The sequence below is a fragment of the Triturus cristatus genome, chromosome 11 (assembly GCF_964204655.1).
Source record: "Triturus cristatus chromosome 11, aTriCri1.1, whole genome shotgun sequence".
Classification (NCBI taxonomy): domain Eukaryota; kingdom Metazoa; phylum Chordata; class Amphibia; order Caudata; family Salamandridae; genus Triturus; species Triturus cristatus.
In genome coordinates this window covers 91,700,565-91,772,653 of record NC_140594.1, presented here as the reverse complement: position 1 = coordinate 91,772,653, position 72,089 = coordinate 91,700,565, and positions in this window count along the sequence as shown.

Below are 72,089 nucleotides of genomic sequence, written 5' to 3'. Positions count from 1 at the left end.
TCTAAACCCTCATGATGGGGGATAGAGGTGTAAAGTGATGTCACATCAATAGAACATAACCATATTTGCTCATCTTTTGGGATTGTTATTTCATTTAGAAGGTTTAAGAAAGCAGTGGTGTCTTTGATATAGGTGCTCCAATTTTGAACCAATGGTTGTATGAACCAGTCTAAGTATTGACCTAGTGGTTCTGAGATTGATCCACAGGCTGACACAATGGGTCTAAAAGGTGGTATGGTGGCATGTTTATGGATTTTCGGGAGCATATAAAATTGAGGCCTCCGTGGATATTTGATGTTTAAAAAATGAAAAGTCTTTTCGGTTATCCACTTCAACTCTAGTGCTTTTTCCAAAATTGATTTTAATGTTTCTGCGAAGATATCAGTGGGATCCTGTTCAATTTTTCGGTACGTGTTGATGTCTTGTAGATGTGTACGTACACTTTCCATGTAAAAATCAGTGTTCATCACTACTATAGCTCCACCTTTGTCTGCTTTCTGTATTGTGATGTTTGTCATCTCTTTTAAAGATCTCAGAGTGTTCCAATCTTTTTTGGAGAAGTTGCTTTTGTTTCCACTCGAATAGTTAATTTTTTTCATTTCAGTGGTAATTACTCTTTCAAACGCATCAATGGTCTTATGTGATGTAGGTGCACAAAATGTACTCTTGACTTTAAATTCTTTCATCTCGCTTTCAGGCTTATCAATCGATTGAAAATTTGAAAAGAAATTCTTTAATCGCAGATTGCGTAAGAATTTAAAGATTGCAATTTCTGTTTCTTGGGCGTTTGATCTGTAGTGAGGTACGTAAGTGAAACCTTTATTTAGCAGTTTGGTTTGAGCATCTGTTAATTGAATTCCTGAGATATTTATGACAAGGTTGTCTTCTTTTTGGTCGACCGGAGTGCTCTTTCTGTCTCTGTTTCTTTTGTTTTTTCTTTTTCCCCTCCTTGTTTTTGGGGTTCTCCCGTTGTTGTTGAGCCTGAAGGAGCATTGTTGGCGGCCGGGCTGGTCTCTAAAAAAGTCACCTTATTTTGTTGATCTCTACGAGTTGTTTGTAAATTGCTTCCTAAAGGTTTCCTGCTTTGTGCAATTTCGGATTCTGAAATAACACTCTCTTGTGATGAGCTCATTTCTGTTTGTGGTCTCTTCCAATTTCTCTGATGATAAACCTCTGCCCAACTATAGACTTCTTCCAACTTATAATCTATAGTGTCTCTTTTATATTTTTTGATTTTCCTTTCTTCTATTTCTTTAGCATATTTCTCAAGTTTTGTATTGATGTCTTCCAGTGTTTTTGTCAAATCTTCATGAGTGTTTAATTCGCGTTTGATTGTTTCCAATTCTTCTTCCAAAGTCTTTAACTCTTTTGACAATTCCTCCACGATCAGTAAAATCAGATCTAGACTGCATTTGTTAAGTATTTGATACCATTTATTGAGGAAAGTTTTGTTGCTCCTGCATAGCATAGGTTTTAGAGCGATTCTTAGACCTCTAGGGATACGTTGATTTTTATGGTAATGAATTAGGGTTGTAGCATGTAAACGCTGGTTGATCTCTCGTTTACTGACATATTCCAATTGTTTCAGTAATTGACTGATGGTGTTCAACTGTGGGCTGAATGCTCTTGTTTCCTTTATTAATCCATAAATCTGTTCAGCTTCCTCTGTGCTATAAGCCAATGTCTCTGCCTTGTTTTTTGTGATTTGCGCTATTTCTTCAAGATTCATTTTTGATGGTGCTCCGATGGGGGGTAGACAAAAAATAGAATAATTCGTTTATTTATCCATCCGGCACTCTTATTAACGTTTTCTGGTAATTTCGTCTTATTTATGGTGTGCTGCTCCCTCTTTTAGTGTTTTGTCTAGGAACACTATTTATGAAACATGAAATCAGGGGAAAGTGACGTCTCTCACTTCCAAGTAGCAGGTGCGCACAATTATCCTTAGACCCGTTAAGGTCTAGTCATATTTAATCTGTTTTATAAAGAAATCCATTTAATCCATTGTGTTTATGTTCATTTCATTTATTATTCTTATTCTTCAAATTGTCACGTTTACTCATTTCTTTAGTAAAGCAACTAAATCTTTTTACATATTCACATGTTCACACTACCCAATGCATTTCGGGTCAATGAAAAAGACCCTTCTTCAGGGGTCTGTAACAGAAAAATAAAGGAAATATAATGAGCAATTCAGTCGTCTAATCATACTCTTTCAGTATTTGACTCTATCTAATATACAAAAATTGTCAATGTATCTCGTTTATAATAAGGTTTTCATTATTCTGTCAGTTGGCGAAGTCTAAAAATCTTTACAACTCTATACCTTGAAAATCCAGTGCCTGTATTACCCCTGTCAATGTTTAAATAAAACACCTGAAAAGATAATCCTAATGAAATAAAGTTCGTGCTAACTACAATTCATTAACATTCAAATTGCAAAAAATATATCTGAAAAATGAAGACTAAAAGCTAACATATCTAAAAGATGAAGGCTGAAAGCTAGCGTAACTATTCTTTGCAAGTCTGCCGGTTACTTACTTCCATGTGCAACACGAAGTTCCCAACTCTCCTTCAATGCGAGTTCAGTTTACAAAACAGCCCTAGTGTGTGATATTTATACATGACTTAATTGGTTGAAAGCATGATGACACATCGTGCCTACAGCCAATCATATGTAGTGGTTACCAGAACCTATCAGATTCTCTTATTCGTGTAGGTGAAGCTCCCGCCTAATTTCAACCTATCAAGAATCACTTGTCAATTACACAAATGTTGTTGTAACTCGGTAGAGGCGCGCTCATTGGTCGCTCCTTTACGAAGTCAAAAACAAATTATACCTATAGTAATGGTGATTCTACATAAAGAATAAATAAATAAATGTTGTGGAAAACGAACCATTATTATAAAAATTAGAATTTAAACATTCTTCAACAGATAATAATAAATTCGAACTACTGATATCTATAGTAAATGACCAGTTTTGTCAAACATCTTCAAAGGTGTTCTCTATGCAGGATGGCAAACAATATATCCTCACAGGTTTTACAAAAAACACGATAGTTCAATTCTGTCTTTTTGATGGAACTATTACATTTTGCGTTATTCCACAGCTATCTAGAATGGGAGAATGGTTTCTATGAGCAATGTAGCGGAACTTCCATGGGTTTTGCGGGGGCACCGTCCTACGCTAATACCTTCATGGCAAAATTTGAACATGATCACATACTGAATAATTCACAATGGAAGGATGGCATCATGATATTCAAACGTTACATAGATGACATCTTTGTAATCTGGAAAGGCACCAAAGATCAACTTATTGAAAACATTCACACACTAAACCAGGTACATGACAGAATCAAGTTCACTTATCAAATTGACTCCAATGAATTGGCATTTTTGGATGTGAAGATAACAATTAGAGACGGCAAAATAACAACCAATGTTCACATAAAGGAAACTGACAGGAACAGTAGTTTACATTTCAACAGCTTTCATCACTACTCATTAAAGACACACCTACCACTATCCCAATTCATTCGATTTAAAAGAATAACATCAGATCCGAATGACTTATCCTCCACCATCGACAATCAGATCATGAAATACTTAAAACGAGGATATCCTGAAAGTATATTACAACACACCAAAAACAAAGTTCAGTCCATGGACAGAGAATTGCTACTTCATCAAAAAGAAAGATTGGAGAAAAAACTTACAGTATGTGTACTTAAATATTCAGCTCAATCAAAACAGATCACCACCATCATGAGAAAACACTGGTCACTCATCACTGAAGAACCTGACTTACAACCCATAGTAGCCAATCAAATCACTTTTGCATATAAGAGATCAAAAAATCTAAAAGAATTAATCAAGAAACAATTAAATCAAGATGTTAAGACGATTCACAAAGGCATGAAAAGATGCGAGAACTGTACACATTGCAATAATGTGATAACTGGTCAACAATTCAGACATCCGATGACTGGACAAATGATTCCACTCTTACATTCAAGCACGTGTGACACAAAAGGAGTGATTTATGGAATAAAATGCCCCTGTGGTAAATTATACGTGGGGCAGACGGAACGAAAAATAAAAATCAGGATCACAGAACATAAAAGCAATATAAGAAATAAAAACCGCAAGTCCACATTGGCTATGCATTGGATAGAGGCTGGACACAACATTGCGCAATTACAATTCACCATATTAGAAGTGATCAAACCAAACTCATCGATGGACACTCACAAACAGAGATTAAGAGCAGAATATTTTTGGATCAGAAAAATGGCGAGCATGCAACCGGAAGGAATTAATGACAGAATTGAACTATCGTGTTTTTTGTAAAACCTGTGAGGATATATTGTTTGCCATCCTGCATAGAGAACACCTTTGAAGATGTTTGACAAAACTGGTCATTTACTATAGATATCAGTAGTTCGAATTTATTATTATCTGTTGAAGAATGTTTAAATTCTAATTTTTATAATAATGGTTCGTTTTCCACAACATTTATTTATTTATTCTTTATGTAGAATCACCATTACTATAGGTATAATTTGTTTTTGACTTCGTAAAGGAGCGACCAATGAGCGCGCCTCTACCGAGTTACAACAACATTTGTGTAATTGACAAGTGATTCTTGATAGGTTGAAATTAGGCGGGAGCTTCACCTACACGAATAAGAGAATCTGATAGGTTCTGGTAACCACTACATATGATTGGCTGTAGGCACGATGTGTCATCATGCTTTCAACCAATTAAGTCATGTATAAATATCACACACTAGGGCTGTTTTGTAAACTGAACTCGCATTGAAGGAGAGTTGGGAACTTCGTGTTGCACATGGAAGTAAGTAACCGGCAGACTTGCAAAGAATAGTTACGCTAGCTTTCAGCCTTCATCTTTTAGATATGTTAGCTTTTAGTCTTCATTTTTCAGATATATTTTTTGCAATTTGAATGTTAATGAATTGTAGTTAGCACGAACTTTATTTCATTAGGATTATCTTTTCAGGTGTTTTATTTAAACATTGACAGGGGTAATACAGGCACTGGATTTTCAAGGTATAGAGTTGTAAAGATTTTTAGACTTCGCCAACTGACAGAATAATGAAAACCTTATTATAAACGAGATACATTGACAATTTTTGTATATTAGATAGAGTCAAATACTGAAAGAGTATGATTAGACGACTGAATTGCTCATTATATTTCCTTTATTTTTCTGTTACAGACCCCTGAAGAAGGGTCTTTTTCATTGACCCGAAATGCATTGGGTAGTGTGAACATGTGAATATGTAAAAAGATTTAGTTGCTTTACTAAAGAAATGAGTAAACGTGACAATTTGAAGAATAAGAATAATAAATGAAATGAACATAAACACAATGGATTAAATGGATTTCTTTATAAAACAGATTAAATATGACTAGACCTTAACGGGTCTAAGGATAATTGTGCGCACCTGCTACTTGGAAGTGAGAGACGTCACTTTCCCCTGATTTCATGTTTCATAAATAGTGTTCCTAGACAAAACACTAAAAGAGGGAGCAGCACACCATAAATAAGACGAAATTACCAGAAAACGTTAATAAGAGTGCCGGATGGATAAATAAACGAATTATTCTATTTTTTGTCTACCCCCCATCGGAGCACCATCAAAAATGAATCTTGAAGAAATAGCGCAAATCACAAAAAACAAGGCAGAGACATTGGCTTATAGCACAGAGGAAGCTGAACAGATTTATGGATTAATAAAGGAAACAAGAGCATTCAGCCCACAGTTGAACACCATCAGTCAATTACTGAAACAATTGGAATATGTCAGTAAACGAGAGATCAACCAGCGTTTACATGCTACAACCCTAATTCATTACCATAAAAATCAACGTATCCCTAGAGGTCTAAGAATCGCTCTAAAACCTATGCTATGCAGGAGCAACAAAACTTTCCTCAATAAATGGTATCAAATACTTAACAAATGCAGTCTAGATCTGATTTTACTGATCGTGGAGGAATTGTCAAAAGAGTTAAAGACTTTGGAAGAAGAATTGGAAACAATCAAACGCGAATTAAACACTCATGAAGATTTGACAAAAACACTGGAAGACATCAATACAAAACTTGAGAAATATGCTAAAGAAATAGAAGAAAGGAAAATCAAAAAATATAAAAGAGACACTATAGATTATAAGTTGGAAGAAGTCTATAGTTGGGCAGAGGTTTATCATCAGAGAAATTGGAAGAGACCACAAACAGAAATGAGCTCATCACAAGAGAGTGTTATTTCAGAATCCGAAATTGCACAAAGCAGGAAACCTTTAGGAAGCAATTTACAAACAACTCGTAGAGATCAACAAAATAAGGTGACTTTTTTAGAGACCAGCCCGGCCGCCAACAATGCTCCTTCAGGCTCAACAACAACGGGAGAACCCCAAAAACAAGGAGGGGAAAAAGAAAAAACAAAAGAAACAGAGACAGAAAGAGCACTCCGGTCGACCAAAAAGAAGACAACCTTGTCATAAATATCTCAGGAATTCAATTAACAGATGCTCAAACCAAACTGCTAAATAAAGGTTTCACTTACGTACCTCACTACAGATCAAACGCCCAAGAAACAGAAATTGCAATCTTTAAATTCTTACGCAATCTGCGATTAAAGAATTTCTTTTCAAATTTTCAATCGATTGATAAGCCTGAAAGCGAGATGAAAGAATTTAAAGTCAAGAGTACATTTTGTGCACCTACATCACATAAGACCATTGATGCGTTTGAAAGAGTAATTACCACTGAAATGAAAAAAATTAACTATTCGAGTGGAAACAAAAGCAACTTCTCCAAAAAAGATTGGAACACTCTGAGATCTTTAAAAGAGATGACAAACATCACAATACAGAAAGCAGACAAAGGTGGAGCTATAGTAGTGATGAACACTGATTTTTACATGGAAAGTGTACGTACACATCTACAAGACATCAACACGTACCGAAAAATTGAACAGGATCCCACTGATATCTTCGCAGAAACATTAAAATCAATTTTGGAAAAAGCACTAGAGTTGAAGTGGATAACCGAAAAGACTTTTCATTTTTTAAACATCAAATATCCACGGAGGCCTCAATTTTATATGCTCCCGAAAATCCATAAACATGCCACCATACCACCTTTTAGACCCATTGTGTCAGCCTGTGGATCAATCTCAGAACCACTAGGTCAATACTTAGACTGGTTCATACAACCATTGGTTCAAAATTGGAGCACCTATATCAAAGACACCACTGCTTTCTTAAACCTTCTAAATGAAATAACAATCCCAAAAGATGAGCAAATATGGTTATGTTCTATTGATGTGACATCACTTTACACCTCTATCCCCCATCATGAGGGTTTAGAAGCAATGGAATGGAGATTACTGGAAAATGACATCATAGGAACAGATAAAATCTTTTTGATGGAACTATTACATTTTGCGTTATTCCACAGCTATCTAGAATGGGAGAATGGTTTCTATGAGCAATGTAGCGGAACTTCCATGGGTTTTGCGGGGGCACCGTCCTACGCTAATACCTTCATGGCAAAATTTGAACATGATCACATACTGAATAATTCACAATGGAAGGATGGCATCATGATATTCAAACGTTACATAGATGACATCTTTGTAATCTGGAAAGGCACCAAAGATCAACTTATTGAAAACATTCACACACTAAACCAGGTACATGACAGAATCAAGTTCACTTATCAAATTGACTCCAATGAATTGGCATTTTTGGATGTGAAGATAACAATTAGAGACGGCAAAATAACAACCAATGTTCACATAAAGGAAACTGACAGGAACAGTAGTTTACATTTCAACAGCTTTCATCACTACTCATTAAAGACACACCTACCACTATCCCAATTCATTCGATTTAAAAGAATAACATCAGATCCGAATGACTTATCCTCCACCATCGACAATCAGATCATGAAATACTTAAAACGAGGATATCCTGAAAGTATATTACAACACACCAAAAACAAAGTTCAGTCCATGGACAGAGAATTGCTACTTCATCAAAAAGAAAGATTGGAGAAAAAACTTACAGTATGTGTACTTAAATATTCAGCTCAATCAAAACAGATCACCACCATCATGAGAAAACACTGGTCACTCATCACTGAAGAACCTGACTTACAACCCATAGTAGCCAATCAAATCACTTTTGCATATAAGAGATCAAAAAATCTAAAAGAATTAATCAAGAAACAATTAAATCAAGATGTTAAGACGATTCACAAAGGCATGAAAAGATGCGAGAACTGTACACATTGCAATAATGTGATAACTGGTCAACAATTCAGACATCCGATGACTGGACAAATGATTCCACTCTTACATTCAAGCACGTGTGACACAAAAGGAGTGATTTATGGAATAAAATGCCCCTGTGGTAAATTATACGTGGGGCAGACGGAACGAAAAATAAAAATCAGGATCACAGAACATAAAAGCAATATAAGAAATAAAAACCGCAAGTCCACATTGGCTATGCATTGGATAGAGGCTGGACACAACATTGCGCAATTACAATTCACCATATTAGAAGTGATCAAACCAAACTCATCGATGGACACTCACAAACAGAGATTAAGAGCAGAATATTTTTGGATCAGAAAAATGGCGAGCATGCAACCGGAAGGAATTAATGACAGAATTGAACTATCGTGTTTTTTGTAAAACCTGTGAGGATATATTGTTTGCCATCCTGCATAGAGAACACCTTTGAAGATGTTTGACAAAACTGGTCATTTACTATAGATATCAGTAGTTCGAATTTATTATTATCTGTTGAAGAATGTTTAAATTCTAATTTTTATAATAATGGTTCGTTTTCCACAACATTTATTTATTTATTCTTTATGTAGAATCACCATTACTATAGGTATAATTTGTTTTTGACTTCGTAAAGGAGCGACCAATGAGCGCGCCTCTACCGAGTTACAACAACATTTGTGTAATTGACAAGTGATTCTTGATAGGTTGAAATTAGGCGGGAGCTTCACCTACACGAATAAGAGAATCTGATAGGTTCTGGTAACCACTACATATGATTGGCTGTAGGCACGATGTGTCATCATGCTTTCAACCAATTAAGTCATGTATAAATATCACACACTAGGGCTGTTTTGTAAACTGAACTCGCATTGAAGGAGAGTTGGGAACTTCGTGTTGCACATGGAAGTAAGTAACCGGCAGACTTGCAAAGAATAGTTACGCTAGCTTTCAGCCTTCATCTTTTAGATATGTTAGCTTTTAGTCTTCATTTTTCAGATATATTTTTTGCAATTTGAATGTTAATGAATTGTAGTTAGCACGAACTTTATTTCATTAGGATTATCTTTTCAGGTGTTTTATTTAAACATTGACAGGGGTAATACAGGCACTGGATTTTCAAGGTATAGAGTTGTAAAGATTTTTAGACTTCGCCAACTGACAGAATAATGAAAACCTTATTATAAACGAGATACATTGACAATTTTTGTATATTAGATAGAGTCAAATACTGAAAGAGTATGATTAGACGACTGAATTGCTCATTATATTTCCTTTATTTTTCTGTTACAGACCCCTGAAGAAGGGTCTTTTTCATTGACCCGAAATGCATTGGGTAGTGTGAACATGTGAATATGTAAAAAGATTTAGTTGCTTTACTAAAGAAATGAGTAAACGTGACAATTTGAAGAATAAGAATAATAAATGAAATGAACATAAACACAATGGATTAAATGGATTTCTTTATAAAACAGATTAAATATGACTAGACCTTAACGGGTCTAAGGATAATTGTGCGCACCTGCTACTTGGAAGTGAGAGACGTCACTTTCCCCTGATTTCATCTCTTTAATTAACCAAGAGTGGGAGGAATCGGACCACAATTAGTGCCAGGAAGTGCGTGCTGTTTGTATGCTTTAGACACACATAGAGGCACAGCGCTAGGCATTCATCACCCAGCGCATGTATTTATTTTACTTTGCTTTTGTCTTAACATGTTGGGGTTACTACTCTTTTAGGCTTAGAAAGTAAAGCCGTGCGCACAAACAGGGCCTTTTAAAGATACAATGAAGGTATTGCGCAGATGAAGGCTCCGACGTTAAATATGATTCATTTCTCCTAAAAGAAAACTACCAGCAGGGCCACTGGCAGTCTTGGAATTAGAAAGCATTTACTCGGGGAATTCATAAAATGGGCACAATGGGTGGCAGAGGAAAGAGGGTGGAGTCACTAGGGGTTCAGTCATGTTTCAGTCATGGCTCAGGGTTGGTCCCCCACCCCCTTCCTTGATGATAGTGGTACATACATATACAGTACCCATCACCACTACACAACCACGTGTTGTCTGGAAGGCACCCACTGAGGACTTTACATAACGATAAGGACTGTTTTCTTTTGCCATGACATGTTTTATAGAGACAATTTAATTAGATATGACTAATCATGAAAGATATATTAGGTGCGTTTTGGCGTATCAGAGGGCCTGTGAGTAGAACCAAACCCCGCATACGTCACTGCCCCGGTGCCGCTGAGTGTACTTCGTAGCATGGGTCCACCTTTCCATAATGTGACTTCTAACCCCCCTACACTGTTCAGCCAGGATCCATTCGAGAGTAGGCTGTACACTTCCCTTCACACCTAGCAGGTGCTGCTCTCAGAAGACAGTTATTCCTTTCAGGGGCTCACCACCGATCCCTGTTTTTTCTTGACATGCCACCATGTTCCGCTATCTTGTCCCCTGTCGCGGTTCCCCGCCGTCTCCTCCTGCCGGTTTGGAAGTTTATTATGCTTTGAAGCACCGGATGCTGCGTTTCTTTCCGCGGCAATTCCAGGCCTCACTTACATGTCAAGATAACTCGGGAATTCGTTATCTTCCGGGAGAAAGATCAGGAATTTGTATAGTGGCGGATTTGACTTCGGTGTAGTTAGTGCAGAGGGTTAATCGCCCGCTGCATAAAACATGTGCCAAGTAGATTTCAGAGTGCGTATGATGTGAATAGGTCAGCGGGTTACTGTGTTCAAAAGAGGCATCCTTTGGTTACTTGCAATGTATATCTTAAAGCCCTGATAGTCAACAGCGAGCCACAAACGCTCATCCTAGAGCTGCATACACACCGCTAAGCATACAGTATTAGAACATTGATTAATGTTGCAAGAGGGTTAATTTGGCTAAGAAACTGACTGAGCTTTTGCTTCACCACACCAAGCAGCCCTGAACTAAACTGCCTGCCAGTAGTGATGACATGAGTCTCCTACACCTTGCGTCCTTTGGCTCAGGTTACATTTCCTATACACTGATTCACATGCATATGATTGATTGGCTCAGCGGATTCTGTGTGAGATGCAAAGTTCGGGGACACCCTACACTGGTAGGAGTGGCGCTATATAACTAATTCAATGCATCTGAGAGTGTGGTCTTGGAAACGTGGTCAGCAGTAACTTCTGGTATTTCTTGCCCTGCGCAATTGAGTTCATTTCTCTCCAGTTCCCTGGGAAAGGTTTGGGGGGGCAGGGTGATCTATGACGAGTCTGTACTCATTACGGTTTATGGTATGCGTTTTGAGAAACACATGGTATAGTTTAGCTTTTGGCCAATGGTAGTTTTCGTCAGCCAGATTCGGAATAGCTGGTATTGCAGGACACTAGAGGCGGTTGTGTGTATGTCCAAGTTGGGGAATGGCATGCTTTGCCGAGTAATTGATTAAATGAATAAAGTCGCATGTTCTAGCTCGAACAGAGCTACTGTTACTAATCGCAATGACATGGGTTCACACGCACTCGAGAGCCCCCCTTTGCATTTATTCCCTGGTATCTTTGTCCCAAAATGCAGCATTTATTAGGATTATCCGTTACTAGGGGGGGGAATCTCGTTGGCATTAGTTCCATGCCGGTGGGTACGAAGGGACGAAGTTGTGTCCCAAGTGGTGCAACAGGATAAGGGAAGGGATATATGTAGATATATGTTCCCTGGCAGCAGATGTACAAATATGTCAAGGTTCAGCCTAAACCCAGTCTCAACCATGATGCAATGGTCAGCTTGTGGAAAGGTGTAACACAGAATTGAGCGACCAATGTTATTATTGTAAGTTCAACGCTTGAGTCAAGAGATGCTGCTGTCTCTCATCTTTGCCTTGCTATTAGAAAACAGCTGGGGTAAGGTTTCTCTCAAACTAGTCATAGTGGCAGCTTAGTGTATATAGAAAAGTCAGCAGCCTGTGCTGTGTTGAGGCAAGTTGTAGGCCTGGGTTTGTGTGTCATACAAAACATCTTGAAGGTATATTGTGAGTTCCACGGTTAAGTCAAGAGATGCGGCTGCCTTTCATCTTTAGCCTTGCTATTCGGAAACAGCTGGTGTGATATTTCTGCAACTCAGTCATAGTGGCAGCTCAGTCTGTACAGGAAAGGCAGCAGCATGAGCTGTTTTGAGACGGGCGGAAGGCCTGGGTTTGTCTATCATACTTAACATCTTTGCGGTTATTCTCCCTGTCCCACAGGGAGGCCAGGGACAGCACAGAGTGACATGGTTGACTGAGACTTAGCCTGGCTTGCCGCTTCTGTGACCTGTGAGGTTTGTTTATGTATTGTATGAAGGTGACAGAGGCTGTCACTGTTGTTTGATAGGCACCAGGGCCAGATGACATTTGAGTGCATTGTGTGCCGGAAACTAAGGAGCGGGTCCATTTAGTAAGCACAAGGAGCACGGGGGGCATTCCTATCTCTAAAAGGAAAGTTGAGACAACCAAGTTAAGTTCCTGTGCACGGCTACGTTTGGTGGGGCAATTCCATGCGTAAAGCATTAAGCCAGACAGCCCTGGGAATTAGGCAGGCATACGATTAGCTAAGATTTTGTTCAAACTGAGGGAGAGCATATCGACCACAAACAAATGTGGAACCAGAAAAAGCTTTACAAAGCAATGCTGTAGATTTCCGGTAGAATGCTGTATGGATAGGCTTCAGGGATAAGGCCAGGACCTTTCTGGAAGGGGCATTCTTCTTCGACCTGTGTCGAACTGGGAAAGGAAGTAAGGCGGGCTGGATAACTCTTTATTCTACCTGCGTTGGCACATCTTGCCAGGAGTGATTGTCAAAGGTTTTGCCTTCAGCCAGCCTAGGTTAACGCCCATCCACTCCAAGCTAATTGTTCATGGTAGTATTGGGCCGCATTTACACAGCCCAGTATTTGGCCCCTGGGGTTGTCAGTGTCGTGAATTACTAAATTTCACTGAACTGGAGGTGTGGCCCGGTTTTACACTAGCAGAAGTTTGGGAGTGCAAGCCTCCACCTAGGGGGTGGCGGGCTGAATCTGATGAACTACTTCAAACGGTTCACAGCACTGCACGTGGGAGAGTGTCAATGACCTGTGCATACTTCAACCAGACAGCCCAGAATGAGTGTCAATTACCTGTGCATACTTCAACCAGACACCCGTGTATGGCATGCCCTCATCTACATGGTAATAATTGAGAGAGCAGAGAGCGACCATACCTCTTGAATTTTGCACTTAAACTTTCTAGTAAGGGAAAGGGCTTAACACCTTCTGAAATGAGCATGACCAGAGATGGGCTGCTCTCCACAGACATTTGACAGGTAATGGGCATTGCTAGCGTAAAGCCAGATGTAATGTCGTCATTTAAGGCGGACGTGACCCAGGTATTGGCAAGATAGAGACACTGTCAACTATGAAGATATGAACGAAATCATAACTGGGGCTCACAACAAATCATTTGATAAAATAAGCGTTTCATTTTCAAGCCACTATGGCGGTGCAACGAATTACCTATAGCACAGCAACACCGGTATAACAAGGACTGTAGGCAAACCTATTGACCTTTCCAGCAGCAATAAAGTCCGAAAGCTAGCTTCTATTCAACAAGCGAGGCAATTGGATACGCTGTCCCAAGTGGAGAGCAGGAAAAGATTGGGATGGACAGCGGGACTAGTATAAGACTCTATCGTCCAATTTAATGTAGCTTAATTTGCAAGTAGAAAGGCAAAAACGAGGAGATGTTGCTAAGATATGGGTCAGTTTGCAGTAAACAATAGGATAATACACTGTGACAGGAAGCAAATTTATATACCCGTGATGTCAGCTTGTGTTTATATACGTAGGTAAAGTGGCTGACTCACACGCTACCTTCACCCTGCTTGTTGTGCTGTAGCTGTTGGGAACACAATTACAAGCCAGGAAGGCACTTAATTTGGCCAATTGAAAAATCCTAATAAGATTGCAGGTCCATAAGTGCTTAATTCACCGATGCCTTGTTACCAATGCCATATTTCCCAGTGTGAGAAACAGATTTAGGTGTTGCTCTTCTCGCTCAGCCTTTCTTGGAGCCAGGGAGTTGGGAAACATTCACAAATGTGGGTCCCCGAGCTGAGAGATGTATTCTTCGGCAGCTCAGTCAGTCATATTGGGAGTCATGATAAGGGCGTCCGATTAGCAGTTGCGTTAAAAAGGTCTTGCCCAGCCGAGAAATCATGCAATCCTCGCAGTAGCCGCAGCAACTCAGGAACCATGACGCTATCTATACATCACATTTGTAGATAGAGTAGAAATTAAAACATTCGTGCTAGGATATGAAGGGAATGGATGGATTGAAGAATTCAGCTATGGTTCATTTCTGGCTCCATATGCAGGTGCTAGATCTTCCCATAATTACGATAGGATGATCTGCTGTGGCATCGCTTAGAAGGTTAGGAACACCAGTCACGTCTAAGCTTACGGCAGTGGGGCCAACAGACATCCTTTGTTCGTCGGCCCTGGGCTTCTGAGTAATGTTACAAATTAATGCCGTCTTTTACGGGTTACAGAACAGGACCCCTAATTTAGCCCATTATAAGCTGGCTCGCAGGGGCAGGGCACATATAACAGCAAAGGAAGGAAGGGGGGGCTCTGGCAGCGACGGTAGCCTCCCCAGAGCTGTGGCGGAGTTACAGGGCGATCTGGAGGCAGACGGGTACAGTAAGGGTACCTCTGCGACAGGCGGTACAGTAAGGGTACCCCTGTCCGGCACAGTAAGGGTGCCCGAGCCAAGGTCCACGAGCCGAAGGGGGTTCTGGGAAGACCGCGACGGCGCCCCGTTAGTCCTTCGGGCGGTTGGGGGGCCTGACCAACCGGGGGTGTGCCACAACACGCTCCGCCCCTGTCAGAAGGGGCGGGAGTAGGAAACAGATCACGTGACCCAGTTGATGATCTGAAAATAAATATGTGCCGCACTGCCCGGCATCGACCCACCGTGCGTGCCGGCTCACCAGGCGGGCGGAGCAGCGAGGGGCTGCTTGCCCTGGATCGCCCGTAAGATAACCCATTTATCGTCATACTTATGTTGTATGGAATAAACCTGCAGCAGTTCTTCACCCACAATAAAATTGTCAGTGTAATTCTTGGGTGACGTCTGTGCATGCGTGTTGAATGAAGCGGATGACGGTGTGGTCACTATGTAGTTAATGTTTTACATTAACTACATGTTTGTGCAAGGTTGATAACCCAAATCCGTGAATAATCCATTTATTTTCAGACACTGGCCATACATGATTTGTAGTTGTTTTATGTGGTTGGTACATATCTCTTCTTTTTGTCTGCAAAATATCTACTGGCATAGCACTCTCTGGGTTAATGCAAATCTATAGTTCCCCGTTGACAAGATTGCACGCTCCATCACCCCACGAAACCTCACATGCTACAAAGTTGATATTTCCACGTTCAAAGCACCTTGCGGTGATGTGCAGGGCCTGCACTCTTTAAAACATGGAGTAAACCCATTGAAGTTATTTGGATCTGATATTGTGAAAGTGTTTTGGAGATAATTTTGATATTGTTAAGCCGGTCCTTACAGCAAAAAGAAATGTCATGTTTTAAAAGTATACCATTAGGTGTATCTAAACCTACAGAACTGAAGATTCAGTAGTTTATTACTGTGACTAGATTGCCCAAATAGTAGCATTTGTGGTACCAGACGCATTGACATGTTAAGTATGCCTCCACTATTTACATGATGTGGTTATTGAGATTATGGGCAGTAATTAAAGAAACATATGGGAACACTAGCAGATAGCAGGAGTCTCCTATAAAACAAAGTATTGTTGCATATTTGCTGTGATTTCTTATACCAGAAGCAGGTACCATGCAACTGATTTAATGGCCATCTGCAGGAAAAACCCTCACACTTATATCTCATTCACAAAATGCCATCCTGCAAATGTAGGCTCCCTTCCACATTTTCTTCAATGTAATTTTGGATTCTATCTATCTGATCCCTACTTGGCACAAAACACCTACATCATTTTCTCTGTTTTTAATGAATGAGCTGGATTTTTTTTTTTACCATGGCAAATGGAAGGGCTTGCCTGCCCTGATTAATGCTGGCTTTCTTTTGTTACTGCGGATTTTTATTTCTCTTGTTTTTAGAAGCCATCAAACCTCCATAAATACCCAGACCATGGGTACTTGGTTTAGGTGGTTTAGCACTTCCTCAATATTCTTATCCAAGTGTAAAATAGTCGTTATCCAGTTGCTAACGTTTAAAAGGCTGATCTTGGTAAACCTTCTCATCAGAATGTTAGCTTGCACAACCTAGTCCAATGTGTCGCAGTTTCTTGGGACTCTGCTCTGGCTATATTTACAAGAATTGGAAAACAAATGTCTGAAATAATGTGGCAAAACCAACTGCAAGAGTAGTGGTGAATAAATGGATTCTTTTGAGCATGAACGTTCATAACTCCTTATTTCAGTCTTGTCTCCTCGACAGGCCCGATGGGCAACTGAGCCTGAAATAATATATTTCTTTGTGTGCCATTTAGATGAGTGTATTTTTTTTTTTTATTTTGCGTGCTGCATTTGTTCAACTCATGCTAGCACTTGACTTATCTTAAAGTTCTGTTTTTAAAGGGAAATTGTCACTCACATATCAACTCTATGCTTTTTAGGTCTCGGGACCATCCGGTCGGCAGACCGGAAGTCCGGAGATTTAATGTCTTTGAGAAGAGGGGCTTGCACCCGCCCCTCTTCTCTCCTGTTCTCCATTGGCTGGCCTCTTAAATGCTGGCCAGCCACTGGAGAAGAGGTCCAGTCACTCCGATTATGCCCCGTCCTTTTCGGATCGGGGGGCGTGTTTTTTGCGAGAAGTCTCAGGGAGGAGACAACAGCAAAACACGCCCCCAAATCCAAAAAGGACGCTCCCTTTCTCCGAGGCATTTTTGCTGTGCCTCGGAGAAAGGCGGTGGTGTCTTCCGGTGCTGTTGCTGGGGTTTTCTACCAGGTTCCAGAGCAATTGTTCGCGCTTAGTTTATCTACTTCAATCGGCTCTTTAGGGTTGGATAAATTCTCTCGACGCCATGTTAAAGTCAGGACACGGCCATAGCGCATAACGTACAAGCGGTGATAAGTCATACGGCCTTGAGATTGTGCATGATTCGACAATGACTAGCATGCAACGCACATTTATAATGTTTTCCCGAGCCAAACACTGACGTACAGGGGTGCTGTATTTGTTATTTATATTGTATAGCCTCCCAATGTTAGGATACAACACTACAAACTGTATCCGAAAGGCAAAATGTGCCTGCAAGATAACACATCCGTATGTTCAAGAACCGATTCTTAGCTGCGAACACTATCTCTTGCGCAGTTAACGTTCATAAACCGCTACCACTGGGATTGCGCCACCTCTGCCTTGAGTGGGATCGCGTCACCTCTGCCTTGAGGGCTCCTTTCCCAATCCATGATGGCGACCGGAAGTTAGTGGCGAGAAGTTGTTTGCACCAGGGTGCCCGGCGCGTTCCAGGAGAGTGGAAGGTGTGGGAGGGGCAGGCGCGAGACGGCGCGTGCCGTGCCTGGAGAGGAGCGGGGCGCGCGAGACGGGGGACATGCACTTCTCCATCCCAGAGACCAAGACCCGCAGCGGGGAGGGCGGGTCCTCCGACGTGGTGAGTGATTGGGTCCCTGAGGGTGCCCTGTGCCTCTCACCCCTCTTCTTTACTCTGTTCCCGTCCTCACTGTGCCCTTCTCACCCGACCCATCTCTGGCTGTCCCGCTGTCTGTGCCTGTCAGGCCTCTTCTTACTCCGTCCCCCATCATGCCGGTACATTAGCATCCTCCTGTCTGTACCCTCATCAGAGACAGTCTCCCTCTCTTCCCCGCTGAGTGTACCCTTATCCTCCACCCCCTGATACACACTCAATGCCTCTCCTTTACCCGGTTGCATTTATTTGCAAGGACCCCCATTTGCCCTGGTTGCACTTCTTCTACTGCCTGTGCCACCCCTTCCCTTTAAATACTGTAAATATCTCTATAGCCCCGTTGCTGGGGGGAGGGCTGTGCTGTTAATGCCGCCCTGGCCTTTGAAACATCCCCTTACACCTCTGTTACAAGTATAGCACTCTCCTACCTGCCTTTAGGACCTTCCTACCCACCACCTCGCACTACCCTGCTTTGTCCCTTACTCACTATTTGGACTGTCCCACTTTTCTGCTTCCTAACTCTCTGATTTGCACCACCTTACCCATCGTTTTTCTGCTGTCCCCTCCTGCCTGTCCGATCCACACAACCCGCATTGCTTCGTGTCCTCCTGTCTAACACCCCTACGGTGCTGCTCCTTGTACCACCCTCACTCTTGTCTATACAGCCCTCCTTTCCATATCACCCTGCTTCTGTGTCCCTCTGCATCCATCATCTCTGTACTGTTCACCTTCCTGCCTATACTACCACCCTCAGCTTCCTGTAGTACCCTCCTGACGGTCTATACCACCTTCCGTGCCCATTGCACTCTGCTCGCACTGCCAGCCACACTCCAGCACCACCACCCTCCTTCCAGCACCACCACCCTCCTTCCAGTCTGTGCCATTTATATTCTCTTTCTTTACCACCCTCCTCGCTGTACCTCCACCTCATAGTGCTTATGCCAGCCTTCATTCCTACTGGAAACCCCTGTCTCTTACTTGTGCCACCCTTCATTCGCACTATATGCCTGTCTGTTTCGTGTGCCAGAATTCTTGGCCATATAACCTTGCTCTTCCTTGTCTGCTCCACCCTGCAACCTTTCATTCTACCCAACCAGCTGTCATTCCCTTTGTGACCTTACACCCACCCCAATATACCAATTTTCATCACTCGACCGCCCTATTCGCTACACCACTGCCACCCTCTGACATGACCCCCTTTAGCCCCTCCTCCCTTTTCCGGATGTTCACAATGTTTGCATTTGCTTGCATCCTCACGGTGTGACACCTGCGCCCACCTGCCAGTTCACCCTCTGCAGGGAGACCCATCTCTTCCAAAGTGCAGCACTGATGACGATAATTAACCTTCATTTCAAAGGACGGAGTTGTGTGACGTCGCCTTGTTCAAAACATATCTAGCTATAAGTGCGAGTGACGAAATCGCAGTTTCTCTTTGGAATATATGCATACTTCGTGAGCCCCTGGCTCCTTTAGGTGGAGTTTTGCCTTTAGATGCAGTTTTGCGGTGGCCCCAGCCGCTGAAAAATGTGGGACTTGTGGGTTAGGGAAGTTGCAGAGTGATTCATATGGCCTGCTCGTGTGTTCTTGAATGAATCTTTGTCACAGTCCCTTGCTCTCCCCCGTTTTATTTTTTATTTATGTGTGTTGTGCAAAGGTTCCATAAAATTGCTACATAAACTGTTTGCATGTATTCCAATCTTGACTAAGGAAAAAAACCTCCCAATTACTGGGTTTTGCAACAGTGAATGTGTGTAAACTCTGTTGGTGCTTCCATTAGTCACACAGAAAGTTATTTTTGTCTTCTGAACTAAGTGAGCAAGTCATCCGGATGCCTCGGGGTATAATTTTTTTTTTTCTCCAAATGATTTAGCATGTTCAGAAGGTCGGAAAGATTACTTAGCTCCTTTTGAGCGTGCTGTAGAAATGTTTTGGCCTTTTTCGTTTTCTGGTCCCTCGCTTAATTTATAAATCCCTGCTAACACTTTCTTTAGTGGGGAATGGTGGTCACTGAAATGAGGATCAGTGGAAGGCATTAACATCTTTTATGCGTGTTTATGGTGTGATGACAGAAAGCTCCTGGCCTAAAGCTGGGTGAAACCACAAGGCAGGCGGCCAAGTGCTTTGTATGTATTATAAGTTTAATTGAGGACAGTTAAGCAGGTTTATTTTTTAAAAAGGCGAAATGTTCATTGAAAATGTGAGCAAAATAGTGAGCCATTTGATTTTTTTATTTTGTGTGTTGTGTAAAACAAGAGCTAATTACTGGATATATAGTTAATCATTTCAGAAAAGAAACCAATGCTTTACTGAAAACTAATTCTGTATTCAGAAGGGAGCCATTAATAAAGGTCTTCTCTGCAGTATGCAGCCAACAAACAGCGCTTATCGGATTGAGAATATTCAGGCTTTGTTTCTTTCGTGATTAGAACTTTATTAAGCAATGGCCCATTGCAAAACATAAAAGCATATTTCACAGGGCACTGTGTAACATTTTAAATACATCACTGCGGGTTGTGAACAAGTTTTCATATTTCATTTGACATATTGGCTTTTTACACCACTGCATTTTGTGTAAAAAGTTTCCAAATCCCGAGCTACTATTGAAGATTATTAGTGTAGTAATAGTGACCTCATGAGGCACGATTACATTAGTGGCCCCCCCATGCATTATTAACAGCAGTGGTCACCCCAGATTATCAGACAAGACTGCCGGCTGTAATGTAAAAAGGCCTTATGAATTTGGAATGCCCTGCATGGGTAATACATACTCCCCTGGCACCCAGGTGATTAGCAATACGTCTTTCCCACTCCGCATGATTTATCAGCATTTAAAATATTTTTCTCTAAACATTAGGCTCTGGACTTATGAGTCATGCAAATGCACACATTTGTGTCTCAAATTCATGTTTCGGTTTTGATATACATATCTTAATTCAGCCAAGCAAAAGCCTCTAATTTACTATGCCGGGCTGAACACAGGAGAGCTACGTAGAGGCAGGTGGGGAGCTGCTCATTGGAGAAGCCTGCTTTAGAAAGAGACGGGCATTGGGTCAGGGGGAGACCAACAGCGGGGCGGGGGAGACCAACAGCGGGGCGAGGGAGAAACTCGCAGTGGGGAGCCGAGAAATCGCGTAGCGTTTCAATGCAGTACAACAACTCCCAAACATCATCCCATCTGACGTTTTGCAGAACTGTAGACAGGGTGGTAAAACTGTGTGGGGCTCGGGGCAAACTGCTGCATCAGTTTTTATTCCCCTCCTGGTATTTCAGCGGGCCTGCAGTGAAAGTCTGTGTGGCTGGATGTGGTATTACGGCCAAATCTTCAGAGTTTGGAACTGGAGAACCAGGTTTGAGTCTCCGCGTCAGCTCAACATTCAGTGATTTTGGGCAAATCACTTAAATCTCCCTTTGCCTAAACAAGCATTTACAATGCAACGGTCTCGGCATTGTTAAAGTTAGAGCTATTGGCAGTGCTCATGACAATGCCGTTTCTTTAAATTTTTTAAAAACAAAAACATAAACAAAAATAATGTCATGAGCAATGCCAATAGCTCTAACTTTACCAATGCCGAGACCATTGCATTGTAAATGCTTGTTAGTTCATGCAACCGTCTCAGTCACCAGTGCTCTTCTTCCTCTTGCACCATTTGTCCTTGCAACCAAAAGCGCTTTGAAACTGAACTCAGTGTGCAAGGAGGGACTTTGAACAATGTCAAAATATGTTACCTTGGCACTCTCTTGCAAAGTGGGATGTGGGACCAAGTACCAGGAACAGGGTTCACACTAGGTGCCAGAACTCTCTAAAAGGGTGTCTTTTCTTACAGGGATTTTCTCACTTGTTTTACTGAGCCCATACTGTTGCTTATCCACAGCTAAAATCTCACATGAATGCTACCCTGAATTATCATTGCTGTCCAAGCAAAGTGGTGGAAATGTTTCAAGGAAGCGTACAAAGGCTGAGTAATATGGTACAGATTGCTGTGGACGGGGTTCCTGTATTATGTTCTGCTCCTATGCCCTCACTCTCTTTCTCCGCCATGTTTCGCCAGTTGTTCCTTCCTTTTACGCATTTTATTTGCTCCATCTCAAGGTTGTGCCCGAGCCTTGCTCACCCAGGTGCCATATTCTCTGCAATTAATGTAAGCTTGTGGGAGGGCAGAGGTCTCACCCCAATAGACCTGACGCGGCTTCCACAAATGGCTGCCTCCTTTGTACTTATGTTTGAGCAGTACCCATTACTGTGACATAAGGTATATGATACTAAGAGGAGAAAGGTATCTCCCCTCTTTACTGTGAATCATAATACATGTTTTTTAAATTTATAAATCAGTGCATTTTATTTGTACTCCAGTAACAAATGAACACGTTTTATATAGCCAACTGTAATTTGTGTGCTGGGATATTGAATATCATGCTTATAATTCTAAAATGAAAGCTAAAAGTCCACATTTTTTCTGTTAACACAAGTCCATAATGCTAAGTGCTGTTAGTTAATTAATTAATTAATTAATTGTTAATGCAGCGCGGAATGCAAAATTCCCTCCCTTCGTCACAGATCATAGATCACACATACACACTCAATCACTACACTCGCTGGTGGGGCCCATAACACCAACATTCATCCTCTATTAATCCGTTTTCTAAGGAGGTAATTGTTCCGATCGCTGTAATGAAAGGAAGTACTCACTTATCCCTAATCACCTTCTAGTACTCCTCGCATGAATGCATGAATAGGCCATGAATCAACTAGCTGCGGGTTTAAAGTGATAACTAGACTATAATTTATTTACATTAATATATTATCTCATAATAAACAACTCGACACAGTTTTTGTAATAAGTCTTAAATCTTTATCTAAATAATTGAAAATTAAATCATAATTTAGTCAAGCAGTTGGCCATCATATTTACCTATTCTGGCTAAAAAGTCGTCTTCTAAGACAAGCTTTTGGTCATCAGTTCAGTCTGTCAGAGTCTCTGGTAAAACAGCTGTCCTGCAGTGTCACCGTCCTCTCCGTCAGCATAAAATCAGGAAATCGAAAAGCATCTCGCAAGTAGTCTCTCGTCAAGAAGAGTCCCAACCTCTCTATTCTGTCATAATTTATAGTAAAATTACATTCCAAAAGTAACGAGTAATATTTTTGAATGTCTCTGATTGGCTGTTCAGATCTGTCCCACTGCTTTCCCACAAGGGAAATGTCTCTTTTAAATGTAATAATAATAATAATAATAATACATTTATTGTTTAGTTAATAAAAACCGTAACAATATAACATTTGTTAACAGTGCATGGTACCTATGAGATCAGTTAAAAAGTATTACAAAACAGGTGCTTTTTTCATTGAGTTTTGAGCCGTTTCCTTGTGCAAATAGCCAATGTGTCAGTAAATTTAGGCTGTTACCTGGAATTAGTTCTGAAGTGCCGTCGTACTAGTAACTTAATATTAAAACATACATACTTGCAATTTGATTATAGATAATATAAATTATGTACAGAAACATTTGCATTAAAGGGAGCGATTGTGTACAGCAGCAGCGGGGTGAGCAGACAAGTTCATTGTTCGTTCAAAGGGGCTATCTTGTAGCTGAAGTTAAGTCCTTAAGGACTAACTGAGACAAATCCGTATCTCATTCGGAGTTAGGAGAAACGTTGATGATTTTTTAGTCAGTTACCAGGTTTTTTAGCCGTTTTTGTTCAGCAAGCGTTAAAAATTTTGCTAGGCGGCAGTTTAACTGAGTGTTTTCTGGGTTAAAACATGCTAGTACCGCTTGTCTCCTTGTTCGAATACCCATTATGTTGAATAGGTTTTTTAGGAGTTTCTGCCGGTCTTGAGCCATATTTTTGCATAGGCAGATTAAATGTAAAATGTCACCTTGCTTAGCTTTGCACAAGCTACAGGAGTCTTGACCTATCTGCCGTTGCCATGGCGGAAGATGTTGGGCACAAGGCAGAACTCCCAATCTGAACCTCATGAAGCTCATTTTTACTGCTTTAGAGTACCCCTGATTAAAGTATGTTTGTGGGGTCAGGGACTTATATGTATTCAGAGTCATCCAGGCATGGGCTCTATTAGAAAAGGTTGCCTTGTCTTCAATCAGTGACGCTTGTTTGATGACCTTCCAGGCTAGTTTTTTAAAAGCGTAATATCCAATTTGGGTTTCCCAGAGTTCCTGTAGTTTAGTGTATTCTAAGGCTGACTGAAGGTAAGCTCTGGCTTGTGACGTATCTCTGAGTTGCAGTTCTTGCCACAGCAGACTGTTAAGCATGTGGGATCGAGAGCTTTTGATCTTATACCAACAAATGATATATGCACCTTGTCTAGCAAGATCTTGTCGCAGGAGCCCGAACTCCAACCTAACCTGGGCTGGAGAGATGTAGTTCGGAAGACAAAACATTTGTTTGTAGGCTTTAACCTGGAGATTGTCTAATTGCTTAGCATCTCTGCCCCGCATTGCTTCACTACCGTATGCAATTGTGGGAAGAAGTTTTGCCTGGGCTACCCTTAGTAAGGGGGTCAGGAGCGGCCCCGTGAGTTTGTGCGCAAGATTTTTCAGAGTTATGGCCATTAACGTGCCCTTTCTTCTTTCCTCCTTCATCTGAGATTTAAACAAGCCTCCTTTGTCTATTATTACTCCTAAGTATCTGTACTCATCTGCCGCATCAATTTTTCTGTTGCCGAGGAACCAATTTCTCTGACATTTTTTTTGTTTTTTTGGATTGTCATCGTTCGTGTTTTTTGCAGGTTTATCCTTAGATTGTTCTCTTCTGCGTAGTTCTGCATTGCCGTCAGGAGGTTCTGTAATCCAACGTGTGTGTGGCTTAGCAGGACTACATCGTCTGCGTACATTAGGTTGGACAGTGTAATCCCTCCTAACCGCGGGGAATGAGAATTACAGGCATTAAGTACTTTTGGCAGATCAGCCAGATATAGATTAAACAGGGTTGGTGCAAGCACACAACCCTGCTTCAAGCCTTTTGAGGTGTAAATTTTCTTGGAGATGTGACTACCATCGCCTAGTTTCACCTGCACCCAGGTATTAGTGTGTAAAAGCTTCAGCATATTTACCGTGGGTGCTGGTGCACCCCATTGATCCAATTTCCTCCACAGTCTGCCTCTATCCACACTGTCGAATGCGGTGCTAAAGTCAATATAGCACAGATGTAATGGTTGCTTTGAGATTTTGGCTGCGTCGATTATTAAAGATATTGTAAGAATGTTGGTGGTGGTACTTGTTGATTTGCGGAACCCAGTCTGATTCCACGGTATAGTAAGACTGGCCTCTGCCCAGTTTGTTAATTCTTCAAGTATTGTGCCAGAAAAGTATTTTGCCTCATTATCAATCAAAGCTATTAGGCGATAGTTGTTCGGATCAGCCTTGTCCCCTTTTTTATGGATTGGTGCTATGATTGACCCTTTCCAAAGTTCTGGTATTATTTCCAACCTCCTGATGTCCATGAATAAAGAACAGAAAATGTCCACCCAGGCATCAGGCTTAGCTTTGTAGAGTGCCGGAGGAATGCCATTCGGGCCTGGTGCTCCTTCTCTCCTACCTTTTCCAATTTGTTTCCTTATTATTTCCAGGGGGTGATGGCTGGCGGCACCTAGTTGGCTGTTTTCGTTGTCTCCAAGATCTTGGTTGCTCAGATAGGTTGAGGTCTGGCTAATATGTGCTTGCGGCGTGAGAAAGCTTGTTTGATTATTGCCAGATGTTTCAATGGGGTTGTTAAAATGACTTGACAAGTAGTTTATCCATGTTGATTCTGTTATGTTTGACCCAATTCCGGTGTGGGATGGTCGGATGATTCCGTTGACTGTTTTCCAGAAGCGACTACTGTTATTGCGTTTTATGTCGCATAGTAATTTTGCCCAGTGGTCATTCTCAGAGTCTCTTTTAATATTCCATTTGAGTTTCTTCAATTTTGCCCTTTGCTCTTTTAATTTTGTTCGAAGAAAAGTATTCCATGGTGAATATCTTAAGTTGCGCAGGGCTGCAATAATTGTTTTTTTAAGAGACTTTATCTCTAGTCGGGTTTTATTCGAGATGTTGTTCTTATTTCGTGTGAACTGTAGCTCCCGGGTGTTGTTGTTGTTTTTTGCTGATTGACTTATGAGTGAGTCGGTGAATTTTTCCCAGGTTTCTATTTGATTTCCTGGGCTTTCAGCTAGTTTGTTAAAGAGTTGGATTGCAGCGTCAACTTTACTGGCTATATTTGTTGTTGTGCAATTAATCCTCCGTAAATTAGAGGTATGAATGGTCTCCTGAGTTGCTTCTGGCGTGATTGTTTTTGAGGCTATGCAGGTTATGTGGAATTCTTGTGGGCGATGGTCACTGTCGCCTTTATCCCCCATTCTCAACCCACCGATGTATTCAAAAAGTGCAAGATTTACAAAGGTGTAGTCCAAGATGGAACTGGTTGTTGAGGAGTAATATGAGGCTACAGGTGGAATGTCATCTGAGAATCTGCCGTTTAGTGCACGCAGGTTTAAGTGTTCCAAATCATCTAGTAGGTGGTTATTGAGCAGGTTCTTCTTCTTCTGCTGTGGAACGTGTTGTTTAGAGATATTATAAAGGCCTGTTTGCAGCACTACCTCATATCCCTGAGCCGAGCCAATAAGATGTTGATTAAAATCCCCAGACAAAATGATCAAAGGATTCTCTGATGCCATATAAATTTCTGTCACATGTTTCACTAACTCAGTGGCATCTTTTGTTTTGCGTTTAGGATGAATATATGAGTTTATCCAGATCACCTCAGTTTCTTTATCCTCAATATAAATTGGAGTTTTGACTGTTATAGATGTATTTGAGTTTAGATCCGTCGTTGTTACTGATGATATACGAGTTGTTGACACGTAAGTGGCCAGCCCTCCAGAGCTGTGACCAAATCTTCCGGATCTTATTGCCGGTGTGGAAAAACACGTGTATCCCTCAATTTGTATCGGGGTCGTGAGCCAAGTTTCCTGCAGTAGTATTATGTCATGGGCCTTGATGTAATTTAGGAAGTCTAGGTCAGTTATTTTTGCAGCTAGGCCGTTTATGTTCCATGAACAGACTTTAAGGCCTGTTGTTCCAACTTGTTGGTCTGGTCAATCCAGCTCTGTGTGTCTTTTTATGGTACGTGATATTTTTTCTATTTTCCGAACCTGCTGTGTTGGAGCCCGTGATTGAGATGTTAGGTCCTGTTTGTACCTGTAGTCATCAATGCTCCTTTGGCGAGATCTCCCACGGGCGCCCTTGAGGATACTCGTTGGTGGAATTTTATCTACTTGTTGACTTGTGCCGTCAGTATTTATTAGTGGTGCCGGGTATGCTGGGTTTTGAAATGGAAGTATCTCAATACCCCATTTTTTAAAAACATGTAGTTCTGCCAGGATTAGTTTTGTAATTCCGCTAGAGGACCATGTTGTTTTTGTTGCTTCCATAGGTTGAGGATTGTTGGTGTTTACAAACTCTATGGATATTAGATCCCTTGATCTTATCATAACTAGAGTTGGAATTGCATTGCATAATTTTAAAATGTTGCCGCGATTTAGTATATCCTGAGGACCACGAGAAACATATGTTGGATGAAAAACCAGAACTGTTGGCTCTTGCGTTAGTTCTTGTATTTCCAAAGGCATTGGATTTGTTCTGTCTGTTTGATTAGTTTGAAACAGACCGCTGATTATAGCTGTGTGCTGTGTATCCCTCTCATTATTTGCAGCCTCAGTTCTGTAGTTTTCTGAGGGTGGCTCAGGAGATCTTTGTGTGGGGTTTGTGTGTGTTATTCCTCCCCGTCTGAACTGTAGCTTGTTATCCGGTAGCCTAGAACTGGAGCATTCGTTGGCTTGCTCCTGGAGCTTAGACTCAGTTAGTGGTAGTGCCTGCGTTGGCCAGTCAGGCCTAGCTTCACTTCCCTGGGCATCTCTTGTTACCTCTTGGTTTTGTATCGGTTTCCGGTTATGTTGGATTAAATTGACCGGTATGGGTGCACGCAGAAGACTGCCCTTTTCTGTTGGTCGCGTGTGTATGTTTTGGAATGTCCAAGATGGACTCTTTTGATCAGAAGTCTGTTTTTGTTGTTTGTTTTGAGTTGTCATCGGATTTTTTGTAGTTTTTGGATCTGTTGGAGCACTTTGGCTACACCCTGCTGCTTGTTGTGAAATTAACGTAGTTGTTATTTGATTTAGCTTGTCTTTGTTTGCGTGTGTACAGATGCGCAGATTCAGATTTTGGGTACTTTCAGATTCCTGGGATTGATCTAAAGTGTCCGCAGGAGATAAGTCACGTATTGATTGACTGCTTGTGGTGTCTGGGGTGTTTACATTTTTAGCGCGACTATCATGCGGATAGGCAAAGATGGGGTAAAAGGAAGACGTACTTTTGTCTGACCTTAGATTCCGACCTTTCCTTTTTTGCTTGCGACGCTGTTTGGCGTTTAGTTTTGATTCATCACCTTTTTTGAGGACACTAAAGGTAGACTTTACCATTGCCTTGGTGTCACTGCCCTGCTGTGGAGTTTCTGCCGGACAGTTGGTTTCAGATCCCTCCGCAGTGATAGAGACCGCCTGCGTGTGTTGTGTGTTTGTCGCAGTTACTTTTGTCGTTACACTTTTAATCTCTGATAACATGCTGTTAAGCATTGAGGGTAACGTAGATAATTTTTCAACAACCTGATCACAATTACATTTGAGATTCGAAGATGTTTGAGCTCTTATGATCAGGCTGTTTAAGTTGCCCAATTTTTCATCTATGCCAGCGGTGAAGACGGCCAGAGTGTTTAACAGTGTTAACTGAATCTCCATTTTTTCAGATTGGAATTGCAGGGCATTTACGGCCAGTTGGATTGTATTTAGTAAAGAATCCCAAGCGCTGATATTTTGTGCCTTTACCGATTCAGAGTCGTTGACGATGAAGTTCGTCCGATTTGTACAGCTTGAGTTGTTAGAGGAAATTATGGGGCTGGCCTGCCCATAATCAGGTGCGTCTTCTGGGTTTGATTGATAAACCTCCAAGTTGTCAGCCTGCCCATGCGCTTCAGGGTCTGATTGTAGTATACTTGTATTGGTTGGTGTTGCAGTCGTGGTTGTGGTCGTCCTCCTAACCCCAATCGAGGATGTGTCTGTTGACCCTTGACCCTCCAATTTATTTCTTTGATGTAAATTTGAGATGGGGTTTGCTATTGGGTTTCCACTTGAATTTCCACTTTCCAAGACATTGCCCATGCTGAGATTGGTGTTGACATCGCTGAGATTACCAAAGAATAGGCTGTTATTTAAACTAGTGTGGCCAGTGATGGTTCCTGCACTCTTTGGTTCATCTTTCTCTGCGGTTGAGGTCGCTGTAGTCTCTGTATCGTGTTCATTAACAGAGTATTTCCCGAGGCTCACGCCATCCTTCTTCATTGGTTTTGGGGCTTCCGTGATTTCTAAAGTTTGTTTTAATACTCGAACCACGGGATGAACCCATTGGTGCCCCGGAGACCGCCCTTGGTGGCTCATACTAGTACTTGTTCTTGGCCTCTCGCTCGTTGTCCCTGGGGTCTCTGTTGGTGTGGAAACTGTGATGTCCAATTGAGCCGTCGTAGGCCCTTCTTGTGAGATAAGGCTGGTTGACAATTGTTTAGTTGATTGATTATCCTGATATGAATCCTCTTTGCAGACTTTCCCTGAAAAATTGGGTTGCGTAGGCAGCATGGGAGATTGCAATCCTGTGAGTGCGGCATTGCTGGAATACAGCGCTGACCCAATGTCTTTTAAAAAATGAAACTTTGTGTAAATCTTGGGCTGGTTGAAGCAAGTAGCGTTGGTGGTGTTATTAGAAGCGCACTGCTTCTTACCCTTACTGAGCTCTTGCTCTTGCTCTGTTACTATTACTTGAGCTTGAGTGCAGTCTTGCTCTTGTTTCCAGCTGATAAGCGCAGGCACTGAGCTGGACTGGGCGTGGGTTTGCTTCTTTTCTCTCCCCCGCCTGAGCTTGGATGGCAATGGCAGCATCTCTTCCCTTATCCTTCCTGATCTCATTCTGCTCTTTCTTTTGATTGGGGGATTTATGGCCCCCCGTCGCTGCTGCTGCTGCTCCTCGCTGCTGCTGTTTGTCAGAGTCTGCTGCTCACTGTCCTGCTCTCTACTGTGTACTGCCACAGAACGTTGATGTAAGGGAGCGTGGCTACCGACCACCACGACAGGAGCAACAGAGGCGGGGAGATAGGTAATTAAGAGGCACTACCACTGGGTCAGCCTCAGCAGGCAGGCAGTGAGGCAGGCTGGATGTAGAAGGTTTGTGTGAAGCTGATAAAGGAAGGAGGGAACGTGAGGTCTAAAAGCCACTGAACCTCAGCTGAGTCTCAGTCTCAGTCTCAGTCGTGCTAGGGTGCAATTTTCCGCCGTTATCCACCCGCTGCTGGGAGCTCGCCGGGGAATGGGCGAACGGGGAACCAGGATCTAGTGATGGCACGACCCCTGTGGTAAATAAAATACATTACCGGGACTTAATTTGATACGGAAACATAATAAAATAGCTCAGTAAAATGAGAGGCAGAATCCGTGGTATCAGAGGTTCGGAATGGGCTTTATTCCAATGAACGATTATAATCGGTTGCTCCAAGTTCCATCACCATGGAGGTTCAGGAAGTGAAGTACATACTTTATTGACAAGAAATGACTTTTATAGTACATACATTACAATGAAGCGAATACAGTAGGCGTAACAATTGATAAGGAAAATGACGATTCATATGCGTAACCGAAAATGGGTGTAATAAGGAGTAAAAAGGAACATAATTGGTTATGATGTCATATATAGGTGGATCTATAAGATAATACTTGGCATAGATGCGTGCGCAGCAGCATGACGTGTGATTGACGTGCAACTAGGGGGTGAAGGGGACTTGACATTTAGCTCTACATGTGGAGACGAAAAGTCTGGGGGGTCAAGTCAACCTAATCCCAAATCATATCTAATATCCTATGTTTAAAGAACTATGTTATCCACAAAAGAAGGACTCTCGGACAGAATCTATTCTATACTGACTGTGCGTGCGTGTACAAGCGTCTAAGTGTCTACACTAAATGCGAGGGGGTAAGAATATTCCATGGTAACAGGACTATGAATTACTTGCATAAAGACAGAGAAGTCGGGCCATTGTTCGGTAGCTGGAAAGAATGTTTACTTAAACTACTAGACAGGAATGCATCGGCTGAGGGGGAAACAGATAACTCGAAGGTGAAATACAGTTCTTGGCAGAGAATAGGCTGATGTCAGGCTTCGTGAGCCGCGCAGAGAATGAGACAAAGTTCATGGTCACAGATGCAGGCTCAGACTGGAGCTTTCAGAGGCAGAAGGCAAGAAGAGTTCGATGACAGAATCAGGGCCTACTTGCCTGGACTGTAAAATGGCATAAGTGAACCATATAAAGCCGGTGGCTTTTCATACTTAGGAATGGAATATCCGGCCTATTCATGGCGGATCTGACAGAGGACATGTTGACGGTGGACGCACATGTGTTTGCGTCTTCATAACTGGAACTGGAGGGAACATACATGTACTTGTAACATGCACATAGAACCGTTGGGGTCCAAGATAGGGGACATAACTGACCAGAAAAATCCATATTTCCACATTCCCTCCTTGTCCCCTACTTGCCCGTCAAGAGATATCAATCTTCATCAATCCATTGATCTGTTCATATAACATCATTTGTTCTTCTTTCTTCTTCCGTGACGAATGAGATCTTGGTGGTGGAATGCACGATGTGGCACACAGACCACAGATCGCTGGTCCACATTGTAGACATAGACAGCAACTGAATAGTATGAGAAGGCCAATACCTAGGAAAGATAGAACTCTCCATCCCCAGGCTGATATCACACTCCAAAACCAACCGGACCAAGTCCAAGTGCCTGGGTTCTGGTGTATCTGGCTTACAATCTTATGAAGGCGAGTTATAGCTTTATATACAGATGGCGAATTTTCTGGTATGAAAATGCAACAGCTTGATCCGATGACCCTACAAGCTCCGCCCCTATCGGCCAGGATGACGTCAAGGACAAGACGATTTTGAAGCACAACAATCCGCATAGCAGACTGCTCTTCTGTTAAATTGCCTAAAGCGGAAATAGTTTCATTCACTACTGCTTCAAGGGTTCTAGTTAATCTACGTATCAGCTTACTATTAGTACCAGTACCTATATAGGGAAAGATGCCTTTATTGAAATCTGTGTATTTTTCCCATGCTGTTTCAGTGTAATCGACAATTGGGAGATCTCTCCGCTCTCTGTTGTGTACTAAATGAATATTTCTATAATAATCAGGAGGAGCTAGGAAAACAGGTGGCAAAAGGAATGCAATGTAGCAGGTACCATCCCAATCTAGAGGTAGATGCATATATGCAGTCTGACCACATATAAAGTAGGAGTGGCGACAAGCTCTAAATGAAGATTTGCCTTGATCACTGAATTCTACTATAGTAGTGCATTTACTATGGCCCATATGTATGGAACCAACTTTTCTTACACACAATTCACCTTTCGCTGGGAATACTGACATGGTTGGTAAAACTAGTTCAACTTCGGATTCGACATTTAGAACCATGAGATTAGGAGTAAAGTTACCTAATCCATATACTTCATTTTCTAGATCAGTTCCTGTTCCTTTGGGGCGACCCTCCTTGTCAGGGTAACAGATTTTGAATAACACTAGGTTCAGATTTCCCCATACCCACTGGTCTTGGTAAACGGCTGTATCTGAGTCTATGGAATTGATTAAACTAAACCATGCTCCACAGGAGCCATTATGTGTAAACGGATGTGGAAAGAAAGGCAGGACTCCTTCATAATTCTGATAGGGAGGGAGCCGGCCACACACCCAACAATTAGTTGCATTACTAGTCTGATGGGAATGATGTAACATACTAATGAAAGTGTTATTGCGCAGCGCAAGTCTATAAGACAATTCATGTGGCGGTAGGTCACTAAAAGAATGTTCAGCAGTAACATTGTAAACATTTCTGGCAATAGGGTAATATATGTGCAACAATATACTTGCAGTAATTATTAAAAGACTTGAGAAAAACAAAATGAATAATGTCACTATGCAGTGACTACGCAGTGATTTACAGTACGCCTGTCGTTTCAACATTTTCCGGGTGTTTTCTCTATTCAGGTCCAAGGGATACATGTCAGAGACAATTCAACCGCTTCACCTTGGAGAGGACTTAAACAATCAAATTGCTCGACTGATTGGGCCTAAGCTTTAGTTTATAGTGTTCAGAGTCACTTTTTTCCACAAAAGGAAGTTTTGAGTCAATGGGTGAAGACACACAAGGTGAGGTATTCACATCTGATTTTAGTCCATGAAATTTCTTGATATGACTTGAATGAATCCATCCCTTTCTGCCTTCGATCTTCACGGCTGTCCTTGTGGTCAGCAGGACCAACTTGGGTGTCTTCCACCTGGGCTCCAGCTGAGTCTTTCGGTCGAAATTCCTCACAAGGACGAGGTCCCCCGGAATTACGTCATGGGGTTTCACCTCAGTGTTGTCGGGAAAGGCTGCAGCTACCTGTGAACGACAAGATTGTAGTGCAGACATCAAGGAAGCCAAGTAATCTGTCAGCATATTACAGTCAATATCAGTTATTTTGCGTGGTATAGGCGTCCCCCACATATTTGGTGGTCTGCCGAAGATCACCTCATACGGGGATAGCCCTGTTCGAGAGTGTGCTACCATTCTTGTGAAAAAGAGTGCAACTGGTAGTGCTACTACCCAGTCGACACCTTTCTCCCTGCATATTTTGGACAATCTAATTTTCAGGGTCTGATTATGTCTTTCTACGAGACCTGCGGCTTCGGGGTGTCGGACACAGTGGAATTTCCACTGATAACCTAACAAAAGTGAAACATGTTTCATTAATTCGGATGAGAACGGCTGGCCGTTATCTGAGTGAACAACACGTGGTAAACCGTATCGTGGGAAGAATTCTCGAACTAACTGTTTGGCAGTAGTCGGGGCAGTGTAATCTGAAACCGGGTATGCCTCCGTCCAGCGGGACAGAGCGCAAACAACTACGAGAACATATTTGAATCCTCGACATCGTTCCATCTGGATATAATCCATCTGGAGGACTTCAAAAGGGTGATTAGGAGGATGAAATCCACCTTGTTCTACGGGAACACTTTTTCCTGGGTTGAACTGGCAACAGATCATACAGGTACGGACCTTTTGTTTGGCTGCTGCTCGTAAATGTTTATTGAACCAAATGTGTTGAATGCTATCTAGCATAGCTTTTTCTCCTAGATGTGCTGGACTATGTATAGTGTTAATTATAACTTGGACCATTGAATCAGGAAGGAACCACACAGACTTTTCCTTCATCATCCATCCTTGGTCCGTTTGGATCCCTCCTAATTCAGTCCATTTCTTTATTTCGTCTGGCGTAGCATGTGTCTGTATGTCAATTACGTCAAAAGTAGGATCTTTAACTGTCATACAATGTGTCGGCATCGGGACTATTGTCTTTGTCATGTCGGATGTTTGGGTTTGAGCAGTCTGTTTAGCTGTTCTGTCGGCTAGATCATTGCCTTGAGAAATGATATCAGTAACCTTCGTATGAGCCTTACATTTCATAATTGATATTGCAGTAGGTAGATGTATTGCATCTAATAAGGCATGAATGAGGGGTCCGTGCTGAATGTGGGCACCGTGGGAAGTTAAATAACCTCTCTCTCGCCACAGCACGCCGAAGTCATGTACAACTCCGAATGCATAACGTGAATCAGTGTATATGTTGACTTTTTTACTTGTGGCTTGAATACAGGCTTGTGTCAAAGCAATAAGCTCTGCGGCTTGAGCTGACAAAGTATTTATACGATTAGTTTCAATGACTTCAGTATCTGTTGTGACTGCGTAAGCAGCCACCAACTCTCCTGTATTTGTTCTCATACATGAACCATCTACATACAATGTCAGGTCTGGGTCTGACAATGGGACATCGGTTAAGTCTTGTCTAGGTTTCGTCGTTATTGTAATAACTTCAATACAGTCATGGGCTAGTGGGTCTGTTCCGGTTACTGGCAAAAGTGTGGCAGGATTCAATGTGTTACAGCGTCTGATTTCTATGTGTGGCTGAAACAATGTAAGTTCGTACCCTGTAAGTCGCGCTATAGTCAAGTGTTGTGTTTGCGTTCTATTTACAAGAACCTCTACTGCATGTGGTACTTGAACTGTCAATGGATGTCCTAACACTATGGCATCGCTTTGTCTGATTGCTAAAGCTGTCGCTGCCACTGATTTTAGGCATGCAGGCAAAGCCTGAGCTACGGGATCTAATGTACTAGAAAAATAAGCACATGGTTTGTGTGCTCCTGCTTGTTCCTGTGTGAGTACTGACAAGGCAGTACCTTCGCGTTCTGTAACAAAGAGTGTAAACTGTTTTCTGTAACATGGCGTTGCTAAAACAGGTGCTTGACATAAAGCTTTCTTTAGGCTTTCAAACGCTTGTGTATGTTCCTGAGTCCAAGGGAGAACAGTCGATGTGGCTGCCTCCTGTGTTGTCAACTGAATGAGTGGTTTTGCTAGAAATGCATATTGAGGGATCCACTGTCTACAGTATGAAGTGAGGCCTATGAAAGCCCGTACTTCCTTTTGTGTCTTGGGTATTGGCATGTTAGCTATTAACTGAATGCGGTCGGGTGTAAGCTGCCTTCCCTCCTTGGACAGCGAGTGTCCAAGATAAATAACTCGCTGGACACAGAATTGCAGCTTAGAAGGGGACACCTTGTGCCCCTTTTCGGCTAGAAATTGTAAAACTGTCAGTGATGCTTTTTCACATTCCGGTTCACTTCTCGCGGTGATCAACAGATCATCGACGTATTGAAGCAGAGCAGTGTTAACTGGCATGTGGATACTGTCAAGTTCTCGTTTCAGTGCTTGGCTATAGATGCTGGGGCTTTCTGTAAATCCTTGAGGTGCGCGTGAGAATTTAAAGCTACGTCCATTTAAACTAAATCCGAACAAATATTGGCTTTCCGGATCTATTGGGACGCTGAAAAAGGCATTCTTGAGATCGATTACAGTAAAGAATGTCGCTTCGGAATCAATAGCTGTCAGTAATGACGAGATATCTGGGACCACAGGAAATTGTGGCACAATGCATTTGTTTAATTCGCGCAGATCAATAACCAATCGATATACTGGCGGGGCCTTTGGATCTGTTCGTTTAAGAATCGGAATTATTGGTGAATTACATATGTTGGAGTCGGTTTCTACAACTACTCCTTGGGCAATGAGCTCGTCAATGATTTGTAGTAAAGCCACTACAGCATCTGGTGGTAACTTGTATTGTCGCATTCGTGGTAGCACCACTCCTGCCTTTAATGTGACTCGATATGGTGTAATATTCATGCATCCAACATCAGTAGGGCCTTGTGCCCATAGATTTGTAGGTAAAGTCTGCAGTCGGGGATCCATGTCTCTAGACACATAATGACCTTTAAAATCACGTAAAAACAACCTTACTCCTTCCGGAGAACAACATATTATGGCTCCTAGAGCTTTCAGTGTTTTTATTCCTAACAGATTTTCTGGACATGATTTAGTAAGTAATAAATCTGTAGTTCGGGTCAAAGGTCCTATCGTAAGTGGGAGAGGTTGTGACACTTCATTAACAATAGGTTTTCCTGAAAAACCAAGGGAAATATTCTGTGAGCCTGAGAGGGGTGCCCCTGGAACTTCACTACGTTTTATGGTCGTTCGACTTGCCCCTGTATCGAGTAAAAATTTTCTGTCTTGGCCTAACAATTCACTATGTACATAAGGTCCTTCTTGATCTACAGGGATCTCGATAAGGGGTAAGTCAACTTCCCTCTCTAGGCTGGTTCATGAGTATCGTTGATAATCAGGATAGTCATACTGTGCGGTCTGGTACAGTTGTCGTGTCGTGGTTTGTGTGGCAGCAACGGGCAGCGCTGGTGCAGCTGGCACAAACTGTATAGACTGTTGTGAAGCTGGCATGGACTGTGCATGCTGCGGAGCTCCTTGTTCATTCTGGTCCTGTCTAGGTGGCCGTGGTCTTTCTTGTGTCTTACCTATGGTGATATTATGTTTCAAAACTGGACAATCGTGTACGTAATGACCTGGCTTTTTACAATAATTGCATGTCCCTTTTACAGGTCCTGCTGAATCACCGGAATGTGTCATACCCTTTTTATGTCCTTCAGCTGGAACTGTCTGAGAAACTAGCATTTTCATTTTCGTGTCTTTCATGCGTCTGTGTTCATGTTCTTGTTCCTCTCTAATTCTATTGTGATGGTACTGTAACATTTGTAACATTTGTGATGGAGTGTTACCTTGCCAGGTACTCTCGAATTTTAATACTCTATTCTTTACTTGGGGCAGGGCATTTTCTACTAATTTTGTTACAAACAGATGTGGGTATGATTCGCTACTTGCTTTTATGCCACTATTTATACCAAAACATTTTTCAAATCGGGCATAGTAATCACTAGTGTCTTCATCTTGCTTCTGTTTACAGGCTGAAATTGTACCCCAATCTTCCTTTTTCGTAGTTAGTAAACGTGGCAGTACCTGTACTAATAAACCTGGTAGTGCTTTAGTTTTATCCCCGAGTCCTGCTCCTGCAGTTCGGGCCTTTTCTTCTGCTTCTAATACTGACCATTCTATCTTTTGGTCTCCTACCTCCCACTCTTTTTCCCTGAGTTTCTCATAAATGCCAGCAGGCATTAATACCTTTAATATTGTCATAATGTCGGGATAGGTATACTCTCCCATGAGTAACATGTCTTTAATTTCTCGGTGAAAACCCGCTGGGTCTTTGTCATGACTGGGTACCACTTTCTTCATTTCTAACAATTCTATTTTTGATATGGGCGTATATACAAATACGCGCTTAAACTCGTTGTCCTCGCCCTTTATTGGGTGCACTTCTCGTAAGGGATTCTGTCTATCCATGTAATACGTGGTTCTTTCCTTGATGGGCAGTGAGACATGTTCTGGGCATATAAAAAGAATGTACTGCTTTCTTGATTCTAGTATTTCTTTAATTAGCTTAGTACCTGAACCTCTCCATCTATTCGTGAGTAATTCGGTCAATATATCAGATAAGGGACCAGGATCTGAATGTTGGCTTTTATATAGTATAAGAAGTTGTTGAATCATATAAATCCCAGCTAAACGCTGTTCATCTGGGGTGAGATTCAAAAATGCGCGTGCTACTGTATCATCACTATATTTTCCGGGACTGTCAACCCAATGGACAGCTGACCTGGCTAATTCTTGTTCATCCATAGAATCGAGGAAATGATAACCCCTTCGTTCTCGGAGTAATTTATCTGCTGCTTGGAATGAATGCTCGTTAGACCTTATATTTATTATTGGTGTTTGAAATTTCCTGTTATTTTCTAGACACATCGGACGTATCGGATCAGTAAGACGTCTAGTACTATTACAAGATCTTCTTCTACCTACATAGGCTATAGTTTCTGACTGTCCTGTGGGCAGTCCTGATGCTTCTTCCTCGCTTTGTTCGAACTCGTCTACCGCTAATCTTTCTTCGTGTAGGCGTTCTATTTCTTTACGGATCTTTCGGCACATGGCTATTATACAATTTTGTTTATCATGTCTACCTTCTGATATATTCTGGCTCCACCTGGTAAGAATTTGCATTGCTTCCGGGTCTACCCCCGGTCGGTCTTCATTTCTGATCACACAATTTATGAGGAAACGTAACAGTTCCCCCTGTATCTCCACTTTCTGGTATTCCATAGCTCTGTTAATACATTCTGGATCTCGCCCTGTTTGGACAAAATGGTATATTTTATCTAGATGCGCAGTCATTCCTGGTAATTTCCCTAAATACACTGCGGCTCGTCTGATACGTAATGATGCTAGGGTCATTTCGTCCTCTTTTCCGGGCACAGGGTCATATCTACAATCTATAAGAAGTTCCTTAAGCGTACGGGCATTTATGAGTTTGGGTGTACGTGAATGTCCTGACTCTTGAAAAGTAAGTTTATTTATTCTGGGTGGCGTAGAAAAAATGTTACTAGCACCTCCCGTAGCCCCATCTGGGGTGTCGGGTGTGAAAGGATTCGTTGAACGTGACACAGCAACTATAGGTGTGGACACAGCTATAGAAGCAGCTGTAGGAACAGATGTAGAAACAGATGTGCTTGTCGGAACTCGTTGCTGTAGAGATACGGGTACCGGATCTTGGCGTTGAACCTCCCTGACAGGCGGTCTATGTGGGGCGGAATTAGCATACTCGGAAGCTGCGTCATCTAAATATGAGGAAAGAAAAACATCTTCTGCGGTTCTAGGATGCCCCTTAGGATGTACCTTTATTGGAAATAATGGGGTTGGCAAGTCTTTCGGTATCTCTGGAGTAGCCTTAGGTAATCCTTCGGCCAGAAGGGGATACATACCATTCATAAGGGCATTTCTTTGTCTGTCTACTTGTTCTGATTTCACTCGGATACCTTCCTCAATTAATAGATTTTCTCGAACTTTATTGGAATTCTCTTTACTCTTCTCCTCCTGTCTACGTGCTTTTTCTGTACGTCTATGAGATTCTTTACGCCATAACTCAACGGCATCTTTCTGTGATTGTCTAGCTTTCTTTTTCCATAACTCTTCCTCGACTTTCATGATGCACTCTGCATCCCAGGTTCCCGCTGTGGGCCACCTCTGACTTTCTGGTAATTCCTTGGTGTAGTCTACCCATAAATCAAGAAATAATATAGCGTCTAAGCCATGTTTGTGATACATGAAGTACCCTGGAGTGTCCCTAGGAGGAATAGGAACGGCTTCTTCGAGTACCCCTTTTCTTGTAGTGATCTGTCTTAGTTTCGAAAAGAGCGGCATATTGAGAACTGATCTGATACTTAATCTTGAACACACTTAGTACAAAAGCACAATAATGAACAACCATTCATACCACAATATGCAGGACGTTTAACACATTAAACATTAAACATTAAACTTTTTTTTTTAACCTTTAAAATAACCGACAATGATGATCGTCTGCATAACTAATCACCAAGCATAATTCTTTGACAATAACTAGATACTTCGGAATACTTGATATACTGCTAAACAGTACATATACACTGCTAAAACAGTGCAGACCGGATTTGTGTACCCAAACCCGTCTTGACCGGCACAACCTATGTGCACGTCAGAAATGCCTCCCCAGCAATGGTACTCACCGGGTAGCTTCGGAAACGGAAGGCCTCGGAAACTGGACTTGGACCGGACTGGACTCGACTCGACTCGTCGGAAACTGGACTCGACTTCGAACTGGTGGGCCTCTGTATACCTCGGATCTTGCTCTCTCAGCTAGGCTCTGGTCGGGATACTTCGCACTTCTCACCGCCTCGTCTGGGTGTTGATCGCAGCCTCAGTCGCCCCCGCTTGACCGGAGGGAGATACAGGAAATCCTGCTGGTACGCGTTATTGTCCGTCCAGCTGTGGCAGGAGACCGGGCCTGCAACTCACCGCCGGCGCGTGAGATGAGAAAGTGTCCCTGTTCGGGCGCCATTCATGTGGTAAATAAAATACATTACCGGGACTTAATTTGATACGGAAACATAATAAAATAGCTCAGTAAAATGAGAGGCAGAATCCGTGGTATCAGAGGTTCGGAATGGGCTTTATTCCAATGAACGATTATAATCGGTTGCTCCAAGTTCCATCACCACGGAGGTTCAGGAAGTGAAGTACATACTTTATTGACAAGAAATGACTTTTATAGTACATACATTACAATGAAGCGAATACAGTAGGCGTAACAATTGATAAGGAAAATGACGATTCATATGCGTAACCGAAAATGGGTGTAATAAGGAGTAAAAAGGAACATAATTGGTTATGATGTCATATATAGGTGGATCTATAAGATAATACTTGGCATAGATGCGTGCGCAGCAGCATGACGTGTGATTGACGTGCAACTAGGGGGTGAAGGGGACTTGACATTTAGCTCTACATGTGGAGACGAAAAGTCTGGAGGGTCAAGTCAACCTAATCCCAAATCATATCTAATATCCTATGTTTAAAGAACTATGTTATCCACAAAAGAAGGACTCTCGGACAGAATCTATTCTATACTGACTGTGCGTGCGTGTACAAGCGTCTAAGTGTCTACACTAAATGCGAGGGGGTAAGAATATTCCATGGTAACAGGACTATGAATTACTTGCATAAAGACAGAGAAGTCGGGCCATTGTTCGGTAGCTGGAAAGAATGTTTACTTAAACTACTAGACAGGAATGCATCGGCTGAGGGGGAAACAGATAACTCGAAGGTGAAATACAGTTCTTGGCAGAGAATAGGCTGATGTCAGGCTTCGTGAGCCGCGCAGAGAATGAGACAAAGTTCATGGTCACAGATGCAGGCTCAGACTGGAGCTTTCAGAGGCAGAAGGCAAGAAGAGTTCGATGACAGAATCAGGGCCTACTTGCCTGGACTGTAAAATGGCATAAGTGAACCATATAAAGCCGGTGGCTTTTCATACTTAGGAATGGAATATCCGGCCTATTCATGGCGGATCTGACAGAGGACATGTTGACGGTGGACGCACATGTGTTTGCGTCTTCATAACTGGAACTGGAGGGAACATACATGTACTTGTAACATGCACATAGAACCGTTGGGGTCCAAGATAGGGGACATAACTGACCAGAAAAATCCATATTTCCACACCCCCCTGGCTTCCCCAAGTTACCCCCGGGCCCCTCCGGTTCCTCAAATTAGCGTTTAGAGTTTTTTAAAAATTTGCGGTTTGCAGACTCGGGGGCTAAACTCACCTGGGCTGTAGGACCGTAGGGCTGGCTGGAAGCGGAAGCTCCGGTTTGCTGGTTAAGCAAGTTCTGCTGTTTTCCGCTGTTTTCCGCCGCAAAATTACCGGGAGCGGGAGACCCAAACTCCCAGGCGCCCCCAAAGCTCATGCGGCGTCTCGATAGACTTCAGTAGCGGAGGCGGCAAACGAAGTGAGGAGTAGGGAACACAGGCACATACACAGACACAGGGGGTACAGGGCTGCACAAGACCGCCGAGCGGCCCCCGCCTCCACGCCGTGAACAGAGGTCCACAACAAACCGCTGCTGAGCCTGCTCGTGAGTACTCCCCCTGCAGCCTCCCCCAGCCTCACCTCTCTTCTTGCCTGCAGCCCGTTTGCCACCCTGCTGGTCGTCTTCACTCGACCCGCAGTGGGGAGTGATCAGCGGGGGGCTGAGGCTAGGGCTGGCACCGAGGCTGGTGGAATAGGGGAAGAAAAGCAGGGAAGACGGGTGAGTAGTCGGCAAAGGCAGAGGCGAAGCAGCTTTGGCGTCCTGTGTCCCGCTCGCAGCGCGTCCTGCCGCCGCCTCCTCCTCCTGCTGCTGCTGCAGCTACGATCAAAGCGAAAATGCGGCCTGGAATTCACGGAATCGTCTCTACTGGCAATAGTTAGTGATGTGGTTTGGAGTAGTGAGTTTTCTTTTAAATGTAGTTCATAATTTCCTGGGTCCACTGTATCTTTTTATTGTTCATTCAAAGATGCTGGTGTCTTGCCTGGGGCGACCTTGGTAGGCACAGTCGAGTTAGGGTCACTGAAAGGCCACTGCTGTTGCTGGTGACACATGCGCATTTCACCCGGAGGCCTTCACCATAGAATCATCTTGTCAAATAGGGATGTCAGCCATTTTGTGGCCACTTCAAATGGTCAACTTAAGCAAAGAAACACAAAAACTTAATGCATAGAAATGACTAATATAATGTTATCCCCTTACTAATACCCATATGTGTATGTATTTATCTAGCAGAAGCAACACTTAATGCAGGTTATTCTCGCATTTATAAAGCGCAAATCACAATTACATCACGGAAGCAACATATAACATGTAATATTCTAATTGTTTTCCGTTAATATGCGTACAAGATTTAGTTTACGTATTAATTAGGCCATGCCAATGCAATTCCCACGTGTATTCTTTATGTTAGTACGGTTGGTAAGTCTCCACAGCAAACCAATTAGTACAATTACTATTAGTTAATGAATCTTATTAATGTAAACATGCAAAATGGAAAGGGTATATCTTTTTCTAAATTTAAGCCCGCTCCAGCAATCCCCCCTTTGGTGATTTTATCACCACAACAACACTAAAGTTCTTTACCCCTTTTAATCAAAATGTTTTCTTGCTCTTATTCATAATTCAGTTTCTTCTTCTTCTCTTTTTACTGTTTTATACATACTTTCTTTCCACTCTTCTAATGTTATCTCTTCTAAATCTCTATCTAGATCCTTTTCTTTTCTTTTTAGTTTTTCTCTTTTTATTTTACTCTTTGTTTTCTTGTTTTTACAACACATACAACCTAATCTTAATATTAATAATATGGAAATCACACATGTTAATTGAAATAATATTTTACCTATAAATGTACTACCTATTTTAACTAAGAAATTCTTAATAGCAGCTATTTTCTTACCAATCCTTTCCCAAACACATTCAACCTCCAGTGGTGCAATTTCGTCATGCAATTCTGTAATATTCTTAATATAAATTTTCAGATCTTTGCTTTCGTCTGGAATGTAAGTGCAACAATGTTGAACTTTCAGCATTCCACAGACTCCACCCTCTTTTGCCAATAATATATCAAGGGCAAGTCGATTTTGCATCACCATAGCGCGCATGGCAACCATTTCAGTATCTACTAATATAAATCCTCCAGCGGTGCTTGTTGACAAGCGATCCACTACTGTTGATAATTTTCTAATTTTGTCTGCATTCAAAGATATTCCCACTGCTGGTATCAATGCTCCAAAGATATCACCTATAATCTCTGTCCAGGATTCTCTTTTACTACGTACTAAATGATTACCTAAACTATGTTCACCATCTTCTCCTCTGTCCATGTGAAAGATTTTGGGAAAAACCAGGCCTACGTAACATGTGCCATACCAATGGTCTGGCAAACGATAATATGCCCTGTTCCCACAGATAAAATATAGTCCAGGGAAAACTGGATCTCTTCCACCTTTAAATCCCCATCCACCCATGATTCGGTATGTATCATGGCACTCACTATTACCTACAAAATAATTATCATAAGCAGTTTGATTCCTTCTAATACACAATTTCCCTTTCTGGGGCATATCTAAAGCTATAGTTGGACTAGCTTCACCCTTCAAATGTTTTTCTTTTTCTATATCCCAGACTGTTTTCTCCTCCTTTCCTTCTGAAGCTTTTCTTTGCGTTTTCAATCTCCTTTCTTCGACTATGTCTAAGAATGTCTTTTCCTCTTTCTTCAAACTGCAAGTCAAATTGTTTCTAAAAATATATTCTAATGTTAGTTCTTTAGTTTCTAAGAAAAATTCACCTAATACCTTAGCAGGTTTCACCTTGTTTAGCTTGTTAATGGAAGGCACTTGTGCAAAAATGTTATCTACATCTGAAAAATAGTATTCTAATCTACTTGTCTGATAAAATAAGCTAGCTATTACACTACATGTTATTCCATACATTACTGGAAGATGATGATAAGTCACTCCCTCTGAAACAGATGCAGGTAACTGCATGCATACATAGCAGTCCCTTACGTCCATGGTTTTTACATATTCATACAATAACTTTGAAAACACATTATTTGAAAAATCATTAATAGACCTATCTTTATGCAAATAATTATTATCTATTCTAGTCGGAACTACCTTTTGAATCTTCCCTACATTAGTAATGTTTTCATTGTGTCCTTCTATTGTATCTATAGTAACCTTAAAAGAAATAAGTAGAGCAAGTATACTCCACAGAAGCATTATTAATCCTGTACAACAACAACACATTTTACACCATCTTTTCATGAATGTACATCTACTTATGCTACTATCTGTGTTAGCCATCTTGTTAAAATTGGACTGTGTCTTTTGACTTAGCCTCTTTCACTTTCACAACTAGTTTTCTATCCTTAAGGCTCTAAGCCCCTACTTGGTTCTACCAGTATTTATCTTTTGACTCAAATTATTCCTTTATTAGTAGTTTTTATATTTTCTCAGTTTGGCATTTCATCGTTCTTCACTTCCTTCTGGTCATCCAAATACAGAATGTCCTGATCATCCATTTCTTCCTCTCCGATGTCGGATAAGATAACTCTCAGGATTCATGTTTCTTCTTCTTCTTCAACCACTTTCAGTAAAGCCTCCTCTGAATTTCCTTGACTATCTGCCTCTTCTTCTTTTTCAGGCAGCGCCACATATGTCCATTCCGGTGACTTATACTTCAGGTTAGGTTTCCTTGTTCTTTTGTTTTCTTTATTTTCGGTTGTTTCTTCTCCTTTTAATTTTTCCTGGCTTGTCACTTCATTCACCTGTTCAGCTCTTGGTGAATTCACTTGTGTCAGCCGATATCTCAATCTCCTTATTTTGTTTGGCCACACCTCATCCTTCTTAACTCTCTTCAGTTTATCTTCTTTATTATTCTTTTTTTCTCTCCAAGCTCTTTTCCTTAGTACTCGACCTTCAGGTATTTCATTTTCGCTTTCTTCAGATTCAGTTACAACTTGCTTTTTCTTTTCGTCAGCTTCTTTTCCACCACTTGTTTTGTTTTCCTTACTTCTGTCCCTCCTTGGGTCTCCGACACGTAATCTTCCTGCTGTCTACTTGTCCCTTCACCTAACTGGGTGATGCAGTTCCCTACACCTCCTCGTCGGGGGTCTTCTGCAGAAATCTGTCCCTCTCTCTCTGTACCTGTCCCTTGTTCACTTGAATCGATTATTTCAGGTGGAATTTCTCTCAGCTTTTCATCAAAAGCTTCTTTCTCCTGAATTTCTTTTACTGTCTCTTCATTGTCTTTTCCTTTCTTCTTTCTGTGTTCTTTTCTAGGACCTTGTGTTCCTTGTTCGTTTTCTGAATCTGAACTGGTATCAGAAATCTGCAATCTTCTTCTCAGAGAGATACTTCTGGGGACCAAATTTTGATTTGGTTCTGTTTCCCCCCTTTCAGAGATTTCTTGTGTTTTTGGCTCTTCGTTAATACTTTTTTTCTTTGCTGTCCACTGGATTTGGTATCCTCAAAGTATGACTGGCATGGATCCAGTTTTTCAATCCAGCACACTTCACAGCTGTTGTCGTGGTCATAATGACTTGTCTTGGTTTTCCCCACCTTGGAACCAAACAGTTTCTTCTTCTGTGGACTTTTATCCTTACCCAATCTCCTGGGCTCAGATCATGAGCTGGTTTTCTTTCAAGGGTGGTGGCATCCGCTCCAACCTGATGAAACACAGAATGAACTGCGTCAGCCAGGCCTTTACAGTATTCCAACACCATGTCATCAGTTATTGTCATCAGCTTGTTGACTGGAATGAAAACATGCCTCATTGCGCGTCCCATGATTATTTCATGAGGACTTAACCCTGTAGTTCTGTCTGGTATTGCTCGGATTGTCATTAGCACTAGAGGCAAGACATCAGGCCATTTCATACCTGTGGCTAAACACATTTTCCCAATCCTGTTTTTGATTGTACCATTCATCTGTTCAACCACACCAGAAGCCTCTGGTCTGTAGGCATAATGTAATTTTTGTTGTACATTCAATGCTTCACTAATCAATTTTACAATCTCATTGTGGAAATGTCCTCTGTCTGATTCAAGGGTCACTTGGAACCCGAACCTGGGGATGAACTCTCTCAATAGTAGCTTTGCCACTGTCATCCCATCATTTCTTCTGGTTGGAAATGCTTCTACCCACCCGGAAAATAGGCAGACTATGACTAGAACATATCTCAATCTGTTACAAGGAGGCATCTCAATAAAATCCACCTGCATTCTAGTGAAAGGCCCTCCTTCTCGGCCTATTGTTCCTAGACTCACCACTGTCTTCCTTCCAGGATTGTATTGCTGACATATTAGGCATCTTTGACATAGACTTTCTGCTACAAGTCTAAACTTAGGGTTGTACCAGGTCTGCTTATAAGACCTAATCATAGCATCTCTCCCTACATGTCCCTGGCCATGATACATCCGTGCCATGGTAGACAGCATGCTATCAGGCATAACTGGTCTTCCATCTCGATAGACCCATACCCGGTCCTTTTCTCTTGGTGCACACCCTGCTTTTATCCATTGTTTCATTTCCTCATCTCCTGACTCTTCCTGCAGTTCTCACTTCTTCCCAAGTTCCCACAATGTTAGTAAACATTACTGAGCAAGAAGACATTTCTCTTTCCTTGGCCCGATTGGTTGAATTCTGATTTTGTGCACAATACTGTGCCATATCATTGGCGTACCTATTTCCGGCAGTGATATAATCATTACCTTGACTATGTGCAGCACATTTCACCACAGCCAATTGTCTAGGCAGCTGTATCGCCTCAATCAATTTTCCAACCACTTCAGCATTCTTAATAGGGGTTCCACTTGAGGGCAGGAAACCTCTTTGTAGCCAAAATTCGCCAAAATCATGGACAACCCCAAAGCCATACTGGCTGTCAGTTATCACAGTCACTCTCACATTCTTCCCGATCTTGCACGCTTTTGTTAAAGCAACAAGTTCAGCTACTTGGGCTGACCTTACTCCTTTCAGGTAAGATGCTTCCATTACTGCTGCAACCGTGCATACTGCATATGCTGCACTTAGCACTCCCTCATCTGTTCTCAAACATGACCCAGCAACGAACAACACAAAATCACTTTCTGGCAAAGGTACATCTTTTATGTCTTGTTGTGGCTTTGTGCAGTACTCAAGTACATCCAAACAATCATGATCTGCTTCATCTCTCACTTCTACATTCTCAGCATCTGGTAACAATGTCGCAGGATTCACATTCAAACATCTCGCAAGGCTCACATTTGTTGCACCTAATATGACCTTTTCATACTTAGTCAGCCGACTGTGTGTCATATACTGAGTATGACTCCTTGTTAAAAGAATCGCCACATCATGAGGTACAAACACTCTCAATGGATATTCCATCACGATTCCTTCACTCTGCTCCAAGCTTCGACATGTTGCAGCCACTGCCTTCAAAGACCCAGGTAAAGCTGCAGCCACTGGGTCAAGCATTGATGAAAAGTATGCAATTGGTCTCCTCAACATTCCATGTTTCTGGATCAACACAGAAAGTGCACATCCATTTCTCTCACTGCAATACAACTCAAACTCCTTCTCATAATCAGGCATACCTAGTGCTGGTGCTTCACACAACCCTTCTTTTAATCGTTTGAATGCTGCCAATTCTTCCTTGTTCAATTCAAGGGGATCTTTTACATTGCTTCTGGTCAAACGCACCAATGGTTTTGCGATCAGGGAAAAACTACGAATCCACTGACGGCAATACCCTACCATTCCCAGAAACATTCTCACCACTCTTTGAGTCATGGGAGCTCTCATTCCTTTTATGATTCTGATCCTGTCTCTCGTTATTTTCCTTAGTCCTTTTTCAATTTTATGTCCCAAGTATTGTACTTCTTTCTTACAAAACTGCAATTTTGCTGGTGATATTTTCAATCCTCCATCTGCCAAATGATTCAGTAGTGCTATGGTGTCTACCTCACAAGCTTCACGTGTTTTCGATGCTACCAATAGGTCATCGATATATTGCACTAGTACTGAGCTTTCAGGCATTTGCAGACTTTCCAGTGACTTCTTCAACAATTGATTAAATATTGAGGGGCTTTCTGTATACCCCTGTGGGATTCGGCACCATGCCAAAATCCGCTCTCCAAACCGAAATGCTAAAATTTGCTGACTGTCATTATGTAATGGGATAGAAAAGAAAGCATGGCATAGATCAATTACTGTATACCATTCCGCATCATGGGGAATCTGGTACAAAATCACTGGTGGATTTGGCACAATAGGACAACATGACACAACAATTTTGTTTACCTTTCTCAAATCCTGTACTATCCTGAATTTTCCATTTGGCTTTTTCAATCCCATTATTGGTGAATTACATGGGCTACTCATTATTTCTCTCAAAATTCCTTGCTTAATCATTTTCTCAATTATCGGAGTTACTCCTTCAATTATCTCAGGTGTCAATTTATATTGAAGGGCATTTGGATAGTTTATTCCTTCCTTTACAGTTATTTTCACTGGATCTATATTTCTCTTTAGTCCTACATCTTCTCCGGTAAAATCCCATACTTCCACTTTCACAGACTGCTTCAATTCTTTAGGCATTTCATCAGGGTTAAATACTGCAAATGTTTCAGTAACTTCACTTTCTCTGTTAGCTATGGTCATTTTATACAATACATCTTCATCTGGTGTTTCAAATGCTATTCCATCTGGAGTACAGAATATGGTGCAATTCATTTTGCACAACAGGTCCCTACCTAATAAATTCACTGGACTGGTGTCACACACAACAAAGCAGTGCATCTCTGAAAATTTCCCTATACTAACCTTTACTGGTTCTGTCAAATATGTCTTTATCTGTCTGTTGAATACACCAACTACTTGGATTGTTTCATCCGAAAGAGGAAGATTCTTAACATCAGCTGATCTAACAGTTGATCGAGTAGCACCAGTATCCACTAGAAAAGCGATATTTTCATTATTAACCTTCCCATCTACAAATGGTCCTGTCTGGTCTACTTCTAGAGTTGCGCGAAGTACGCACTCTTCTTCCTCCCTTCGGCACCGTCAATAGCTTTCTTCTGATTCACTCTCATCGCGTTGCAGCCAATACTGCGAAACAGCGCGAGCGCGTGGCGGCTTATTTAATTGTTCTTCATTGTAGAATCCTGATTCATTACTATACTTCTGTGTGTTTCTGCTCTGCGGGAGAGGTGGTTTTGGCACCTGATTCTGTGAGGTACCCACCTGCTGCTGTTGCTGCAGTTGACCACTCACCTCATTCTGCACCTGTGGATTCAATGACGGATTTTCATTATTAGTATTCGGAGGGAATTTACATTCGGATTTCCAATGCCCTAACCGCCCGCGATTATGGCATGGGAACTTCTTTTTAGCTTCTTCTATATTACCTTTCCCTTTTCCTGGGCCGAATCTTCGTTTAGTTCCTGGGTTATTTGCTTGTTCTACTAACTGAGCTTCCTGCCTTTCAGCTACCTTCACCTGTGCCCACATTGCCTTTTCTTTTAATTTTCGCTGTTTGGCCTCAATTTCATCACTAAAATATTTAGCATGTCTCAAAACTTCATCTATTTTCTTATTTTGCCAATCTACCGTATGTTGTTTTATCATATCACCAATGTCCGGACGTAAACCATATACAAATCTGTATACGAAATGACTCAAATCCTTATCACTCAGGTTCTCATCTCCACTGAATTGTTTAAAGGCCAAGATTACCCTCTCATAGTATGCATGTACTGACTCCTTACTTTCTTGATGTGTTCGGTCAATTTTTACCCAATCTGTCTCTTTGGGGGGTACCTTATTTTTCAAAAATACAATAACCTGTTCATATTTCTTCATTACCTCTTGGTCGGGAGCTCCTGTTTTAGGATCCCTAGGGTATTCCTGATTTGGCCAGTTAATCTTAAGCTTGTATTCTGTCCACAAGTCTGCTGGCACTATTATGTCAAAGCGGCTATTCAGATCTATCCATAATACTTTGGATAATTTAACAAATCTGTCTACTTGCCGATACCACTCGACAGGCTTTTCGCACAGTCGAGGGAAGTCATTCGTAAAAGACAAAATGTCCTGTCTTGTCCAGGGGACATGTACATATCCTCCTCCTGGAATCTCTCTCATAGGGTATTCAGCTCCTACCTTTTCTTTCTCTCTAACAGGGAATGCTGTAACTGTCTTGTCTGGGGCATTGTCTCGTTTTCGATACCACCTGATTTTCCATTTGTCCACGTCTCCCCATTTTCTCAATAAAATGATTATGTCCTTAATCTGACCTTTTCGTCCTGTGGTATTCATGTTTTCAATATCTTTTTCAGTAAAATCTACTCTATAGAGTTTTTGTAAAACCTTTACCTTGTCAAAATCTATACCCATCACATTTGCCATTTCCTCTAACCTCTCATGTAGGTTTTTCGCTCTCCATGTCACGCTTTTGCACAAGAATAGTAGTTCTTCATCCTGGTAATTTTTCAATTTTTCTATGGGAATAGTCCCTACGATTAATTCTTCCAATACCATCCGCAACTTGGCTACATCAATTGACTGGGATTCCTTGTCTTGTTTCTGCAACCCTTTTAACCATTCACTTAGTTCTTCCACAGAAGGTCCTACTGGGTTTTCTGTGCTTCCTTGTTCTGGATTTCTCTGGGGTTCCAACAAGGTTTCTCTTGTCATTCTACTCTTTTCAGCATAATTCTGAATATTAAATGGATTATTTAAAACACTTGGTTCAACCATATTTACTGTCGGTCCCCATGGATTCTCATTTTGACTCCGTTCTGTACTCTCAACTAAATTATGGTTCTTGTAAGGTACCATCAAGCAATGTTCGCTATCCTTTTGCTTCTCAAATATGGGCATTACTGGACCTATGGTCACTGGAACTGTTACAGCTTCTAGATATTTAGTCAGTTCTCTTATTTTCTCTGTTAATTCTAGAGTAGCTTTGGCCAATTCAGCTGAATTTTCATTATCTACTCTGTTCTCTGACTTCCTTTCTACTTTTCTAAAGGAATTTCTCTTTTATAAATCTGGTGACATAGCCTCAGTCTGGATAATTCGTAATGTCTCTCTCATTGGGGCGTTTGGTGTCAACATTTCTGGTGCTGGTCGGTAAGGTGGTGGATTTTTAAAAAACACATCATCCAGCACATCATCATCTGATTCATTTGCTCCATAACTTCTTGATTCCACATTATTCCGTTTTTTCACACATTTTCTTCCTTCATTCTCTCCTACCGCTCTTACAGGAAACATACCCTCAGTCATACTTGCATTCCGCCACCTTTTCATTCGATCATCATGCGTTTCATGTCCATATGATCTACCAAATAGATATCTATATCCTCTGCCATTTCTTTGTCTTTCTCCTTCATGCATCTCATCTTCCCATTCCGTCAATGCCTCAAATTGTGTCGGTCTAGGTCTTGGTTCTAAATACATCATTTTCTCCCGTAGATTTCTTAAAACTGCCAAATTAAAGGAACCATGTTCTGGAAATGCCAGGACTCCATCGTCCTTGGTATATTTTACCCAATTGTCTAACCAAATACAAGTATGATATCCATATTTCGCAATCATCAAAGATGCAGGGTTTTCGGTGGAGGAAGTAATTGTCCTTCCCTAGTTTTGACCTGTTTGTCTTTCTTAAACCACTTCTTAATTCTACCAACCCACGACTTCTTCTCTTTGTCTGGCGGCTGGTAATACATTTTCTTGATTTCTGTGTATCGCTAGTCTCTTTTACAACTGTACCGTTATTCTGTCCACTCACAGCACGACTCACACTAACGCACCAATCAGGAGCGTCTGCGTCACTCTGTACTTTTCCCTGTAACCGTGACAGTCCTCAAATCCCAGCGCGACTTACACTAACGCACCAATGGGGAGCGTTTACGTCACCCTGTATCTCTCCACTCCTAGCGCAGCTTCGCACTAACGCACCAATCAGGAGCGTCTTACAGTTCTGACCGACTGTCCAATCCCAGCGCGGTCGTTCTGATGTCAGCAGCCGCTGCGGCAGTTCTCGCTCCTGTCTACCCCTCCTTTACAAACCCGGTAGGTTTTTGTTTCAATTTCTACACTATCTGTTAGTTACAACATAAAAACATCTCCATTGTCCGCTTCGCTAACCAAAGAATAGCAATAGACCTTTCTCACGAGAATCCCGTCTTTCCCGAGAGCAGCGCTTACCTCTGCCCTACTACGGAATCGTTACTTCCGTTGATAAAGTAGCGCATCCCTCTACCTTACCCTTCTAACAAGCATCAGCTAACCGTTTCTCTAGTATTTAAGACACATAGTTGGAGACCCAATGCTCCTGAGAAATAAAACCAGAGTTTCACAATTAACCCAAATGCTATTTCGTGCACGCACTTTCACACAAGAAAATGTAGTACATTCGCACAGAATCCTGTCTTTCCCGAGGACAGCGAACAGTCTGTCCTACTACAGAATTATGACATATGTTAACAAAGCAGCGCTTCCCTCTACTTTGTCCTTCTAGCAAGCTTAGAGAATACCCACTCCCTTTCCAGTGATAAGCGTTATCGGAATGCCAGTTGGACCCCTGGTACCTAAGACCAGAATTTCACAGGTAACCTTCGCTATCATACACACTTCTCTCACACAGAAAAATCTCTAATGGCAACACACGACGATGTCACCGAATTGAACCCAAACAATACGCCGTGCAACTTCAATCGTTACACGTTTTTCCCTGTGTACCTACAGGGCAACAACAATTCCGTCTTTCCCGAGAACAGCGCTTACCTCTGCTCTACTTCGGAACTGTTGCAAAACTTCCGACTCCCTACATCTCAGAAGCCGTGCAAACAACATAAAACTCAACGCGACTCAACATAGAGTGTTAGTACATATACCAATATCAATCAATAATCAATAAGCTATTTACAAGCAATAATCACCAACCCAAACAGTAGTAAACCATATCTCTGCTACCAGGAAAAACTGCTGCAGCTCGGAATGCAAAATTCCCTCCCTTCGTCACAGATCATAGATCACACATACACACTCAATCACTACACTCGCTGGTAGGGCCCATAACACCAACATTCATCCTCAATTAATCCGTTTTCTAAGGAGGTAATTGTTCCGATCACTGTAATGAAAGGAAGTACTCACTTATCCCTAATGAGCAATAGATTTTCCTACCCTTCTCTATTCATTAAGGCCTAAGCTTCACCTTCTAGTACTCCTCCCATGAATAGGCCATGAATCAACTAGCTGTGGGTTTAAAGTGATAACTAGACTATAATTTATTTACATTAATGCATTATCTCATAATAAACAACTCGACACAGTTTTTGTAATAAGTCTTAAATCTTTATCTAAATAATTGAAAATTAAAAAAATTAAATCATATTTTAGTCAAGCAGTTGGCCATCATATTTACCTATTCTGGCTAAAAAGTCGTCTTCTAAGTCAAGATTTTGTTCATCAGTTCAGTCTGTCAGAGTCTCTGGTAAAGCAGCTGTCCTGCAGTGTCACCGTCCTCTTCGTCAGCATAACGTCAGGAAATCGAAAAGCATCTCGCAAGTAGTCTCTCGTCAAGAAGGGTCCCAACCTCTCTATTCTGTCATAATTTATACTAAAATTACATTCCAAAAGTAACGAGTAATATTTTTGAATGTCTCTGATTGGCTGTTCAGATCTGTCCCACTGCTTTCCCACACAGGAAATGTCTCTTTTAAATGTAGTTCATAATTTCCTGGGTCCACTGTATCTTTTTATTGTTCATTCAAAGATGCTGGCATCTTGCCTGGGGCGACCTTGGTAGGCACAGTCGAGTTAGGGTCACTGAAAGGCCACTGCTGTTGCTGGTGACGCATGCGCATTTCACCCGGAGGCCTTCACCATAGAATCATCTTGTCAAATAGGGATTTCAGCCATTTTGTGGCCATTCCAAATGGTCAACTTAAGCAAAGAAACACAAAAACGTAATTAATGCATAGAAATGACTAATATAATGTTATCCCCTTACTAATACCCATATGTGTATGTATTTATCTAGCAGAAGCAACACTTGATGCGGGTTATTCTCGCATTTATAAAGCGCAAATCACAATTACATCACGGAAGCAACATATAACATGTAATATTCTAATTGTTTTCCGTTAATATGCGTACAAGATTTAGTTTACGTATTAATTAGGCCATGCCAATGCAATTCCCACGTGTATTCTTTATGTTAGTAAGGTTGGTAAGTCTCCACAGCAAACCAATTAGTACAATTACTATTAGTTAATTATTCTTATTAATGTAAACATGCAAAATGGAGAAGGTATATCTTTTTCTAAATTGAAGCCCGCTCCAGCAGGTTGATGCACCATAACCCGCTGTTTACTCTCGGTGCACAAACTACCTATCTCTCTCTATCTTCCTTTCTATCTATTCTGTGCAGCTCTCACTCCTATCTATTCACCATTCGACATAATTCCACTACACAAATACACTACACACCACACAATTCCACCCCACACAATTCAACAACAAATCATTCCAATTCAACCCACATAGTTCCACTCCAAACCTAAACACATAGGTAGAAGGCATTTTCATCAACAACGCCAATAGCTTTAACTCTTGCAAATGCAAGATCGATTGCATTGCAAATGCTTGTTAGAAGGTTGTTAATAAGCGTTAGATTGGATAGTGAAAAAAAGGCAGATTAGTGCAAATAACGCCAACCATTGTGTTATATTTTTAATCTTGTCTTTAAGTTTTGCTCGATCGTGCACTTTTACCATACAATGCCGACCAGTAAGGACAATATTTGACTCATTTACCTTTTACCCCTCATTGTCTTGTGTAACTTACTTGTACATTGATTTACACATCTGGAAAAAGTTTTGTCTCTGTATAATGTATGAGATGTAAAGTGCTCTGGCATCCTAAATTGAGTTAACTCATGCCTTAAAATAGTTAAATAAAAAATAAAATAGTAAATGCTATTAAAATTGTTTTTTGTGTAATTGCTCACATAGACAGTTACAGCTGACATCAGTACAGTGCAGGCATATCTCTTACATACGGTGGTTGAAGTAAATCAAAAGCCTGCCTTCAAGTACTTGTGAAGTAATAATAAGCTGCGTGCCTTTGTTTCCCTCCATTGCATTGGCATATATGTCTGAGGCTCCAGATAGCTCCAAGCCAGGTTCACACGCAAACAGAAGAAGGGGCGACAGTCCTTTAACTGAAGCCTTGGTTTGGCCCAACTGGAAGAGAAAATAAGAAGCCCCCTCACCGCCTACATGTTGCTGCGCCCAGCAGAAACAGACAAAGGGCCGGTGCTGCTGAATGTGTCCTGGTGTCAACAAACTCAAACAGGGCCCCTTCAGCTAAGTTCACTGGGTCCAACCCAGGTCCAGGTCAATGAAATGCGTCTGGACCCCCTCACCTAATGCACTGCCTGAGAGTTGAACATTGCCTGCCAAATGTCTGCCTCCATCCATGAGATATGATTGCCTTCCTATAGGTGCATCCTCCCTAGAGGTGCATGGTTATCAGCCACTTCTTGCATTATTTGTATAGTCACCACGCTCAATTAGTTCATCAGCCCGCACTCCTCAGTTGTCACCCCTCCCCCTACTGCATTGGCAATGCAGTATTAAACTCACAGACTCCATTAGCCTTGCACTTGCTTAACTCCCTTCCTGCATCAGCCATACAGTAGCAGCACTCAACAAACTCATATATCCTGCACTCCTCAATTACCGCTCACTCTTGCATCAGTCATGCAGTAATAGCACTAAATGACTTCATCAGACCTGCACTCCTCAGTTGCCAGCCCCTGCACCCCTGCATGGGCCATGGAATAATAACACTCACTGACTCATAAATACTCCATTCCTCGCTTACTAATCCCGTTTTGCATCGGCCATACTGTAATAGCACACATTGACTTCATCAGCCCGGCACTGCACTCCTTCATCAGCCATGTAGTAATACCAGCCGATGACTTCATCAGACCTGCACTCTTCAATTACCCCGCCCCGCTGCATGATCCATGCTCTAAAAACACTCACTGACTTCAGCAGCCCTGCACTTCTTGTTGGCACTCCCTCTGCTGCATAGGTCATGCAGTAATAGCACTCAATGACTTCATCAGACCTGCACTCCTCTGTTACCACTCTCTCGCTCCTTCGTCCATGGAGTAATAACCCTCACTGACTCATAAATACTTCATTCCTTGCTTACCAATCCCGTTTTGCATCGGCCATACTGTAATAGCACACATTGACTTCATCAGCCCTGCACTCCACTCCTTCATCAGCCATGTAGTAATACCAGCCGATGACTTCATCAGACCTGCACTCTTCAATTACCCCTCCCCCCACCGCTGCATGGTCCCTTCTCTAAAACACTCAGTCAGTCGATCTTTATTCGATGATTAAAAAACATCATAAAAGCACATATATATACAACAGTTAAAAATACAATTAAATCACTACCAAGATCCTGACTGTTACTCCATATATAATAAAAGGACAGCTAGATAAAACATTTCAATTGTGATGATAACGATCAAGATATCTCTTTAGTTGCCCTTAATCGTACCGCAACTCTAATAAAGTTCATAATACTACATAGTGTCAGGGGGTCAGCAGCTTTTTGCAAAAAAACTAGTGCATCTTTGGCATGTACTAATTTGGCACGCTTTAAAATTTATACCAAAAATCTGCGCCTGGGCATTGAATAAAAAGGACACAGAAGTACAAAATGAAGGGTGTCCTGCGGAGACCTATTGTCGCAGCCGCAGGCACCCTTCTGCTCAATCGGAAATATAAAACCTGGTGGATCGGCCAGTAAATAAGGTAAAAGATTGAGCCTAAAACGAGACATTAAAAATCTATCCTGGGCGTTGTGCATGAGATAGAGATACGGCTCCATTCCCTCCGAATTTTCTACCAAGCTATAGGCTCTCACGGTGCTTTTAATCCCTTCAGCCTCTGCTCTGCGTGTAATTCTCTTGATCAACAACTTGTCTTGTGCTACAATCGTTGTTGGTTTTAAGAATAGATCCTTACGGCCAAGATTTTCTAAGCTGATCGATACATATTTCAGCCATGGTATACTAATGCTTTTATCCCTTCCCATGCAATCACTGATAATTTGTCTTTCTAAAGTCGCCTCAGGGTTTAACCAAATTTTCAGCCATGCCAAAATGGGTCTAAGTTTAACCAAGTCTTCTAGATATGGCCTCCCTAGTTCGCTATGGGCTATTACGGCTGGGGTACTCTGCGGGATCTTAAGAATTGAGCGTAAAATTTTATTTTCCTCCCGCTGTAATTGCTGAATGTTTACGAAGCCCCAAACTTCTGCCCCATAGATGGCCTTAGAGCAGCAAATGGAGCCATAAAGATTCAATATTTGTTCAGGGGACCAACGACCCACTCTCCGCCCATAGCCTGCAATAGCACCCTTGGAGGATACCAATTTACAACAACGTTCCTCCACCAAGGGCTTGAATTGTAAGGAGCCATCAAATAGTAGATCCAGATACGAGAAAGACTGTACCTTTTCTAATGTATGGCTTCCTATTTTATAAGAGAAATTGGTACAGGGTTTATTGCCAGCTAGCATCACATATGATTTGCCCAGGTTAACCGACAGGTCCAAGGTTTCCATAAACTCTACAAATCCATCTATTAGGAGCTGTAAACTCTTGGGGGTACGTGCAAGTAGGACCGCTGGCTTTAGTGTATTTCGCTACCAGCATGTACAGGTTCAGGCATTGGTCACTTGTAGATCTTCCTATTCTGAAGCCGTACTGGGTGTCCGAGATGATATTATTCTCCTCAGTCCACTTGGTAAGGCGATTCAGAATTACCCGACCCAAGATCTTGGCTGGCACATCGATCAAGGAAATTGGTCGGTAACATTGTGGGTTGTCCCTATTCCCCTTTTAAAAAATCGGGACAATTATGGCCGTAGACCAAGTTCGAGGAAGGCCAAACCTACAGGCAGCATTTATCACTCTAGTGAGTATTGGGGCCCATAGCTCGACATTACTCAAGAACAGGTCCGGTGGTGTCCCGTCAGGGCCAGGGGCCTTGTTTTTTGTCAGACCCTCAATTCCCACAGTAATTTCTTTTAAAGTAAAAACTATTTCCTGCCCCTGCTTACATATCCCCCCTCTTCTGGAGCAAGTACTGTTTTATAGGTATATAGACCCTTAAAGTGTGTGAGCCACTGATCCGGGAGAATATTTGATCCAATCTCTGGTACATTACTGTCCTGGAAACAAGGTTTGTTAATTATTCTCCAGAACTCAGTAATGTCTCTCCTGTCTGCAGCCTCCCTTAGATCAGACCATACTTCTCCCTGAAGAGTTGCTTTCCTTCTCTTGATCTCTTTCTTATACGATAATCTACGCTGGGCTACTTCTTGTCTGTCCCTTGGCCTTTTCTTAAGACTACATTTGAGTTCCCTTAAAGCACGTGAACAGCCCTTATCGAACCATCTCGGGCAATCAACTTTCCTTACTGGGGCACTTGATTTTAAAAGCCCATCTACCAGGTTAGTTATTTGCCCGAATGCATCAAGTAATGAAAGCCCGTCCACTGTAAGGTCAAGGCACTCATCAATGAAGTTTTTCCCCTTGTCCATAAGGGATTTATAAAAGTTTTCCCCGTCTATTTTTGACCCCCTGAGCCGCCTCCCCTGATCTGTTAATCTCTGAGAGGTACTACCCGGTTGTTCCCTCCTAGGCTGGGTCAAATGGGAAAGCTCCATTACCACGGGATTGTGGTCACTGAAGGGACTCCATTCAATCCCTATGGATATGATCCTATGTTTTAGGAAACTAGATGCTACAATATAGTCAATAAAGAACGAGCAGCCTCGACCCTTAAAAGTTGGAGGGAGCATCCCATCTTTGTCCAGAACCATCATGTTCATCGTATGCACCAAATCATAGGTGTCTAAGAATTTGGTGAAGGCCCTCCCTTCTTATGTATGGCCAAAATGTGGTCCATTTTTAACTGGGCAATGTGACCATTCAGCGTCAGTGGGAAGTAAGGCTGGGCAGAGATGGCAATTAAAATCGCCCATGACTAGAATAGTGGGGGCTGGTACCCCCTTGTTGGCTTCTATCTCTTGGTTTAGTCTGCAGTCCAAGTCCTGGAGGAATGTGTTATCTTCTCCTAAGATCCCCTTATTATAAATATTAAACATAACAAACCTTAGCCCTTTGTCCCTGTACCACACAGCCTGAAAAGTGTCTGAGGACCAGGTCGGGCTTGTCCATACACCTTGAAGATTTAGATCTACATATATGGACAGGCCTCCCCTAGCTCTGCCTGATCTTGGTTTTTGGGATGGAACGAAGAAACATTTGTACCCTGGCATTTGAAAACGACTATTGTCAACCACCCAAGTCTCCTGTAGGCTAATTATCTGGTACCGTTTTATGTGCCGCCGCCACTCACAGTTATTAAATTTATTTGCCAGACCGGCTATATTCCAGGAGATGAGTTGTAAACCTTCTTCAGTTTTGTATATGCCAGCTATACCGGCAGAACTAGGTGTAATGTTAGACAATCCTTCCATTGTTATTATGTGTCCTAATACTAACCCGCTGCCCGATACTATTTGCTCATTTCTTCTGTCCCTTATGTCACTCAATGCTAGTGTATCTCCCCCCCCTGATATAGTTGTATATGCTGGAATTTTGGCTGTGCTCTCCCCCCTACAAATACGTGGTATATCATCCTCCTTTAAAAGCATCGGGTCTAAGAGTGCATAGTTTTGTGGTGTCTCTATTCCTATCTCCTGTGATTCCTCAGGGGTCGTGTTCTTCCCTTAACTTTTTTGGTGGGAATCTGCTATGGGTAAAATGCCGTCAAGTCAATCATTCTCTTCTAACGATGCCAAGGGACTAAACCTATTTCTCCAACTTGGTGGTCCAGGGTTCCTCACTCTGGGGCCATCACCAACATACCCTTGGGCCCTGAGGGAATTAGGTCTTTCCATAAGTCTCCCAAGTGATAAAGCATCGTAAGGTGCCGCATACCTGGGATAAAAATATCCCAATGGCAATGATTTTATGTGGCTGGAATGATTAGTTGTCCCGCATGCCATAATATGTTCCACTACTCTCTTGTCCCTAAAATTAACTATGATACAATTGCCCACAATGTCCTTGCATCTAGTGCCTACCCAATCCACCCTTCTGACATGTAAAATTTCCCCATTACCGTTTTCAATACTAGTCAAGGGTTTTATTAATTTGGAGCCAGTGTGTGACCTTGTTGTGTAAATTTACATATGACTCGTTCTGGTCGCCCTTTAGTTCTGGTACACCTGTAAGAACTACTACGTAGGGGCATGCTTCCAGTGGTAGGTTAATTGTAGGCAGTACACTAGGCGATATCATAGGGACATCCGCATCAGTCTGCTTTGTTAATTGTGCCTTTTCTATTAGGGGCTGTTCTATTAATTGTAGTGCAGGTGATATTTGCTCAGTTAGACCCTGGCCAATCTGTGGTGCCCTTGTATTTGGAATGGTGGCTTTATCCTGTTGCACCGAAAGAATCGGTGCTTCTGGAGTCAACCTCCCTAGGGGTTGACCAACATTCTGCCCCATCGATTGGTTAACCGTCTGTGGGCCTATAATATTATCAGGGGTTATTGAGCTGCTATGCGATTCCACAGTATGTCCCAGGATCCTGCCTCTATTTTTTACCTCGTTCAAGATTTTATCCAACCTACTAGCCAACGGTTTAATTTGGCTTACTATAAATGACTCAAGGTAATTTTGCAGGTCTACCGCTATTTGTGTCGCCCATAAAGGTGGGACTGATGCCCCGGCCACCTTATCTGCCCTCCCCTCCCTTGATCTACATCTTGTTTTGCTTAGGGGGATACTGGGTTTGCTTTTCCTCTCTTTCAGCTTTTTTGGGCACACAGTCCGTTTCCTGGTCCTTGAAGAAGAAATATCAAGTACCGATGTCCCTCTATTTAACCCAATATCCGGCTGCGCACAGGGGAGATCTTGGTCCAGAGTTTCTAATGAGCAAAATGGAGAAATCGTCACAGCTTCACTTTCTGGTCCTAGCCTTGAAACAGGGGACTCCAGCGATGGAATTAAGGACAAGCGTCTCTCTGTGCGCTCAATCTCGCATGATACTGCCCCGATAGCTTTCTGCAACATGCGATCAATAGCCGTTGGCTTTGGAACAGGCGATAAGTCTATATCTTTTCCTGGTGATTGTGTCTGTCGCAAGGGCGGGGAATTATGCTTTACTCTAGTCGAGCGCGTTTTAACCTTGCCTGCCATATTATTAACCCCTTCAGTGCCCGCCCCTTTCCCCGCCCAGTGCCGGCCGTTGCATTAGCGGGCGGGGTCTATGACGAGCTGGACTCGTCATGGGCACAGCGCCACCGCGGCCCATGACGAGTCCAGCTCGTCATGGGCACTGAAGGGGTTAAAGCAAGTAGTACAACAACCAGCCAAACAGTCAGTGTCTTGCGAGTAGTTGAAACCAGTTCAAAATGCCCAGCGTTACATATACGGCACCGTGTCCACAGACAATGTTTAAAACCTTTCCCTTACCTAGGTGACTGAAACGAGGGGGGGCCAGGCTTCTTCCGGTCCCTGACGGGCAAGGACAGGCAGCGGGAGGCGCTCTTCGTATTTATGGGCCTTGGCGCCCTGTTGTGACGCTCTCCGTGCGCCTTGCACTGCCCCCTGGGCAATGCAGTCCCAAAGCAAGCCGTTCCCCTCACGGCACTGGCGTCCGACTGCGGAAGACACGAGACCCACAGCAGCAGGGCAGATCTCCAGCCGTTCCCCTCATGGCGTGTCCGAGTTCAAAAACAGGTAAGGCGCGTCACTGACTTCAGTAGCCCTGCACACCACTCCTTCATCGGACAAGAAGTAATACCAGCCGATGACTTCATCAGACCTGCACTCCTCTGTTACCACTCTCCCGCTAAATCGGCCAAGGAGTAATAACCCTCACTGACTCATAAATACTCCATTCCTCGCTTACCAATCCCGTTTTGCATCGGCCGTACTGTAATAGCACACATTGACTTCATCAGCCCTGCACTCCACTCCTTCATCGGACATGTTGTAATACCACCCAATGAGTTAATCAGACCAGCACTCTTCAATTACCCTTCCCCCACCCCCCCCCCCGCAGCATCGGCCATACTGTAATAGCACACATTGACTTCATCAGCCCTGCACTCCTCTATAACCACTCCCCTCCGGCACTAGCATGTTTGCACTCTTAATCAGTGCTCAATTTAAAAAAGAAGATATGCCAAGGCCCAACGTTTTTCTCAGAAGCCCACAGCTGGCACCATCGAAGAACAAATACCAAGGCTGCTCAGCCTTGATTCCACCTCTGCCTCTTTGATGCACCACCAGGCACACACTGCACCTTTATCTCACCCTGGCAGGTTCCTCTTTTCTTTATTGTTCATGTTTTTATGTTTTTTACTTCCTCCTTCTTTCCCCCTGTGAGTTTTGCTCTCTCTTGCTCCTGATCTAAGCCTCATGAGGACACATAAGTGCTGGTCTCAAAAAATAAGTGCAAGGCTGATTCTTCCACTGCACACTGCTAGGCGGCCGCCTACGGCACCTGCCCATTGGGTGATAGATTGTTCCTCTAAGCAAAAGTGATGCATGGACAGGGACAAGAGGAAGCACACGGTTCATCGCCTAGGGCTGCAAAGCCCCATGCATTGAGCCTGCGCCCTTACTGTCTGCTCAGCAAGAGCATCCACTGGAAGCTCTCCCTGTCTAGGCCACCAAAGGACCATCTCTGATCCTTCAAAGCTCTGTCACCTCCCCCTCTAGTGCCCCCTCCCCCGACCCCACCTGCGCTACCAGCAGAAGGCACAAGAACACTAATATTGCCAGGCACTGGCATGGAGACAGGTATGTTGAAACTTTACTACAGGATGGAGGGTTATGATAGTTAGCAAAGCATTTACATTAACTCAGACCAAACCTGCTTGGAAGACACTAGACAACTACTTCGCCTCTACCAAACCCCTGTAAGCCTCCTGTTTCCACATTCCTCAGCTTTGTAGTCAGTCCCTAACACTTTATCTATGATGTCTGCCACCAGAATGCTACCCCTCCGATAGTTTGTTTGCTCTAAATCAGAACTACAGACATGTCATGCCTATTAATGTTCTTCATTATTTTATGTTATTTTGAATATTTTGTACTTTTTGTTTTGTATTTTTTCCTTTTCCTTGCATTCGGTTTACCTTATAATGCATATTGTGTTACGTATGTTTGTACAAGTGTACAGTCAGTACACTTTACTATCCTTTTCAAACATATAATTAGTATTGCTGTACCATAGCAATTTTGTTTCTTTTTTTGTTTGTCTTTTGTCAAAATTCAATAAAGTTCTTTGAAATTAAAAAAGGCTTCACATTACAATACTGAGCAATGCCTAGTGAATACAAAAAGATGCACGCGTGACTGAAGGAGGGCTCTCCTGGCACTGCTTCTTAGCCAGATTCTTTGAAAGTCTTTACTTTCACTTACCACAATCTTGTCCCAGATTTGTTAGTCCTGCTGCAGGGAGGAGCAGTCTGAGCATATGGAGAGTTTCATAAGATCGCTTAACTTAAAGTAGCAGTATGAATGAATATTACCTTCTATGTTACACCCACATTCTGACATTGTAACTCACTGTCTATTGAGCCAGAAAGAAGTGGTTCAGGCAGTGCCGTAATCTTCACAGGTTTCACAGAACATACGCTATAAGAAATGCAATGCAGAGAAAAAACAGTTAGGGGGTGGTGAAATATGAAAAGTGAGATGGAATCTATTTCTAGTATTCTTGTTGCCGTAAACAGACCGATTCGCAGAATCAGATGATTTGTGACTGCAAAAATTCAATTTGGTATGTATTGATCCCAAATTGGGATTCAGTAACATGCTACTGAATCGCAATTTGTTGCAAGTACGTACCAATTCAGTATTCGGAATGGGGCGTTTTTAGGGCATCCTTTCCAAATACCAAATCAAAATGGGATGTACGAATGTTTTGCAAGCAAAACTGGCTGCAAAACATTTGCACTTTACAACCCACTCAAAGTTGGTGGTAACCCATTCACAAATGGAGTGAGCTCCCTTTTGAGAATGATTTCTACTCTTAAAAATGATTTTGAAATAATACATTTTTTTCTTTCTAAACACATCCCATGTATCTTTAAGGATAACTGGCTGCATTAAAAAAAAATACATTATTAAAAAGCAGTCAAAGGCAAGGTGGTCTGCTGACCCCAGAAGGCCGCTATCCCTGTAGTGACTGCCTTTCCTAATTGGTTGAAAACTGTGACCTGCCTCATTAATATTCATGAAGCAGGTGGATTTGCGACTAACTAGGAATCGCTAAATGAAACTCAATGAGTTTCATACATCAGGAATAGCGATTTCCTAATTGAAATTCACAGAAAATAGCCATTTCAATATGGCTATTCTTAATGTTAGTACACCTGGCCCCAAGTGCCTAGTGTATCTGTTTTAGCAACATTTGAGCAATGTGAGCAAAAAACAAAAAATGCCTGAGACTAACAGACTCTGTGGCAGATTATGGATTATTTAAATGGCAAATCCCTAATTATGCAAATGTTGACTGAGGTGTGGCTTCTCATAATTTCAAACATGTTGAGTATTTTCAAAGACTTTAACTAAAGCTGAAGTGGATGTTTGCCATGGTTCTTGCATGTAATCATGCCATGTTTGACGAGTGTCCTGATTTACGGCCAGACCGTACATAAAAGGTGTGATAGTCTGAAAGGGACTAGAGTGAGAAAGAGTGGCCTGGGATGGGAATCTTTCTATGAAAGCAGGATTGCTCAATATTGTGGTAACCGCCCTGCAGTCTGAGACAGGGGAGGGTCAGTTATTGTTACTCTCTGTCACTTGGCTACTGCTAACAAAAACGGAAGTGAAATAGGAAGTTATGGTCCTAGGCCCCTTGAAACGTCAAGTGCACAAAACACAAACCAAGCACTTCATTAGACCAAGTCCACAGGGCCTGTCCAAAGCAGTCAACAAGGCAACTCATATTTATCATAAAATATAGTGCTTTGAAATACTCTAAGGTATCCACGCTAGGAGAGCAGAGCCTGGCCTCCGGCAGCTAAGGGAGGGATTTCATTGGATCTCTGATGCCCCTGTGCTCTCAGAGACCCTGATCACCCTTGAAGATAATGGTGTGCATCTGAGACCATGTGCTCTCATGCCCTGCAGATATTTCTGTAGCTCTGGGCTCCACTTCATGTATGTAGGGGAAAACACGATGCAGTGGGTTGCAGGCCTGGCTGGCATAAGTGCTGGTTGTACCCTGTGCAACCATCTTTTTTGCCCCCTCATCCACCCTGAGCTCCTTCTCCACTGATTCATTCACTACCGCCCTCCGGCAGCACCCTTCATCTCTGCACAGCCACCCACATGCATTTCATTTGTTTATAGTGCTACTCATAACAGTGTGGGTTGTCAGAGCACTTTACATCACTCACACGTTTTACAGATATCGAATCATACGTGTAAATTAGCCTATAGGAAATGTTACATAAGACAATGAGGGTTATAAGGTGTAAGAATCACATCATCCGTATTAGTAGGTAGAATATTTTTTAAGTGTTTGGTCTGGAGAAGCCCAGACTCAGGATTTAAAACTTACCACAGTGGTTAGGAATTACTTCATTAAAAAGAATGTATTTCTACCCAACAGGAACCTATTTAGCAACATTAGGATAATGAAAGACTGGTGAACATTTTTCTAACCTATACCATGCAGTTTGCATGCAGCTCTTGGATGACAGTTCATGGGTCATTGTACTATATTAGGATTGTAACTTATGAACTGTAAGTAGCAAAAGGATCTCTGTGACAAAAGCAGTAACCCTCTGAGCTATCCCCATGAAATACAGTTATGTGATTGGCATGGGTCATACCTTTTGCAGAAGGCATATTAACCATCTGCACTACATTATTCACCAGAGTCAACTTGACATTTTCTGTTGCCTGGAAACTGCTGGACTCCGGTGTTAGACTGGCCTATAGGGAAACCAGGCAGTGACTCATGGGCTGATCTGATAGACAAGATTATGGGCTGTTTTTTTTTAGCACTTTGCAGGCTGGTTTTAAGGCCAGATGTGTCTGTTTTTACTGCTGAGTTCCCTGATATTACTACAAGCATATCCTGCAGCAAGCACACATGCATGCAGTTTCCCTCAATTTGCAGAATACCTACACAGTGTGTCTTTGCAAGTTCAAAACTGGACTAATTTACAAAAATGGGCTAAGTTTTTTTAGCTATCTGGTTAGCTAATGGGGGTCACTTTTATTTTGGTGCCCAAGCCTATTTTCTGTCCCAGTCCGACCCTGCTCGAATCATAAGGAACTCTGCAAAATATGCTTTTAAGTTACTTCTAAACACTGTAACTATCCCTCACCCCCATACCAGCACCAGGTGCAGCTGTACCAGTTGCATCACCCCAAAGCCAGCCCTGTTTACAGACTCTGTTAAGGATTTGGGGTCCGTTGGGAAGGAGACAGTTTTGTGTTTCCATTAGGCCTGGGTGGTGAACTCCGCTCTGTTTGCTGAGTTTTCTGAACTCTGCCCTCCGCGGTGCACGTGGCTTTCTAAAGAACAGAAGTTTCACCTTGGTCGCGCCCTCCATCATTAACTTGGCGAGTGCGAGCGAGTGCCAACGCTAGACCACCTCCCAATGAGATTACTCTGGGTGGTCACAGATGATCGCGACCACTCACGTTGAGAAACCATCCGTTTGCGTTAAGGAAGCTGCCTCTTGAGTAGATAATCTACACGAGCAGTAGAAAGAAGCAGAACCGTATTGCGCTGCGCGTGGTGCCATTCGCACTCATTTTCCAGGGCGGGACAAACACCTGTTGCTAAAAATCTGCATGAATGGTACACTCCACTGATTGCGGAACTCCGCGTAGCACGGCAGAAATTTTTAGTCACTATGCTGTGAACTGCACCTAGGCCTAGCTTCTATAAGATCTTTCTCATATTAACGAACTTGCCACGGTCTCCTCTGTTCTCAAAGTCTCTGCGTGGTCCTGATTCCCCCCTGCTTCCTTTCAGTTCCACCCCTAGTGTCTGCTTGGAAGGCTCCCGCTGCGGGGGTGCTAGAGATGAGCCTTCTTCTTGCTATGTGCACTGAAGACAATCGAGTACATAGTACCACTAGTCTGTCCCTGCTGGTTCTCTTCATTTCGGAGTTGTTTAGATGCTCCACACAGTTCCTAAACTAAATGTACAGATCCACCTCCAGCCTCACCAGGACCCCCATGTGTTGCTTCCAAATCCCACATGACATTGACTCCAACATGTGCAATGAATCAACACATAGGCTACATGGTGACTGGGCTGACATTCACTGGCAGGACCTCTCCAGGGCTCACCGGGTCACAAAACAAACCAGGATGACCTTCTTGACCTTCACATGAGTAAGGACCAATCACAGGAGAGAAAAGAGATGCTCCAGGCACCGTATCAGTCGAGCGATGATGGTGCAGAGGGAAGAGTCTCCGGTAGGCAGTGAGCCCTGTGCAGATTTGCATGGAGGGAGGCTCTGCAGTCTGGTAGTGTTTAAGGAAGAGTTGGGGGACCCCACCCAGACACTTCTCTGGACCAAAGACCAGAGCCCTGCTGACCCGTGCACCATGTCTTGGGCTCTCCTCCTCCTCGTGCTCAGTGCCCTCTGTGAAGGTGAGAGAAGTTGTAACTCCCTTATCAAGCACCGCAGCTTGCCAGTGAGTCCGCCTGGTTCCTCCGACAGTGCTCTGATTCCTTCAGTCTCCACCTGCTGTTAACTCTCTCCTTCTCTTTCCCTCAGTCTCCCTCTCCCAGTTTGCGCTGACTCATCCGACACTTGTTAACTCTCTCCTTCTCTTTGCCGCAGGAGCCCTCTCCCAGTTTGTGCTGACTCAGCCCCCCTCGGTGTCAGTGAAGCCCGGGGGGCAGGCACAGATCCCCTGTTCTGGAAGCCTCGTCAGTAAGAAGTATATACACTGGTACCAACAGAAGCCCGGCGGAGCCCCCCTACTGGTGATGTTAAAGGACAAAGAGCGCCCTGAGGGCATCCCGGACCGGTTCTCCGGGTCCAGTTCTGGGAACACGGCTACGTTAACCATCACCGGGGCCCGGCCCGAGGACGACGCCGATTACTACTGTTCGACTACTGATGAGTCTGGCAAGGCACACAGTGAGAGAGAGAGGAAGGGAAGTGCGACAAAAACCTCAGCAGCACCGCCACACACTGACTGCAGACTGACTGCTCCCTGGCTGCACAGAGCCGCGCTCAGCATGCGCCTTCAGTGCAATGATGGAAGGGTCGGGGTGCAAAGCATTTCTACCTTGAGAATCTACCCCTGAGTGACACGTGACCCAAGACTGAGGGACCCTTCACGGTGATATCCCTCGTTGCATCAGTGCTGCCTTCTTCATAAGGGCTCGGGTGGAATGCTTGCTCTGTGCTGTTCTTGCGCATGCAGTGCTGTCCTCAGGTTTCCATTCATGGCATCAATCTGTTGCTGCATTGTTTGTTTGCTGACTTTTCAGCGGAGATTTGCCTGTTTTTCATGTGGTTCCATTTTTAAGGTGCTCCACCTAACATTGGAGTGTGGTCTTTGTTCTGCTTCCAAGAAACAATATTGGAATTGCAAATATATACAACAGGTTTAGCGATTTTATAAGTTATTGACACAGTGGAATGTTTAGAACTCCCCACGCTCACTGTTAAAAACAGAAATAGAAGCGTTTGTACAACATGGAAATCGGCTGAAGAGCTTCCTTTCACTCATGAAACTGTGCACCCATATTCCTCTTATCTAGCCATGGAGTGGGGGAGGTGTGGTGTTGCTGGGGACCTCGGCTGATGACCCCCACTAAGTAGGCCTAGCACGTGGGCAGTAAGGATCACACAGGATACTGAGGTGGTGTACTCTCCGTCTCCGCAGCCGTGGCGCTTCTGCCTACGTGCCTGCGTGACGTAGCATTTATTGGGGCTCACATGACGTACCCTGACGTGCACGCCAACGCGTGTCACGTCAGGGGTGATATCGCGACACTACATTCCTCCCCAACACACAAAACAACAAAATAGTATGACCCCAGATTCGTGACGGCACCCTAAGGTATGGACAAAATGTCTCTTAGTGTCCCGCACCTCTGCCTTCGGCATCTGCAGTCTGAAATTGTACCAAACAAAACTTAAACAGTCTTACTTGACGTAGTCACGTAGTCGTCTGGAGGGCACGGGATGCGGCCGCAGGTCATATCGCACTCCACCACGGTCCACCACGGCCTCCTGACCTCCGCTCCCGGAGTCGCCGTCTGCACTGCTCTCTCCGGTCTCAGGCACGCCGGCTGCTTCGGGTGGTAAGCTCTCTGGCTGGTGCTGCCTGGTGTCAAGTCCATGACCTGTGGACTCCGCTCCACCACTCGCCTGGCCCTCGAGCTCTCCGGGTCTCTCATCTCTCGGCATGTCCAACATAGCCCTGTCCTGGCGTCGTTCCTCCACTCCGGAGGGCACCGGGACTTTCTTAAAGTATGAAACATTCCTTGTTATCTTCTCGGCCCCTTTTCGGGCTGTCACGCACGTGCCTCTGACTTTCTCCACAGTCCAGGGCTGGGGTTCAAAGTTCAAACGAAACTTGCCCCCTGGCATCCGATTGCGGATCAGTACATTGTCACCGGGGGCTAGTGGTGAGGACACTGCCCGCCGTCGGGCGTCGGCATGAGCAAACGCTTTCCGTCGATGCGCATCAATTGCACTGTCATTGGGAGTTTCGGGTTTCCATTCTGGGTGATGCGGTATCGAGTCGGTGACAACCCGCCCCATCAGCAGGTGCGCCGGGGCTACTCCCGTAATTGAGTGGGGCGTTTGGCGATAGCTACGGAGAAATGTGAAAATGGCAAGCTCCACAGACTGGCTCTTTTCATGGGCAATCCGTATCACTTTATTGAGTGTCCTCATGAAGCGCTCAGCTTCTCCGTTCGCTTGAGGCCATCGGGGGGTGACTCGCCGGTGATGAACCCCAAGAGTCTGTAGGTACGCCGCAAAGTCTTGACTCTGAAAGGGTGACCCATTATCAGTTCTGATCTCCTTGACGATACCGTGGGTTGCCATAATCTTCTCGAGCTTCGGGATCACTTCCTGAGCACTCAGGACCGTCAATATTTCCACCTCCGGGTACTTGGAGTGATCATCTATGGCCACCAAGGTGTGCCGTCCATCTGGCAAGCTGCCGAAATCCACGCTGATCTTGGACCAGGGCCTCCTCGGGCGAGGCTCCATCACCACGGGGGCTGGCCTGGGCACATCTCCTGTTAGCTGGCACGCTTGGCATTCTCGAACAGTGGCCTCCACAATTTCGTCCATGAGAGGGAACCACACCTTGGTTCGGAGCCTTGACTTAGTCTTGACCATGCCTTGGTGACCGACGTGAGCCAGATCCACCACTCTCTGGGTGAGGGACGTCGGTATGACCAGCCGGTGGCCTCTCAGCAAGCACCCTGTGTCGTCTTCTGTCAGTTCTGTTCTCACGTGGTGCAGGCTCTCCATTATTTGTTTCGCCTGAGGCGTCAAGCTCTTCCACTCCTCTCTGGCGCGGGCCCAGCTGTTGTCTCGGACCGCCACCCTTGCTCTTTGGAGGCACTCGTCTTCACTGGTGGCCTGCGACAGGCTAGCCATGGACACCGGCCGGGGACATGACCGCGCCGTGATGCACCGGACATACTCCTCTGTTTCTGCCGCCTCCTTCATTTCTTTCGGAGTGGCTGTGCGAGGGTGGCGAGATAGGTAGTCCGCCGGGTTCCGCGCACCCGGCTGATACTCGATTTTGCAGTTGTAGTCCTGTAGTTGCAACATCCATTTTTCGATTCTTGGTGGCGGCTTCGTGGATGTACCTGCAAACAGGGATACCAGTGGCTTGTGATCCGTGGTCACCACAAAGGGTTTGCCGTAGACATACAGGTGGAAGTGACGACACCCCCAGTGAATGGCGATTGCCTCTTTTTCTATTTGGGAGTATCTCTGCTCCGTCTCAGTGAGGGACCGGCTGGCGAAAGCCACCGGGGCCCATTCCTCGGCGCTTGTCTTCCTTTGCAGCAGGACCGCGCCCAGCCCGACTGGACCGGCATCGACAGCGATCTGTGTCAGCTTAGCCGGGTCGAAGAAGGCCAGTGTCGTGGCTTCTGAGAGTGCCTGTTTGACTTCCTCGAATGCTCGGCTCTGGTCGCTGTTCCATGTCCAGGGGGTTGAGTCCTTCGTGAGTTCTCTCAGTGGCGCCGTGAGGTTCGCCAGATCCTTGATGAACCTGCCACAGTAGTTCACCATTCCTAGAAAACTCCTCACCTCCGTGACATTGGCAGGGGCGGCTGCCTCCTTGATGTCCTTGACCTTGTCCGGATCCGGGTTGACACCATCGGCCGAGAAGGTGTAGCCGAAGAACTGGATCTTCCGGCACAGGAA